Source organism: Anastrepha obliqua, chromosome 1, assembly GCF_027943255.1.
Source record: "Anastrepha obliqua isolate idAnaObli1 chromosome 1, idAnaObli1_1.0, whole genome shotgun sequence".
Classification (NCBI taxonomy): domain Eukaryota; kingdom Metazoa; phylum Arthropoda; class Insecta; order Diptera; family Tephritidae; genus Anastrepha; species Anastrepha obliqua.
In genome coordinates this window covers 28914544-28986632 of record NC_072892.1, presented here as the reverse complement: position 1 = coordinate 28986632, position 72089 = coordinate 28914544, and the positions used below count along the sequence as shown (strand labels likewise).

General features: G+C 36.0%; 5 protein-coding genes across 5 annotated transcripts; 2 read left to right on the top strand and 3 right to left on the bottom strand.

Annotated features, from left to right (window-relative positions):
- The first annotated feature begins 23157 nt into the window (after nucleotides 1–23157).
- Nucleotides 23158–39603, top strand: LOC129250360 (saccharopine dehydrogenase-like oxidoreductase). The gene is made up of 8 exons (XM_054889992.1): nucleotides 23158–23393; nucleotides 26987–27111; nucleotides 27191–27316; nucleotides 29476–29710; nucleotides 31694–31856; nucleotides 31917–32063; nucleotides 38972–39322; nucleotides 39389–39603. The coding sequence occupies exons 1-8, from the start codon at nucleotides 23315–23317 to the stop codon at nucleotides 39510–39512; spliced, it is 1350 nt and encodes a 449-aa protein (XP_054745967.1). The 5' UTR covers nucleotides 23158–23314; the 3' UTR covers nucleotides 39513–39603.
- A 5979-nt stretch (nucleotides 39604–45582) lies between these two features.
- On the bottom strand, nucleotides 45583–47260 carry LOC129235373 (nucleotide exchange factor Sil1). The gene is made up of 2 exons (XM_054869185.1): nucleotides 47005–47260; nucleotides 45583–46942 (listed from the first exon to the last, which is right to left on the bottom strand). Exons 1-2 carry the CDS (start codon nucleotides 47117–47119, stop codon nucleotides 45726–45728), a joined length of 1332 nt encoding a protein of 443 aa, XP_054725160.1. The 5' UTR covers nucleotides 47120–47260; the 3' UTR covers nucleotides 45583–45725.
- A 1513-nt stretch (nucleotides 47261–48773) lies between these two features.
- LOC129253095 (iron-sulfur cluster assembly scaffold protein IscU) lies at nucleotides 48774–52295 on the top strand. Its single transcript, XM_054891341.1, has 3 exons — nucleotides 48774–48935; nucleotides 51351–51804; nucleotides 52004–52295. Exons 1-2 carry the CDS (start codon nucleotides 48852–48854, stop codon nucleotides 51720–51722), a joined length of 456 nt encoding a protein of 151 aa, XP_054747316.1. The 5' UTR covers nucleotides 48774–48851; the 3' UTR covers nucleotides 51723–51804; nucleotides 52004–52295.
- LOC129253096 (uncharacterized) lies at nucleotides 52262–56460 on the bottom strand. The gene is made up of 3 exons (XM_054891342.1): nucleotides 56326–56460; nucleotides 52454–52639; nucleotides 52262–52396 (listed from the first exon to the last, which is right to left on the bottom strand). Exons 1-3 carry the CDS (start codon nucleotides 56351–56353, stop codon nucleotides 52338–52340), a joined length of 273 nt encoding a protein of 90 aa, XP_054747317.1. The 5' UTR covers nucleotides 56354–56460; the 3' UTR covers nucleotides 52262–52337.
- Nucleotides 56461–60187: 3727 nt separating this feature from the next.
- LOC129253298 (armadillo-like helical domain-containing protein 3) lies at nucleotides 60188–66253 on the bottom strand. Its single transcript, XM_054891601.1, has 7 exons — nucleotides 65804–66253; nucleotides 65557–65730; nucleotides 65223–65502; nucleotides 64178–64552; nucleotides 63651–64104; nucleotides 63468–63594; nucleotides 60188–60743 (listed from the first exon to the last, which is right to left on the bottom strand). Exons 1-7 carry the CDS (start codon nucleotides 66057–66059, stop codon nucleotides 60358–60360), a joined length of 2052 nt encoding a protein of 683 aa, XP_054747576.1. The 5' UTR covers nucleotides 66060–66253; the 3' UTR covers nucleotides 60188–60357.
- Nucleotides 66254–72089: the final 5836 nt, after the last annotated feature.

The window sequence follows — 72089 nt, the reverse complement described above, 5'->3', positions numbered from 1 at the left end:
AAAATTTATTTTGTCGCCCTCAAAATACGAGGTGCGTTCAAAAAGTATCGCGAATTTTGAATTTTCGCGGGTTACGTATATTCGAATTTCGATTTTTTTGTGGCGATATGTTGGTACTCATGTCTCTCACTCATGACGACGAGTTCGGCCATTTTGAATGTTCAGTTAATTGTTGACAGCTGCTTTGCTTGCACGTGTTCCGGCTCGTCTGCGATTTTTACCTATTCAAAAAGATGGATCAAAAAACCTGCGTCAAATTTTGTGGGAAAAACGAAATTAGGTGCGAGGATGCATTCCGAATGTTGACTGTGTCATACGGAGAAGCTACTTTGGACCAAAGCAACGTTTATCGGTGGTACAAAATGTTCTCAGAAGGCCGAGAAGATGTGAACGACGAAAAGCGTGCCGGACGCCCGAGCACTTCATCAACAGACGAAAAAATTGATGAAGTGAAGAAAACGGTATTGGCCAATCGTCGCATCACCGTTAGAGATGTTGCTGAGGACCTAGACATATCGATTGGCTCGAGCCATGAGACGGGTCGCCGCAAAATTCGTACCAAAACTGCTCAATTTCGACCAAAAGCAGCATCGCATGAACATTGCTAATGAGATGTTGGACTCTGTCCGCGACGACCCAAATTTGCTCCAGAGGGTCATAACTGATGACAAATCGTAGGTTTATGGTTATGACGTGGAAACCAAAGCTCAATCATCCCAATGGAAGCTGCCGCACGAACCAAGACCGAAAAAAGCGCGCCAAGTTCGGTCGAATGTAAATGTTTTGCTTACCGTTCTTCGATTGCAGGGGCGTTGTGCATCATGAGTTCTTGCCACAGGGTAAAACGGTCAATAAGAGTATTACCTACAAGTTATGGGCAATTTGCGCGAAGCAATCCGCCAGAAACGCCCGGATTTGTGGAAGAACAAAAATTGGCTCTTGCATCTTGATAACGCTCCTGCTCACACTTCGTTGCTTGTGCGTGACTTTTTGGCCAAAAGCAGCACACTAATGATGCCACAGCCATCGTATTCTCCAGTTCTGGCTCCCTGTGACTTTTTCTTGTTCCCGAAACTGAAGAGGCCCATGAAAGGACGACGCTACGCTACGATTGACGAGATAAAGACGGCATCGAAGGAGGAGCTGAACAAGATAGAAAAATGATTTATTGAAGATTGGAAAAAACGTTGGCACAAATGCATAATATCTTATGGGGATTACTTTGAAGGGGACAAAATAGATACTAATGAATAAATAAATAATTTTAGAACAACACAAAATTCGCTATTCTTTTTGAACACACCTCGTAGACTACATTCGAAGCAATACACTTATGCCAACGATTAGTCCAGTCATCAAAGCGCCTGTTAAACGGGTTTGTAGAGATCTTCTTCAGCTCCTTCAGCGAATTCTCCTTAATGGCCTCTATCGACTTAAAGCGGCGTCCGCGGAGTGGCAATTTAAGTTTTGGGAAAAGGAAAAAGTCACATTGGGCTAAATCTGGTGAATATGGGGGTTGTTCGATGATATTTGTCGAGTTTTTGGTCAAAAAAGTGCTCACGATATGAGCCTTGTGAGACGGTTCGTTATCATGGTGCCAGATCCATGAGTTTTCTTTCCACAAATTGGGTCGTTTCCTATTTCCAATAATATTCTTTATTTACCGTAGAACCATTTGGAACGAATCCCGAGTGCACACACAAGGATAATCAAAGAAAACGAGTGAAAGTCGTGCTCCGCTTTTGACCGACTTTGACGTGGTTTTTTGGGTTTCGGCTCATGTGAATAGCACCATTCAGCCGCCTGTTGACTGATTTGCATGTCAAACTCATATACCCACGTCTCATCACATGCTGTTGACTTTATCAAAACCCTGTTTACGGTTATTATAAACACACCACTATTTTTTATAAAAATATAGTTCATACTATAGCGAAAATTATGTAATGCAACATTTCAAACTTTACATATAATTTAGAAAAATGTTTGAATTTCAGCAAAACTTTGAACATAATTTGTAATATTTTTCTGGGTACGCAGTTTTATAGCCCAATGAATTTTAGTATAAAGAAGTACAAGTTTCAAGTGACTAGAAAGAAACATCGGTTTTTGATACGAGTATACTAGACTTCATCTTATATATAAAAAAATTCGAGCAAGCTCTTTGTATTTGCTTTTGAGATGGGTACAAATACAAGTTACGAGTATTAACGGAAATTGAAAAGTATGATATTAAAACAAAAAATGGTTTACCTTAAACAAAAATTATGTTCTGTGAATTAATATTTTAGTTTAAAACCGATCGCGAAGCTGCGAAGTTTGAAGTTATTATGTTACCTAAGCAAAAAATGAATTTTTTCATAGAAAAAGCGGATTCATCTTAAATTTAGTTGACTAAAAACACACTTCACCTTAGTTCACTATGCTTTGCCCACATAAGTCTGGAGTTTTGACCCCCAAGTCACGATTATTTTGACATTACTAACTACTTGACAAACTACATATATTTTTTATTATAATCTAGTAGAGAATTTCATGGCATTTTTTTTTTAATATGATATCCGCTATATGGCCGTCGCAACTACGAGTTACATGGACCAATTTTTGACTACTTTTTCCAACAAATCTTGCACAGGCCTTCAAACATTTTATGTCTATGTTAAAGGTAAGGCCTCAGTATTATTAGAATGAAATTTTTACACTCTCAAATCATCAAACATCATAATTTCGTGCAACTTCGGATCATTTTTTCTAGTAACATTTGCGCTTATACTAGATATATCCTATTTTAGATATTTAGCCGAGCTTTTCCTCCAATTTTGGTGGGGTGTATCTTTATGTCCTACAATTGGAGAGAACCATTGTTTTATATCGCCTCTACGCGGCAGATGAGTTTTTATATTTTGAACCTTTTTCACGGCAGAAATAAATTCGGAGATTTGCCCCTACCGCTGTTGGAAGAAACTGTCACAACTGTGATTTGTTGTTTCATTACTCTCACTGTATGCCTTGCATTTTGCCATGAGCAGTTAGTTGAATGCGCTTAAGAATGTGACAAATGTATTTATGTATGTATGTAGGTAACTTTAGATAAATCTATACATCCTCACATACTCATTCGCATATGGAGAATATGTGGTTCATATTTTCTTCCCTTCTCCTTTCAAATAAGCCCTACAAAGTGTGGTGTGTTGGCATATAACCACAAGCACCGCGTCAAAGAGCTGAGTTAATTCTCACTCCTAAAACACATTTATCCAATGCGGACTATGGCATTGAACTTGAAAGTGAAAAACTAAAATTAAATAAAGGCGTATCCTACATAATGACTTTTTCGATCCAATGGAATCATTCATTGGCTTGCACAATTTTCTTATGCATACAGCGCTATGAAGGGAAGGGGTTGTTTCCCGCATGCGCTCATACACACATACACATACATACATGTATGTACTTATGCGGGCATTTCATACACCCAAGTATGTACTCATGAAAATATTTATTTTCACCCATTCAAAAGGCGCTACTGTAAAGCCTATAACTCCACGAAAAAAAGCGCTTAAACATTTGTTGTAGCCAAAAACAAATACACTACAATTAAATCCCATTTCACACCCTTTTATAATCCGTAGTGCATTGAGTGCCTTCTTGCGTGTTTATTTATATTAAAGTGTCAACAGTCCATTCCCCGCAGGAAAAGACTCTTGTGCTGAACTGGTATACCTCTCGTCAATTTTGAGACAAGACTGGTGACAGTTCCTTCAATTTCTGTTTCAGGCAGCGATTGCCTTAGAAATGTTAATCGTACTTGGATGCCTCCCTTTTTTGATTGGCTGGAAATACTACTGTGGGCAAAAAGTAAGGGGAATTTATTTGTCAAACTTCGCGGGATTAAAATTTCGCTCTAGTTATTTTTTTCATGAGTTGGCAGCACTGTTAATAACATCTGGGCCAACTTTCATGTGAATGTCATTATCAGTAATATATTTACGCTTGTGTTTACCAAACGACCAAGAGTGCATTTTTCGATTTTTACAATGTCTGATTTGATTGAGCAGAGAAGTGCCATCAAATTTTGTTTGCGGAATGAAATTTCGGCTGCAGAAACGTTTAGCATGTTGCAGAAGGCATTTGGTGATTCGACCATGTCGCAGAAAAATGTTTATAAGTGGTACAAAGACTTCAAAGTGGGTCGAGAACGTGTTGATGACTTGGAGCGCTCCGGACGACCATCGACGTCAACAGATGACCAACACGTCAATAAAGTGAAGGAGTTAGTGCTCAAAAATCGTCGGTTGTCTGTTAAAGACCTTACTGATATGATCGGAATATCAGAAGTATCTGTCAAAACCATTTTGAAAGACCATTTGGGCCTACGAAAAGTCAAATCTCGTTTGGTACCGAAAACTCTCAATTTCTTGGAAAAAAGTCGTCGCGTTGCTGTGTGTGAAACAATGCTTTCAGACTATCAGGACAAGCTCAAATGCATCATTACGGGAGATGAGACTTGGATTTATGCTTACGACCCTGAAACAACCGACCAATCAAGCGAATATCGTGCAAAAATAAAGGTCATGATGACAGTTTTTTTCGATTTTCGTGGTGTGGTGCACTATGAATTCCTTCCACCTGGCCAAACTGTTAATAAGGAATATTATTTGAGCATTATGCGTTGTTTACGTGAAGCAATTCGTCTAAAAAGACCAGAATTATGGGCCAACAACTCTTGGTTTTTGCATCACCATAATGCACCGTCTCACACTGCACTCGTTCTTCGTGACCATTTCGCCAAAAATTCCACGCATATCGTTCCGCAACCACCGTATTCGCCTGATTTGGCTCCGTGTGACTTCTGGATATTCCCTGGATATTATAAATTTCTAATTTTTTTTTTTCATTTTTTGTCTGTATCAATGATTGTAACTACTTCAGGTTTCGATTTACAAAATTAATCATTTACACTTTTTTAAGTTTAAATGCAACAAAATTAGCCGTATACCTATTTGTGGATGATTTTTTCCACAAATGGAGGGACCTACAGCTTTATGCCGCCTCCGAACGGTAGGTGAGAAACTTTTTCATGGCAGAAAATACACTCAGAGACTTGCTATTGCCTGCCGAGCGATGACCGCTATTAAAAAAAAGTTGCTTGCATTAAGTACTCGACACCAAGGTCAAAATATAAAAAATATATGCGTGGATATGCCACTATATCCCGTAAACGTGTCAGTTCTACTACTTTAAGTTTTTCCTGCAGGGTTAGTCGTATGCTTGATAGAGACCGCCTGCCAACAAACAAATAATCTGTAGAATATATGTATGTACATGCCTAAATACATGTATATTGCTGGTCGGCATAGGCCCACACTTATTCAGCCATTTTTTTACATTTCAACAATATTTCTTTTTTTCCCGGTACAACCCTTACTTGTTGCGCAATGAACAAAAGGGCATGCAAGATATCAGAGGTTAACAAAAAACTGAATGTGAATTACCCTCGTCATATCAATTACGTTGAGCAACTGTATGTCAAATTAACCACCAATAAAAAGGCGCACAAGTAAAAAATAACAACTTCCGCTTTTTAAACACGAGCCGCACGTCAAATATACTCAACCTACAGCGAATGAAAATAAAAAACGGCATGAAGTAAATTATGTTGTAATCATATAAGGGTGTTTTCCCCCTTAATTGGATTTTAAGCGCTACTTAAGCAAATTTTTATTAGAAGCCCCTACAATTATATTTTATGGAAAGAGAGCAGGGAGTGCGCATCCATGTTGACAGCAACGCATTTTTTTAATATTACTTCACATCTACAATACACACACATATGTAAGTTCACGCGTGTGCCCCGCATAAATTGGAGGGGACTTTTTTATGTAACCGAATCGGATGACACTCAAGTCAACTTAATACGATAATTGAATTGCTCACTTAACCTAACTTAATCCTGAGATCACTTTTTGATGTATGGGAGGGCGTGAGAGCCTTTTGCCGAGACCGAGCGTGCAGTGATACAGGTACGGTTCAATTTTTTGTTGTTGAATTGATTTAGTCGATCGTAGTTTTTTGCATTTAAAAATTAAAAAAGTGCAAGGAAATTTTTGCTTAAAGCTTTCAGAAGTTTAGAATATTTTAATTGCATGGTAGCACTAGTCAAAAGCTGAGGCTGAGTAAAAACTAAAATGGAGTTATCTCTTTTCTCCTGTGAACCGATTTTAATGAAACCTATTTGGTTTGTGCAAGCGTATTGTGTGAAAGGCTGAAGACCACCGTCAACCAACTGATTGGACCTTATCAGTGCGGCTTCAGGCCTGGAAAGTCTACCATCGACCAAATATTCACAATACGCCAAATCTTGGAAAAGACCCATGAAAGGAGAATCGACACACACCATCTTTTCGTCGACTTCAAAGCTGCATTCGACAGTACGGAAAGGAGTTACCTGTATGCCGCTATGTCTGAATTTGGTATCCCCGCAAAACTAATACGGCTATGTAAGATGACGTTGCTCAACACCAGCAGCGCTGTCAGAATTGGGAAGGACCTCTCCGAGCCGTTTGATACCAAACGAGGTTTCAGACAGGGTGACTGGCTGTCGTGTGACTTCTTTAACCTGATGTTGGAGAGTATCGTACGAGCCGCAGAACTTAATCGCTCAGGCACAGTTTTTTATAAGAGCGTACAATTGCTGGCGTATGCCGATGATTTTGACATCATCGGCCTTAACAACCGCGCTGTTAGTTCTGCCTTCTCCAAACTGGATAAAGAGGCAAAGCGAATGGGTCTGGTGCTGAACGAGGACAAAACAAAGTACCTCCTGTCTTCAAACAAACAGCCGGCTCACTCGCGTATCGGCACCCACGTCACTGTTGACAGTTATAATTTCGAGGTTGTAAAAGACTTCGTTTATTTAGGAACCAGCATTAACACCGATAACAATATCAGCCTTGAAATCCAACGTAGAATCTCTCTTGCCAACTAGTGTTACTTTGCACTAAGTAGGCAACTGAGCAGTAAAGTCCTCTCTCGACGAACAAAACTAACACTCTACAAGGCTCTCATCATGCCCGTCCTAACGTATGGCACAGAAGCTTGGACGATGACAACATCCGTTGAAGCGACGCTTGGAGTGCTCGAGAGAAAGATTCTGTGTAAGATTTTTGAACTCTTGCACGTTGGTAACGGCGAATATCGCAGACGATGGATGACGGTTGTATGAGCTTTACGACGACATAGACATAGCGCAGCGAATTAAGATCCAGCGGCTACGTTGGCTGGGTCATGTTATCCGAATGGATACAAACGCTCCGGCTCTGAAGGTATTCGATGCGGTACCAGCTGGTGGTAGTAGAGGAAGAGGAAGGCCTCCTCTGCGTTGGAAAGATCAGGTGGAGAAGGACTTGGCTTCACTTGGTGTGTCCAATTGGCGCCGGTTAGCACGAGAAAGAAACGACTGGCGCGCTTTGTTAAACTCGGCCAAAATCGCGTAAGCGGTTATAGCGCCAATTAAGAAGAAGAGAATTTGGTTTGTGCGTGATTATCATTCGATAGAGCTGAGCACAGTGAGTGAGAAACACCACAAGATGGAAAAGAAGTTTTTTCAGCAGGCAATGACAAACCTCCGAGTGTATTTCTGACATAAAAAGCTTCTCATAAAAATATCTGCCGTTCGGAGGGCGCATAAAACTGCAAGTGCCTTCATTTGTGGAACAACATTAAATATCACGCCACAAATAGGAGGAGAAGACCAGCCAAACACCCAATAAAAAGTGTAAGCGTCAATTATACATTTTGAAATTAATTCAAAAAGTAGTAGAACTGCCTTATATACGAAAGAATGTACATCTTTTTGAAGCTTTATTTGAGGAAAGCCACTATCGAAAAGAGGAAAACATGGCATTTCGTAGGAGCTAAATATATTAACTCCGAAAAAACGCACCCAGCTATAATAAAGCACACAATTATAGAAAACATAATTGGCGGTGAAATGACGTATATTTCGATAGATTCGACTGTTGAACAAAATGAGGGAACAGTTTTTCCAGTCGGATTTTTACGACTACGAGCAAACCAAATCATTTAAAAAAACTGGAGCTCCAATAATATTTTTAAGAAGTTTTAATCCTTGCGAGTTAAAAAACTACAAAAGAATCTACGGAGAATCTCTGAATTCCAGCTATATCAACAAATTACTTACTAAAATTTAAGCGGCTTCAGTTTCCAATAAGTTTGTGTTTTTCAATGACAATTTGTGCATTTTTAATTAGGACAGACTTAAAAAAATTGATTTGGGTATGGGTTATTCTCGAGTAAGTAGCACAAACAATGTATACAAGGTGGCGCAAAAATAATCATTCTATCAGAAGATTTATGATTTTTGCATGTGGCGTCGTACGTCACTCATATTTGACACTTGTCAGATTGACAAGCAGTGGCGTTAGTAAAGCTCAAAATAAAGATTTCCATCAGTCAAAATAGTTTGTTTATTTAGTAAAAATAAAAATATTGCGTAAGTCAATATCAAGCGAAATCCTTGGTTTCGTTGTGCTTGTGATTCGATGTTTAAGAGGGTAGCTCCTCCAGCACTTTCGAAATTTTCCATTTTTTTTGCTTTAAAAATTAATTTATAATGTAACAAATATCTTTTCCATGTTTTTTATGCTTAAGGGGACCCGGTGGTCTAGAAATTTCAAAAAAATCTATTTTTTGTTTTTTCCCGATATTTCTTAGGAATATACTGTGAAATTTTCATGCGGAAATTCAGAGCTTCAACAGCTCATTAACTAGATAGAGTACCTCAAACTTTTTAAACTCACTTATCTCTTTTTTAGATGTTCAACAAGCATTCGACAGAGTATGGCATGTGGGACTTCTATACAAAATTAAAAAACTCCAGACAGCACATTTCTATTTGATCCTTAAATCCTATCTGAGTGAAAGGCACTTTTATGTTAGACACCGAGATGCGTCTTCAGAAATATACAATATTAGCGCTGGTGTGCCCCAGGGTAGTGTGTTGGGCCCCGTCCTATTCACAATATTTACTTCCGACATGCCAATAACAGAAGAAGTGGAAGTGGCTACTTACGCTGACGATACAGCCTTCATAGCTTCTAGCGATTCACCTGCAACAACATCCTCTTTGCTGCAAAACCAATTAAATATTTTAGAAATTTTGCCTGATAAATGGAGGATCAAAGTTAACTCCGACAAGTCTACCCATGTCGCCTTTACGTTAATGCTGTAATACCATCGAATACCAAGGTGACATGTTTAGGAATGCATTTAGATCGACGCCTTACTTGGAAATCCCATATTAAGGCCAAACAAGAGCAGCTTAAAAATAAAACCAAGCGAATGCACTGGCTGCTTGGTCGCAAATCTCAGCTTAGTTTTGAAAACAAAATAAGACTATATAAAGCTATTTTAAAGCCTGTATGGACCTACGGTATACAGCTTTGGGGAACTGCTAGCAAATCGAATATAGAAATCCTGCAACGCTACCAATCAAAAACTTTGCGTGCTCTTGTTAACGCCCCTTGGTTTGTCACAAATGAAGCAATACACAAGGACTTAGATATCCCATTTGTAAAGAGTGAAATTCCAAACTTTTGTAACAGATATCTTGCACGGCTGTCAAACCATGTAAATACGAATGCTATATGCTTATTAGACTCAAGTAATGAAACAATACGACTGAAGCGTAATCATATCTTAGACTTGCCATTTCCCTAATTTTGCTGAATTAAATTATTTATTCAACACTAAATAAAAAACAAAATATATTACATAAGTTCCTATATGAAGATAAGCAACTCATTAGTACAAATGAAATTTAATACATTTAAGATATAATGAACAAATGAACAAATATCGTAATTTTATATGTAGTTTTGCATTTGTGCAAATACTACCGCTGCTATTAGATTATAAGACCTAATTTGCTGAATATCATTATATTAAGATAGATTGCAAATAAAATATTTACACAAAAAAAAAAAAAAATTTATCTCGAAACCACTTCTTTCTTTATTTCAATTATTTCGTATTTTTTGATTAAAAACTCGATTTTTAGAGAGTCAAATTTAAAACCGTGCCATTTTGTCAAATTGTTTTTTTTTTTATTCTAGTAGCGGGACATAGCTACAGTCATACTGATTAAAATTTTTTTTTTTTTTGTTTTTGTGTTTCAGATAAATAGAAGAGCCAACATGAGCAACACCGTCCAGGTCCAATTTTTCGGGAGGGTCAACTTCGCCATTTTTTTAATTATTAAAATTAAAATATTTTTCTTAAATTTTTGCATGTAAAAGAAGTTATATAAAAAGCCTAAACATTTAAATATCGTTTTTCATTTTTTTCATTGTAAAAAAAATTCCTGAAAGTACCCCAATAATAGAAAGTCTAAAAAGTCCGTATGAAGTCAGTGAAGTGATAAGCGTCGAACGAAAGTTGAGTAAGAACGAAAGCTTTAACTTCGAAAGCTTAAATTCGCGCTGTCGAATATAACTCAAAAAAGTAATCAAGATATCAACTTCAAATTTTACAGGGACATTCTCTAACATATTGGCCTTTGCATGTGCCTCAAATTTTCTATTAATTATCACTAAAAATATCGTTTTCATCAATTTGTTTATAAAAAAAGTGTAATTTTTTTTCTTTTTAACTTCAAATTTTCATTTTTCTTTAAACAACATGTTTTATTTTATAATATATATATATAAATATCTTAATCAAAAATTTTTGTCTAAAAAAAGTGATTGAAAAACTCGTTGTCTGGAGGAACTGCCCCCCTTAAATTACACTGTGTGACAAAAAAAAAAAATTAAATAACTTTGATGGAGACCTAGCACAACTTGTGGCTATAGAAAAACTAAACAAAATGGTATAGGAGAAATTTCCAATACACCCCCAAAATCTCATTTTATAGCCATAAAACCGTTTTTCAGTAGGTTGATGTGAACAATCACTCCTAACTTCGCCAATTTCCATCCGATTTCGAATTTGTTTTTTTAGGTCGAAAGAACATAAACAAGCCTTTTTTAGGTAGGTAGGTAGGTAAGATGGCAAGAGTACCCCAGGTACGCTACAAGTAGCCCTTACGTGCCGTTTTGATACCATAAAGTGGACCACTACCTGTGAAAGGATTAAGGGAGGAGATAAGACCGTCTACAGCCATCCAGTGCTGTTGATGTAGCGGAGGAGAGAAAAGGGATCTAGGCTGGAGAATTTCATCAAGTCATCCCCAAAGGGGACGCTGAGGAATCTCAAGCGCCTAGCCGCCAAAGCCGGACATCTGCAGAGAAAGTGTTCCACAGTCTCTTTCTCTGTAGGATCCCCTCAGCTTGTGCAATGGGGATTGTACGGAATTCCAAGCTTCTCCGCGTGAGTGCCGATCACCCAGTGGTCAGTGATCACCGCAATGAGTTTGGAAATTGAATGGCGGAAGGTTCCCATCACCTTAAGCGTTCTGTTTATATCGTATTGAGGCCATAGTGCTTTTGAAATGGCACACGATGAGACAAACCTCCATCTGTCTTGCGCTTTTCTTAGAAAGAAGTTAACGACGGCCAAGGGGATACCGATGTCTGAGAAGAGGGCAGCTGGATTCGGTTCTGCCGCCCCCTTCCTGGCAAGCTCATCAGCAATTTCATTTCCCTCTATATTCCTGTGCCCAGGAACCCAGATGAGGGAAATGTTTCCTGCACGTTCGAGGCGTTTAAGTTCCTCCTTACAGGAGTTCACGAGAAGAGAGCTGCAATACGGCGACGACAGTGCCTTGATTGCAGCTTGGCTATCGGAAAAAATATTAATGTCTCCCTCCCAACAGCGATCCCGAAGCATTTTGCATGCCTGCAGGATCGCGAAGACTTCTGCTTGAAAGACGTTGCTTGTCTCCGGCAGTTTATAGGAGACCGAAATGCTGGCTGATTTGGAGTAGACCCCCGCTCCCACTCCAGACTCCATTTTGGATCCGTCAGTGAAAACAGAGGCATCTATATCCGCAACAACTCTCCCCTCTTTCCAATCTTGCCTGCTCGGAAAGATAGCCCTAGCACAACCCTCAAAGCACAGTATGCGGATGGAGAGGTCGGTGCGAATATCAGAGAAGGAAGCAGAGATCTGCTTCAAGATGCTGCTATGCCCTACAGGGAGTTGTCTCCAAAGGCCAAACTCCTTCAGTCTAATAGCACTCTGAGCAGCAATGGATTTAACCTGCAGATCCACAGGAATTAAGTGGAGAATAACGTTGAGCGCAGCGGTGGGACATGTTCTACAGGCACCAGTGATGCCCACACATGCAGTTCTCTGCACTCTCTCTAATTTAGTGAAGTTGTAGCTCTTCTGAAGAGCTAACCACCAAACTAGGCAGCCGTATGTCACTAAGTTGTACATCCAAAGTACGACACGTGGCTTGAGGCCCCATTTTTTGCCGAACATAGATTTACAGGCGTAGAAGGCTATATTAGCCTTCTTAACTCGATTTTCTATGTGCAGCTTCCAGTGGAGCTTGGGGTCAAGTATTACACCAAGATACTTGACTTCCGATGAAAGTGCCGATGAAAGTGTAAGACACTGGTTGTTAAGTCTAGGAAGCTTAAAAGGTGGAGGCTTGTATTTTCTGGTGAATAGCATCAACTCCGTTTTGTCAGAGTGAGCCTTTTTTACAGTGTGTTGACAATTTTTCTGAAATGACAACTGCCGAGACTGTAGCCGGAAGTATTTGGATTTTTTTATTTTTTCTCTATTTTTTCAACTTTGACATAATTTTTACGATATTATCCGATATTGAGGATTTTTTTTAGTACACTACTGTTATAGTAAATTTAATTTTGCGTCGAATGAGCTATATTTGACTGTAATTGAATTAAAATTAATAGAGTTGTGTGGGTTTTAAGATTTGTTTTTTTTTTTTTACTAATTTGGTATGTAGGCATCGAAGCATAAAAATGATAACAAGTGTCATTATAAACACATAATATTTATTGGAGTATTGTGCAGTGCAGCACTGTCTCAATATGTAAAAATTGTTGTGATCCAAATAATAACTAATTTAAATAAAATCAAATAATATTTTATTTAAAACTTTTTTTCCAATTTTTATATTCAAGTTATTCAACAATTAACAAAGGGCGCCCGCAGCAGCTGCAAGCAACCGACTTTTCGGGTTTTATTGTTATGAATGATGTTTGTAAATATATATAGCAAATCGATATTTTGGAAGCTGTTATGATGGCTGAAGGCCTTGCTATTATATGGCCCAGGAATAGATGACACAGTGTAAGTAATTAAATAATTCGTTTACCTCTACACAAATCGAAAGCAAAACTTTAAATGCGTTTTTCTCAAAACTATGTTTTTGAACTGGTGATCTCTGTAACTTAAAAACCGCTTGGTAGATTTCAATAAAATGTATACTGCTTTTGAAAAACATAAAAAACTTGCGCCTGATCGAAGGATTTTTTTTTTTCAACATTTCGATTTTTTTTAAACAAGTAATTGTCGGTTTTTTCTCGATAATCTGAAAAATATTTCCTAAATCCGCCATATTGATAACTTTGAAAAAAACTTCGTTCAGGCACAAGATTATCTTTTAATAAAACTAATTTCTCTTGCCCGATTGATTCTAGATGAATCTCATCTGATGATCAAACAAACAATATCCCTTTTACAATTATTAATTTTATTTTGTATTTTTGATGTATTAATGCAATGTTTTTATTTTTCTAAAATAAATTAATTGATTGCAAAAAAAAATATTAAAAATCATAAATTTTTCAGGCCTCTGACTACCCCTTAATAAATATTTACGTATCCAAAAACAATATTTTACCAGTACAATTCTAGTCCTCGCGCACTAATAAAAATCTACATATACAAGAAAAGTAATTAAATCCAAGTTCAGTCGCTGGAATGTTCATGGAATAGCCTCTTGTTCTCGTTGCTCTTCCATCAAATTTGTATGCGTGCATGTAGTGTAGACATCAGAGCACTCACACATACACACATATGTATATGTGTACTTCCCATAAGCCGCGTTAATGATTTCGTATTGTAAGGCATTGATAAGCGTGACATTTTCATTTAGTTGGCGATTTTCATTTTCAACCACTGATGGCGATTTGCTTCATTCATTGTTTCCTTGCGTGCACTTTAGGCAGCATCTACGACAAGAGAGTTTCCAAATTTGTTTCCTTTCTAACCAACACAAAAAAGATGCGAATTGTGACATCTCACCTTGAACGCACGCCAATCGCTTGCTGACAGGATTAGAAACTAATAGTGTTTTTTATAAGACTTTGGGGTATGAAGTGCTCTGAAATGTTCGTTTAATGATTAGCAATTGAGCAAGATTTTGTTGATAGGGATGGCATCATGTGAGCTCAAATTATGTTACTGTTTTTTATTCAGTAAAATTTTAATCTCGACAGGCATTAAATGCCATCCGTCAAAAGAGATGAAGACAGCACATTCATGCGGTATATATTTGATTTCAGGTCGATACTCCTTGCTAATCAGGCGTGAAATTGTTTTTGATACTTTACGTTCTAGGTATAAAAAATTTCAAATTACGCTTAAAATTTTGAAATTCATATTTTTGACATTTTACGTCTTAAACTTTATAAGACCTTGAATCAATGACTTAACCCAGTGCAGTACAAACGGAAAATTTGATTTATTTAGGTGATAAGCTTAGCCGCCGTAGTCGAATGGGTTGATGTGTGAATAAGAGGCGGAAGTGCACAGGTTCAAATCTCCGTGCATGAGATACCGAAATGAAAGAAACAGTTTTTACTAAAAGCGGTCACCCCTCGGCAGACAATGGCAAACCTCCGGTATCCAAATATTTCTGCCACAAAAAAGCTACTCATAAAAAACCATTTGCCGTTCAAAATCGACTTAAAACCTCCATTTATGAAACAACATCAACACGGACACCACAAGTAGGATGAGGAGCTCGGCCAAACATCCAAAGAAAGGGTGTAAGGTCCAATTATTTGTTATATATTTATATAAAGGCTTAAATTACTTTAGAAAAAGTTTTTCTGGTTTATTTTGAAAAGCTTGCATTGGATTTGAGGGCCGTGCCAGGCCAATCTTTCCGAGTAGACCGGATTGGAACGAGGGGAAATCTGATACTTCTGTCTTCACCGTCGGTTCCGAGATGAAATCGCGAGTCGGAGCAGGGGTTTTCTCTAAATCAGCCAATTTATCTATTTTCTTAAAATTGCCGAATGCTGCTAGTATTTCTCAGACAGAAGTCTTTGCAATTCTGCAGATATGCAGAATGCTTAGGCAACGTGGGAGTGAGTAAGATATTGAAATTTTTTCCGATATTTAAACCACGATCAAGGCCTGGACGACGCTATGGTGCAGATCCAAACGGGTTAACTCCTGTAAGAAGGCGATCAAATCTCTTGGGGGTGCAGGCAACATTGCTCTGATCTGGGTTCCAGGACATAGGAAGGTAGAGGGAATTGAAATTGATGATGAGCTTGCCAGAAAGGACTGGATTTGTCTCAGAGACCTCCTACTCGGTCATCGGCATCCTCCTGACTGTTGTTAAAGGCGAATTGCACATCTTATTGCTGAGAAATATGCAGAATAGATGGAGCACCACTTACTTCATGGACTCAGAAAGTCCATTCAATTTCCAGCCTCGTAGCTTTGTTTATCCGTTATTAGACCATCGGCACACATGCGGAAGAGCCCCTTTTACCATTTAATCTTCATTACAGAAGCTGTGGGGGCTTTTCAGAGAAGGAGACTGTTGCGATCTTTCTCTGTAAATGTCCTGTTTGGGCAGCTAGACGATTAAGATCACTGAGTGCTCCTTTCTTCGACAGCCTCGGGCAGTGTCCGATAGAGGAATCAAAATGGCGTTTAGTACTACTTGGGGAGTACCAGACTGGTACTTCAACCATTTCACCTACCTAGAAATCCTACCTTCATTGCTAAATTAATTGTTGATGTATAAATGTTTGGAGCCATTAATTATTTTCAATCTGCTTGAACATATTTAAAGGCTAGCCCTTGGCTTGATTTAGTTACTTACTTACTTAACTGGCTGTAACAACCCGTTACCAAGTTACAGCCTGTCGAATAATGTCTCGCCAGGTGTCTCTATTTTCTACACACCTTTTCCAGTTTTTTAAGCTAAAAAAGAAAGGTCATCATCAATTTGGTCCTTCCATCGGTCACGAGGACGTCCTCCTCGCCGTCGACCGCCAATAACCGTCTCAAACACCCTCTTCGCCGAAGCAGTTCCTTCCATAAGAGCAACACCTAGTCCGCTGCACGGGCTATGTGAATATATCCGTAAAGCTCACACAGCTCGTGGTTCATTCGAATACGGTAACCGTCATATACGCGACTATCTTACGGAGCACTTTCCTCTCGAAAATTCCAAGAGCATGGGCTGCAACTGATTGTTTGACTGTCCAAGCTTCAGGGTCAGAGAGAAGCACCGGGATGATGAGCGTCTTGTGTAGTATTGTTTTCGTTCTTCGAGAGAGGGCATTAGCCCAAAGTAGAACCTGAATTATCCTTCAGTGGTAAAAGAATTTAGACAATAAAAATTCCGTGTCTTTTATTATACGGAATCAGGATAATCACCAATAACCACTCCTTTACTACAACTTTATTTTTTATCGTCATTATTTAGGAAAATGTGATAAATTATATGTGCATGAGTATGTGCATACAATCCATATACACACATACATATGCATGTATTTTTTATTCCTCGAATGTTGGCGCTGACAAAATTAGTTATGAAACAAATATTAATAATTTTAATGCACCCAACATCCGGAGCGATTTTTCACCCCCCAAGATACTCCAACCACGAAATTATAAAAAAATATGTATGCAATTAATTTAATTATGTACATTCTTGTGCATTAATAACCCACATGCATGCATACATACATACATATGTACGTTGCCTACGTTGGGTTAAAGATCGCTTGGCTCGCGAGAGTTCAACTTCATACAATCAAAACCGCACCTTCACAGCAAAACATCTCGTAATACTAGTGCATATGTATGGATGCCTGTGTATGCATGTAAATATGTAAGTATGTGGAAGGTCACTGCGCGTGCGTTACGCGCGTCTTGCTAAGTGTTTGTCATGAGCCGCTATGCGACAAAAATGTGAACACAAACGTTTAACCTAAATATCAGAAGTTATGAACTGTAAACAGAAGTGAGAGGAAGTAAAAACAAAAAAAAGAAAACACAAAAAAACACAAAAGACGAAACAGCCGGCGAAAGGTGCTAGAACAGAAATAGACACAAATCCTTAGCGATACATTCCCCCGCTCCCGCTTGTCGTATTCCCACAATCCAACTTGTGGTTCAACTGCCTTTATGCGTGCACACATACGCACATACATGGCTGCGTATGAAAAGGTGCCTTTTGTTAAGGGTCCTGCAATGATCCGTAAATAAGGCGCTTGAAATTTCGAATGCAGGCTGTTTCTTCTTGCCGTTACGCACTTTTGCGCGTCATTTACATACTCGCGCATTTGTCATGGACACGAGACTTAGGGGTGAACAGTTCAGAAGTCAAGAAATGGGGACAATCTCAACACATAAATAATTTTGGAGGTGGCCTGATGCTTCTGAACTAGTCCATTGGGATATTGATTTCTAATGAATTGCTTATGAATATGTTTACCCTCCCTCATGGCCGATGGTTGGACGGGTGCGTCAAATAATGTATGAATGTATCTACTTATACAAAATACTATGCATACATATATTCATATGTACATATATTGAATATTCCGTTATACCATGTAAGAGTGTGGTCATGCGCGGGTCTTAAAGCGATCTTTCAGCGATCCTTATGCACACATACACCCGTACATATTAACATTCCTAATGGGGAGCGCTCACACATACATACATATGTGCATATAAAATTTATATTTATACATATACTCATGCAAACATACATACATACACATAAATATGGAGGGATGTATGTACGCTTGCGCAACGAAATTCAAATTGACTGCCAAGTACTGCAATACAATTTGTGAAAATTCATGTCAAATGGAGTAGTTTTACACGACTACTGATTCATACAAACATATGTACGTTTTTATGTTTCAATTTTTTTAGTATTGTACCAAGCTGATCGGAACTATTTTTAAAATCATTTATATTAAGATACCCACGCTTGAACAAATACTCGTATATGAATGTAGGTATGTATGTAGATCCCTTGAGTGAAATGGACTGCACGAAAAGAGAAGAGCGCACAGTGCTGGCAGATGGCACAATGCTTAGCAAACTTAAAAAAGTATTACACAAATTTTGAAAAACTTGTGCTGAAGTTTGAATTATTAAAAACTTTCTAGCAACACTTAAATTGCAAGAATGGAGACGAAAAATATTGGTTAGAGGAAAATCGTTACAACATCAAATTTTTATAAGCTATCAAAACAGTTTTTCTTGTCTTTTTTCCTTATTATGGGGTTATATACAGTTAGAATTTTCAAAAACTTGATTTGTTTTTCTTAATGTACATATATTTAAGAATACACACAGAAAATTTAATATCGTTCCGGTGAATAATTTCGAAGTTATACGCAAATTTGAAAAGGCGTTTCAGAGTGCTTTTATCCTATGTAAAGTGCTTTTCAAACCTTAAAACGCGTTTTTCTCAAAATGGTGTTTTCAAAGTCGGTGACCAGCATTACTCAAAAACGGCTAAACCGATTAGTCTCAAATTTTAACACGAGCTTCTTTAATATATTTTTTTGAGAAACCGCCATTTTGTCAAAACAATTTATTTTGCTTGTTCCTTCGATTAATTACTAGATTTTGGTTTTGTTTGGTTTTTTTAATTTCAGAGGATCCAGTTCAGAGATATAGTGGTCACCGCAAAACGTCTTTTTTGATAGAAGCTCCCGAAGATCAGCTGTAGCTTCTTTCCAAATAAATATTTTTACTAATACTCAGTCTTAAAATACAGTTAAAAGAGAACATAATATGTACAAATTTTTCCACCAATAATTTTAAAAGTTTTCGAAAAAAAAAAAATCTGGAAAATTCGCTTCTTTCGGCCTTCTAACTGTATATAACCCCTAACTGTATAAAACCCCTTACATGGGTTTCGTGGGTTCAAAAAATCGATTTTTTTAATTTCTGCAACATCTCAAGAATATTATTCTAAATGTTCAGGCCAATCCGAATAATAGTTTTGGGGATACAGCCTTTGGAAAGTGTGCGCTCCAAGTCACTTTTATTGTTACTCAAAACTTTAAACGCGTTTTTCTCGGAACCGTGTTTTCAAAGTCGGTTGTCAAATGTTCTCGAAAACTATTCAACCGATCTTGATGAAATTTTATACAGGTGTTCGAGATACAATTTATTCGTGCTCGGACGAAGGATTTTTTTCAATTACAACTATTTAGAAAAAAAAACAAAATGTCAAGCAAATTTGACCGAAATTTTCATTTTTTTGGAAAAATGTCTGCCAAATATCCAATTTTTACTTTTTTTTCTTTCCTTCGTTCAAGCACGAGTTTATAATCTTAACTAAAACACTTATTTTTGTTTTTTCATTTTAAATGATCCTCTCAGGAGTTATGCTGACAACGTGGACGCACCTTTTTTTCAAGGAGTCGCCGGAAATGACGTCACAATGGAGGAGTTTTAATTTTTTTTTTGTTGAAAATTTCAGAAGTTTTTCTTTAAATATGTATCTATAAGACAGAAAAAAGTTTGAATTAAATAAATAATTTTTTACATAGAAAGAAATATATCGAAAATAGGCCCTTTTTTGCCCAACGAAAACCCTTTGTAACCCCTTAAGCGTATTATGTTAAACAAGAAAACTAATATCAATTCTCTTTTTTTAAAACAAAATGGCGCATGTTTGATTTGACTTCTCTCATTAAGCGATGGACATTCGTTTTTGTTACAGTATCTGCCGCTCTCTGCCAATTCATTTTAAATTGCTGCTCAATTTTAATTTCTTTTTTTTTTTGTTTTTAGCAATTTTTTCAACAATTACCCAATATTTTCATTGGGTCGCAATTGTAGACAGTTTAGTGGGTTGTGGTCCTTTTGAACAATATTTACCCCGTGATTTTTATATATTTTCATAGCAAGAAGGCTGTATTAATACTAGATCGGACCATAACAGAACTGAGCCTTTATGTTGTTTTATGGCAGCAAACGTTTTTGCAAACACTCCTTCATATAAATTTCTTGGCTTATAATGCAGTGGTAATGAACGTTTTGCTTTTCGTACCACCCAGCAGATGGCTAAACAAACCAAATATTTTTGAGGGCACTTGTCCATTATTTTTAGCTTAAAGGCACCTTGGACTCCTTTTCTCAACTCAGCGTCCTGTATCTACTTAAAGTCAGGTTTGACGTATGTTTCATCGTACGTAGCACACACAGCCATGCTTATGGATGTCTTGACTGTATAATTTTCACGCAATCGTTTTAGCACTGTTATTTTGTTTATCATTGCGATTGGGTGCTACCATCTTTTTACATGATCCTTAACTTTCATTTTTGTGCACTTTTTGGACGTAACCTTTCGATCTATAGACCTGTTTTGCAGCATCTCGAAGTGAAAGGAAAGGTTTTTTCGAAATAATGACACCACCTCTTTGGCTTGTGACGGCGACACAAATCCTTTTTTTTTCTTCCACTTTCAGGCCTTCGTTCAACCGCCAAAGTTTCACTAAACTTTTTTAACACGTAAGTTACTATACTTTTCGGACTATTTTAAGTTGTGCTATGGCATTGTGTGACAAATTACCATTTTTGCCCAAATTTGGCAAATCAACAAATTTCTTGATTTTTGCGCACAATTTTCTGTGCAAGTTCACACTTAACCCAACACATTTTGAAGATTACTCGTACGTTGAAGCTACAAAAAGTGAATACGCCAAATTAATCATGACAACAAATACTATGAATATGTGCACTTAATTTTTATGACAATTGGTTTTACCCCAGTAATGAATAAACACAATCGACTAGTTTTTTCGTGTCCATTCTTTATATCCCAGCAATTTTATTTAAAAAATAATTCAAAATAAATATTTCATATATTTCAAAATATATTTAAATACATAATTTATTATAAAGTAGCTGATATTTTGATTCTAAATATACCCCAACTGTATATTCACTTATAATTTTTTTTATGTCTCTCCAGCTGAATCTACTTTTAGATTAAATTCAAAGTTTTCATATCAATTAAATGCATATAATTAATCGTTAGCTCAAAAGTTTATATAATTAATTTTTAATCTAAACAAACTAAGTAATTAAATATTAAATAAGAAATTAATTAAAGTTATCAAATAAAAATAGAATTATTTATTTTGATACCAATTGGAGAAACACCTTTGAGGTTAAGTGGAGAATTACTAATTTCTCAACCTGATATCTATGAAAATCTCCATTAAACAAAAAAAGGTTTATATTTTCTTTTGTTTAACTTTCCTTCAGAACATAAATTCAAGGTTAAGGGGGGAAACCGGTTTAGGAGGCCAAAATATTGGTACTTTTTGAGAATTTTTTGAACAAAGAAGGAATAATCAGAAATTGTTTCAGTTTAGAGGATATTTTATTTATATTTTTATGTACACTTTTAAATTTTTTTGAAGCTATTTCCGCGGGAGATAGTGGCGTTAGAGCGTGCTGTCCATGGACGTGGAAATTCCTGAAGTTGCAATTTTTCTCTGAAATCAGCACCAATTTTTTGTTTTATTAACAACATATTTCCTAAGAATATGAACCTAATTGTGGTAAAAAAATATTGAAAATTGCATGCTTTTGAGGCGCTTGAACACAAAGTAGTTTTTTTATTCCATATTTTTTCATCTATTTTGCTTAAAAACCCATATTTTAAATAATAATATGGTCCCAGAATTAGGTTCATATAGATTAGAATTGAATGACGAAAAAACTCCAAAAAATTTTAGAACGATTGGTCGATAACTTTTTAAGCTAGAATTCCCACCAGTTGAAAAAAAGTAGTTTCGAGAAAAACGTCGTTCCAACTAACGCGCGGTAAGGTGCGGAACCGACGGGCAGTCACCTAAGTGCTCATAGAATCGGGAATAATGCGAATTTCGCTTTAAAATTTTTACCACATATTCTTGAGTAGTTATACTAACGATTTATGCAATAAAACAAAATCGATTTTTTGATCGATCTAAACCAGTTTCCCCCCTTAAACATGTATTTTATTCATGAAATTTTTCGATACATAATTATTCTTAAAAATCTTAATACCGGACACGCATTGTACATACATACATCTTGGCCCGCTTAAGTGAATATGTACATACATTGGACTATGGAAAATTTTCCAAAAAACGTTCGCCTTGAACTTATGTTCTCTATCTCGCCTTGTAAATAGTTGCCAAAAATATTAGCAACCAATGCAATGTTTAAACCAGCCTGGACTATTGTACTCCTCACTAAAGCTACCCTCCATTAAACGCTCGGAACATTTGTGGTTGCTGCTGCTTTCAGTGCTGCTGGCGTCGTGGCGACGATAATGACGGTTGTCCGCTGAACGCTTTTGTTTTAAACATGATTTTGGCGTTTCGATTTTTGGTAGTGAGGTTAAATGGCCCACACTGCCATTATACGAGTATGCCGCCAATTTTTCTAATATTAGGTATTATTTATTCTCCAAGCACTCGCTGGAACTGTGAGCAGAGGCTGCCTGTACCGATGGTTATTGTAAGTAAATAAAATTTCAGCAGTACTTTTAGGGTGACTCACTGTCGTGTGACTTCTTTAGCCTGTTGCGGGAAAATATCGTGCGAGGCGGAATTTTTTTTTTAGGAGAGCGTACAATTGTTGGCGTATGCCAATCGCGCTGTTATTGTAGTTCTGCCTTTTCCAAACTGGATAAAGACACAAATGATTGTTTTCTCTTTTTTTCTTAATACTAGATTAAGTAGCTATCAAAATTTTGTATATTTTACTTTTATTTGCAATAAATACTACATACTACTATTACAGCTACTACCAATATATGTATATACATACATATTCACATGATCGGTTAAACAACAATAATAATAATAATAAGGCAAAACCCCCCGTTTCAATATCGTAGCAGTGGCCACATTGCGTATTTGGCAACCGACATAAAATATGTCAAAAATTTTGAAGTCAAATTACCTTCTAAAAATTATTGGATTATGTTTGAAGAATATTTGTCTTATAAATTTTCGAATCGAAAGTTAATGCTTAGGAAGGAAAATCTGCATGATAGAAGGGATCGCCACACTCATTTCATTTCATCATGAGCTTCAGTAATGAAGCAAGTAACTCTCGAGTGCTTAGTGAGGATAAACTCGTTAAAAAACAAAGTACCTGGAAAGGTAAGTCTTCAATGTCTTCTTAACTTCAATGTTTACATGCACATATGAGTGTGATATATAAAATATTCATATTCAATATAAAATCGTGTGGTAGTGGCAAATTAGTTTTAAGTATTTTTTTAATCAGTGATTTAAATCCAAAATTTGCACTATTAATGTTAAAATTTAAAAAGAAATCATTACAAATGCTGAACATAATATTAAATGAAAAACGAAACGTAATGGATCTTAATATTTGTGTACATACATATGTATAGTATGTATATTCGTAGCAAAAATCTTCGTTTGCAAAAGAATTCGCCGCGACTGCTCATGGATTAGGTTAGGTTGAACTGGTTGACTTGCAGTCACGCATAGACCGGTTCGAAAATTTGACTCCCCATAGCGATGATTTTAATCGCACAAAGAATGCTTTGTTTTCAATTGCAGAAAGAGAATGTATTAAAGTAGATAAAAAAATGAATTCCTAGCCTTACTTTCCAAACATATGTATGCATCCATATTTTCGCACACAGCTCTTACAGAAACGAGCAATTTCGTTTCAGATTTATACTGGCATGTAATGTAAAGTAATATGTATGTGTGTAAGTAAGTTGTTAGTGGAGTTGAGCCAACGCTTAAACTCTCGTTCAAATGGCCTCCTCATTGATGGTCAGCAGTTTTCATATGTAGCTATATATTTTTTGCAAAAAATAGTATTAATACATAACTTCAAACGGTACGGAAGGGTATAGAAATTAATTTGATGACAAAAAAAGTTTCATTGTAAGGATATATAGTTGGTTTATCACTTGACAAACAGAAAAATATTTTTATCGACAACTGAAAGCTCTGATAACTTTTCACACTTCTCTCAATTGAGAGAAATATTAAAACTTGGAAAGCCGTTACAATCACAAAGTGGCTCCCCAATTAGAAGGTCGCGTAGAACAATCGGGTACAATAAAAATAAACAACTACATATTCATGCAAGTCAAACTGTCTAAAGAAACTGCAACGAATTTAAAAAATAAAATAAAATAACAAATAAATTACGCTGAAATTAATATACTTCCAAGACAACATAAAAACATATGCAAAATCAGACGAAATTTAGTAAACAAATGGAAACGAAATACACTAAAAGATATAAAACCTTCGATTTAAAACAAAAATTATTCAAACAATTTAAAAAATAAGACGACAGAAATCATAAAAAACTAGAAGCTGCTGTAATAACGGTAGTCTGTACAGTACCGTTTTACGTCAAAATACAATTCGAACTCACAAATGGTGGAATATCTTGTCGGTTTGGGGATTTTCATTCTATTTTCAATAAAATAAAAAAGAACATCCGTTAAAGCGCAAACTATATGAAATATTTGATTTAACCTCAATTATTATACATTTCAATTTCAAAATCCTTAATCAAAATTGTATATACAGGGTGGGCCATACAGCGTTTGCTTTTTGAACCACCTATTTTTTGAGAATGGTAACACAATTACATGTCAAATGTGTTCATAATTTACTTAAATGTTTGACATTTACGAAATGGGACGTGATAGCCTTGAACAAAATTGGGAAATATTGAAAACCTATTTCCAAAGTGGTGAGTCTTCTTCTTCTTTTCTGATTTTCACATCAGTGGCTACGTCAATAAGCAAAATTGTCGGATTTGGGGTTCAGAAAATCCACACGTTACTGTAGAGAAGCAAATGCATCCACAACGAGTCACTGTTTGGTGCGGTTTTTGGTCTGGCGGCATCATCGGGCCATTTTTCTTTCGAAAATGAGCGAGGAGCCGCGGTTACAGTAAATGGCGAGCGTTACCGTGACATACTCAACGAGTTGTTTCCAAAAATTGAAGGGGATGACATGGACGACATTTGCATTCAATAGGATGGTACAACTTGTCACACTGCCAAAGTTACACTCGAACTTTTGGCTACCGTTTTTGAAAACCGAATAATCAGCCGAAATTCCGATATCAATTGGCCGTCTCGGAGGTGTGATTTAAGCCCGTTGGGCTATTTTTTGTGGGGAGCTGTTAAGGACAAATGCTATGCGAACCATCCAGAGACGATTGATGCTTTAAAACACGAAATCGAAGTTGCCATTCATGAAATCGGAGCTAAAACAATCGAAAATGTGCTTAAAAATTGGGTTGATCGAATGGCCTACTGTAAAGCCAGTCTTGGCAGTCATTTGAACGATATTATTTTTCATTCATAAATGAAAATATTCAATCTTCAAAATAAAAAAAAAGTTTGAAAAAATATTGATTTTTTTTTATAGTAGATTTAAAAAGCAAATTTTACATGGCCCACACTGTATTACTTTTAACATTTATTGCCTTCCTGGCATTTTATATGCCGACTGAGCAGGTTTTAATTAAGCTAAACAAAATCACGAGTCGCTCGCACCTTAAATTTATGCGTTGTTGCTATTATCAAGGCTGGGCTGAGTACACAACTGAGAAATGAATTCCCCTCTCGATGAAGAAAATTCATCACTCCTGTAAGACAATTTGCAAATAATAGATGAATACAAAACAAAAAATGGGTGACAATATCCATAACATTTTAAATATTCGAGGAAAAGATCTTCAAACTCCTTCGTTCGTTCACAAATAATGCAAATAAATAAAATAAGAAATCCCTCACCTGAACCTCACCGGGCAAGAATTGATTGCCATAGCGGTAATGCTTATATCGTCCCCTTAGTATAACAATAGCCTATGTGCTCATAGGCTATTATTTTTTATTGAATTTTTGGATTCTCCATCGTCGATTTTATACATATGTGGTCAAAATTTTGTCAAATTCTAGTTCCACAAAGTGGGTCAAAACGTCAGTCAAAAAATAATAAATATTTACAGACATAACGAGATTTGAGTGAGAGCTACTTTCGACAAAAAGTTTGAAATTCATTTTCTCAAAACATCAAAAAATTTATAGGCTATTTTAATACTAAGGGGACGATATGTACAAGTATACTTATAGATATATTGTATGTAGAAGAAGGCGAACTTGTTCAGCTTTCACACAAGTGCTTAAAATGCCATATTAAGCCGTATAGAGCAGATACATAATAACGAAAAGAAAAGCAAGAGTTTTGAAACATATATTGTATTCTAAATTACATTTCGTAAAGGGGACAGAGGATTATGGAATACGAACTTTATCCTTAAAGATATTCTAAATGACATAATTATCGCAGAGCATCATAAAATTATTCAAAAGCAATCAATATTTACAAATTTTGAAGAATCGTAAAATGAATATTTTATCATCTGCTTAGTCTGGCAGGGCCAATAAATTTTGTGAAATTCATTGAAAATGTACCCTTGAATTCAAAGCTACCAGAAACTGCTGATGATAGATATATTTTTGAGGATAACAGCTCCTATTCAGACGTTAGTCTAGTCTTTCGAATATCACCTCTATTATTTTAAAATATAGTACACTACGACTATATCCATTTACATATACGCGCAAAGTTTAGTTCCTTAATGTTGTTGGATTTTAAATCCAAGTTAGAAAAATCACCTCTTAAAATTGTTTTACCATCTTGTAAATTTTTACTTTAAAAAAATTTTTTTACATTGCCAGATATTACTAGAAGGCGGCTGGATGTAATAATTTTTGGGGCAACAGGTTGTGCAGGACGTTTTACAGTAAGAGAAGCAGTGCGAGCGCTCAAATCGTATTCATGGGGCGTTGCAGGCCGAAATAAGGTAAGTCCCAATATCGTAGAAGTTTATCTACTATACTCTTAAAAAATGCATGCATGTATGTTCTAATTAATATTAATAGCAAAAAATGAGAGACCTTTTGCAAGATATTGGCATTCAATCTAGAAAAAATCTATCGAAAATTCCCATAGCTGTTGCAAACCTAAAACAGAAAAGATCGCTTTATAAATTGGCAAGAAAATGCCGAGTAAGTATTAAATACTTAAAATAAAAAAAAGTATACACCATCGCATATTTTAGTAAAATTTAACTTGATGTGGCTGGTAATTTTTAGAATCCAATGGACTCGTAGGTAATGAGAAGTGAAGGCATTTTTGCTAAAGTTTATTTGTGTTTAAGAAGTAATTAATAATTTAATAAAAGGGATTATTAACACTATATAAATACGTAGTATTTCGCATCTTCTGACACCGAAATTGTAGTTATTAATTTAACACTAAAAAAGTCGTTCACGCGCTTTAATCATTATATTTTATTTTAAATGCAGCTCACAATTTTTGAAGAATTTAATAATAGGGTTTCATATAACTAGATTTTTCACTTTTTCGAGCTTCACTTCCAATCCATAATTAAAAAGCGAGATTACCCATACAAAATTTCTTACAAATTAAAATAATCTTATCATAAATTATAAGCACACTTTTTTCCGTACAACCCTGTGTTTTCTGTGTTATCGATAATTATTATTACGAATGTAAGGAGACGCGTCAGAGTAACAACTAAATAAAATGGACGCCGGCAAAGGAAAGAGATTTGTACAAGGTGAAGTCCAAAATAAGCAAAACTGGCACATAAAAATGTTTTTGATGACGCCATCTTTTTAATGAGTTAGTGCGTTGGAATTTACATCCCTAGCTGGCCTCCAGTGAAAGCTTGGTGACATTCGGTTCAGTGGAATCGAAGTTATTGCGTCTAAAGTGTCAGTATGTTTGTGTCATCGGTACTAAAATGAGTTTCGAACAAAGAGCTAATACCAAATTTTGATTTAAAATCGGTAAAACGTTTACCGAAACATTTGAATTGATACAAAAAGGTTATGGGGATATTGAATATCTCGCGTCAGAGTTCATGAGTGGTTTACACGTCTCAAAGATGGTTGTGAGGACATGAATGAACATACGACCCAAAATCAGTAATCACCAAAAACTCCATCGAAATTTTTCGTAAATTTATAAAAAATTAATTGAATTCATCGTTCAAATTCATGCAATCAGAGTTGAATATCTCCAAAACATCGATTTATCGCATTTTAACTGATCATTTGAGCTTACGAAAGGTCTGTGCACGTTTCATTCCGCACAAGTTAACTGAGGACCAAAAAATGATCAGAATTCAACATTCGAAAGATCTCATTGAAGAGGCGTGAAAAGACGAGAACTTCCTTTACAACATTGTAACTGGTGGTAAAACGTGATGTTTCCAACATGACGGCACCAGACGAGCCACCACCCAAAAAATCGTGTTTGGAGTAGTCAAAAATCAAGTCGATGCTCATTTGTTTTTACGATTCCTAGGGGATTGTCCAAATTGCAATTTTCTATGTTGGCGTTTTGATGCGTTTGTGGCATCGCATTCGTCGAATTCGTTCTTCATACCGCGAAGGAGGAAGCTGGGACTTATTGCATGATAATGCACCATCTCATCGATCCACTCTTGTGGATATGGCTTCCTGTGACTTCTACCTATTCGGAAAATTGCCCATGAAAGGAAAACGTTTTGCATCCGTAGAGGCCATCCAAAAGATTTGCACCGACATCCCGAAGAACATTCCGGTCAATGACCTGAAACACTTTTTCGAAAAGCTTTTAGATCGCGCAAAACAGTGTATCGAGGCCACAGGGGACCATTTTGAATAAATAAACTCGAAGTTATCAGAACAAAGCTCTCGTCGCTTCTATTTTAGCTCAGTCTTGTTTATTTTCGGCTTCATCTTGTAATATACTGCCGGAACTTAGACCTTTTGCCCTTATTTATAATTACGGTACAGTTTATGCTTAAATTATTTTCACTGACGCAAAATTAAACATCCGATTTTGTTTTTGAATAAGTTTTTTATTAAATAGAAAAAAAATTGTTGAAAATTTTGGATGATGAAAATCTTTGTTTTATCCCACCACTGTCTAGTTCACAAGTGTCAAATATGATTGACGTTTGCCATTTGCAAAAATTGTAAACCTTCCGATAGGGTGTTTAATTTTGTGCCACCATAAGTTTTATATAAATTAGCCGTTAAAATGTGAGTACTTATATTAAATCAGTTGTTTTAAAATAAAAGTTTGTATTGTATTTAGTAAAGTTGATGTATTTATGTCCACGCATTTTTTATAGAAATTGCTACTTTTACAGGTTCTAATTAATTGCGTTGGCCCTTATGAATCATACAGCGAGAATGTTGTCAAAGCCTGTATATTAGCGAAAACCCATTATATTGATCTCTGTATTGAGTCTCACTTTATGGACTACATACACTATAAATTCGATAAATTAGCGAAAAAAAGAGGTGTCTATGTTATCATGAGTTGCGGACTGCAAAGCTTGCCTGCAGACGTTGGTATCAACTATATGAGAAATCACTTTAACGGCAAGTTTACAAATTACATTTTATATTTTCTCAGTAATGATACGCTTTTATATTTCTTTGTATTTTATTTTATATAATTTAAGGGGTATATTATTTTCCAGCGTAAATTTTTTTATAATTGATCAATGCAGCCGCTATCAACTCATTTCAAGATTTTCACTTCGACTTCACTTGCCGGGTTTGCTAGTTGTTATTGTAAAAGCGATTAGCAAAGATAACAAGTCATTGTGCATGAACACAGCTTGGCTGCAAGAGTGATAGAAACAAGATTGCGCCCATCAGAGAGTGCGTGACGTCGCATTAGCTGAGTTGTGCAGTGTTGCCAACCATTTGCTCTTCGCAATAAATTTAGTGCTTTTTTATACCCAAATTGCGAAAATTTTTAAATTTAAAGCCACCGAAACTGTAAGTTAAAAAAAGTGTATTAATTAACAAAAGAATATTAAAAAAGGTGACTCTAAGAAGATTTTAGTGTTAATGAAAATTTGTTGGTTGTTATAAAATTTGATATTTTGAAAGTGAAAATTTAATTTTTTGTTCCTTTTATGTTATGTTAAAATAGTAAATCTTCTTCTCTCAACTTTTCTTAAAATTGATAACCTTTTTACACATTTTAAAAAGTGTTTGAATTTACTGAATGTGAATTAAAACCATAGAAGTATAATCGTTTCTTCCCTAGGTGTATTCGTAGTATAAATTAGCAACAAAATCCCAAAAAATACTGAAGAAACCATAACGACAATTTTACAAAAAGAGCACCTTATCTTGTTACATAATCTGAAATATAGAAAAAAGTTGTTCTCTTAACAAAACAGTTTAAATGTATATATAGTTTAAATGTAATATGTAAAAATTTGGTATTTTATTTTCTTTAAATGGGCATTTCAGTGCGTTTTTATATCCAAAGCTAGGCAGCACTGCAGTAGCGAGAGAGAGATTTGACTGCTGAAAGGAGAAGAACACCAACAATAACTGCAATCGCGGGCAATGCGACCAGATTTTAAAAAAAGTAAAGCTAAATAAAACAGTGAATTATTGAACTAATTTTTAAAGAATGTTTATTTTACAAAATTATAAACATTACATTTTAATTAGAGAAGGCTAGAAAAATGTCATGAAGAAAGCACTAAAACTTCGATACTAAATAACAAAAAAATGCCAAATCAAGTTACGAAAATGGTAATCCGGCCCTACTGGTGCTAATACGACATCACTCATTGTCAAATTTGCTGAGAGCAAAGTAACGGTACAACGATAGGCGCTATCTCATTATTCTTGCCATCATGGCTTAGCTGTAGGATAAGCGTAAATTTAAAAGATAATTTCAAGAACTATAAAATACCACATTTCGCCTCCTCATGGGCCGTGACGTCGGTATTTATTTCTACTTAGCAACCTTATTCTGTGCAATTGACAAATTCAACAAGTGTAACTCCTATTGATTGTAGCTCTCGTTGTTGTTTTGCTTAAAACCACCTGCACATCTTTCTAATAAATCCTTTCTGCTGAGATCTGTATAAATGGGAAGTATAGCCTCAGCAACATCTTCTGGTAATGGCTCATACTCATGTTCGAAAGTAGATAATTAATTGACAGCTGCAGCCCTCTGCCAACTGCACCATGAGGCTGGTCCGTCCGGGCACTTATCGTGTTGAGGTTTTTCGTTAGTTGAACAATAATGATAATATGTGGCCCAGATAGCATTATACACTTTTTCGACGGAATCACAATTTCTCCTTATTGCTAAGCCATAATAAACTTATCAACTTATCGATCGTCTTTCCAGTAAGTTTGCCTTTTCCACCGAGATTTTTTTTTTTAATTTTTTTTTCCTTTTTTTCAACTGTTTCAACATTTTTTTGTTACACAATCTCGGAGTCGCATGCCCATTCGTTTCTATACGTGTCCAATACATTCTTTTTTCTCAACTTCTTGATCACCGTAAGGCGCAGTATTTAAATTCTTTAATCTTCCCCTTTACAGGCACTATAAACAGCATTGATGCTTATATGGAATTTTGGACTAATAAACCATGGGTTTTTGGCTCAATAATGAATGTTTGGGCAAGCTTCATTCTGGGGAATAGCAACATGAGAAGATTTCGAAGAAAATTACTTCCGAAAATGAATCCGGTAGCCCCATGCAGGTAAAAAACGAGTCAGTTTTCACATTGCTTTGTATTATCGAAGTTTTCATTTGCCATTAGATCCATAATAAACGAACCAAACGTTGTACAAGGATTTGGTATTCCTGCACCCACAGTTGATGAGGATATTGTTGACCGCACTCAATTATACTTTCTAGAAGAAAAGGACCTGAGACCAATACAGTATCACAATTATATTGTGTTTTCGTAAGCTGCATTCATACTTTTCGTTTTCATACTCGTTTGTTGGTGACACTATGATATTTCGCTTTTCGATATCTTGTTAGGGCCAGCTTGTAAATATAATAACAATCCCATAGTATTTTACTGATTCAAATTACGTTCGCAATCTCATCCTAAAGTAACATAAAATGAGCAAATAACATACAAAGTCCAAACGGTATCGGTAGACTAGCGTAAGTACACTAGCCTGCCATCCCAGAGGTTGTGGGTTCGAGTCCCACGTAAAGCACGGTCTCACACTTTTCCAAATTTATCTACTTTCCCTGTTTCTAAAGAAAAAAAATTCATTCCTCAACCCCTAAAACTTATCCTTTCCATCATCCCCTTACTCCCGCACAATAGTCGGCGCATTATTTGCATTGTGTAAGCAAAATTAGTGGTATTACATCAGTTGCGCTAGCAAAGAGGAAGCGGGCGATCGCGGTAATAGCACAGACACACGAAATTTAGTGAAGTCCTCAACCATATCTGTGCGATCCTTCTGCCAGAAAAATGTGGACATTCCCACTACTTCTTAGGACTGGTAGCGGCAGGCTATTCACCTACCCTGTCAGAAATCCAAATAGATCAACGAAACCAACTCAAGACTGAGTCTTGTCGAGGCCCTGTGCTCCCGAGAGGAGTGAACAAGGAAAAAAAATATATATATAAACGATGCCGTACGTCAAAAACCATTTTTTTCCGTGAATACTATTTAGCAATTTATGATAAGTACCCGTGAAATCGAGCTTCGATCTGTGCCTTTCTTCACATATTTTATTCTTTATCCACGATTAAATTTCAAAATCATTAGAAATGTGTTCTCGTTTAGCAAAAATGCATATTTAGTCCTGCCACAAGTTCCTGTAAAGTCCATTATACGATGGTATGAAATTAAAATCCTTTTTTTAATGAAGTTAGTTTTATTTAATTTTCATTGGAAATAGTCACCATTTGCTTTTACACAAGCCTTCAAACGATTAAGCCAATCAGCTATTGCCGCACGCACGGTTTCCATGGATATTGGCCTCGCTGCTCGAACCAAAGATTGTTCGAGACTCTCCGAAATTCTGTGAGGTCTTCGACAGACCATGTTCTCCAATTCTGACCACAAACTGTAGTCGAATGGATTCAGATTTGGACTTCCCGATGGCCAATCTTCTACGGCTATGAACCCAAGAATATTGTTTTTTAGCCAATGCTGTCTAGTTTTTGCCTTATAGGTTGGACTTATAGGTCTCCATTGAAGAGAGTACTGCTCAACTGTTTTACCACGCCTTCTAAGACATCCTCCTGGTATTCTTTGCCCTGGTCTCAACCACTTTTTCGCAGAAATGAAGAGATGTAACGCCTTTACAGGACACTCACCAAGCCCTGACGGAGGCTGAATGGATGTATGGTGGCTACGCTGAACCCTTGGAACAACATTTTTTGTGTATCTAGAAGTTTTAGCATAAATTTTGTCTGTGAAAAAAATATTTTCATGGCCGTTCATCGCGTCCCACCGAAGATGCTGCTTGCATCTGTCGAGTCTAGTTTTCTTCAAGCGCGTTGTCAAAAGATAGCCAGTTGAGCGGCGGAAGGCTTTCATGTGGAGATCATTTATAATTAGTCTTGGCATGGATCTGGACATGATTTTCAGCTTTCTAAGTGGATTTCTGCGAGGTGAATAGATTTGCACAGACATGTTCTGCCTTCACATGTGCCTAACGGTCTCGCAAGGGATGTCGTTTAATGTCTCTCTATGCACTGTCTAGTGCACCTTGGCTCGCAGTTGGGTGCAAAATGATTCGGATACTTATCGATAACAGTAATGCCAGGGGATTGGTATATCTCTGTTATAGCATTTAAAGGTTTGGTCATTATTTGGAAGATTCATAAAAAATAATGTGCTCACAGAAGATGACAAGTTCCGATATTTTTCTGAAACTACTGATAGTCCAAGAGCTAGTGGCAGTGTTCCCAACATACGAGAATCCAAGCGCAGCAGATTTTATAGAAAATTTTAACAGCAACAAAAATTAAACGCGTAAAGTACTTTTAGTAACGAACATTTTATTTTTCCCCACAAACAAAAAAAAAACATTCAGAATAAAATAATCTTAACATAACACAACACTTGTTTTTGTTGCTGCTGCCATTTAACGTGAAATAGCACAAAGTTGCACTCCGTTCACCCTGTGAAAAAGCTCGCAACATGTTGTCAACATGAGGCCAGTAACATTTGCTCAGGCCCGTTTAAGTTGCATTGGATATTTAATTTCGTGAAAAGTGGCAGTTCGCCGAATGTATTATAATAATTGTGTTCAAATTGAAATTTAGCAAAAATTACCTAGACTTTCGATCTAGTCATTGCGTGCCGGTTGATACTAAGAGTCATTATTATTATATATTTGCTAGAGCGCCGGCCGGTGACGCAAAGAGTTATGATAGATTTTATGTGGAGGATACCCAAAACGACCGTCAACTGTTCCAGTAGTGATGGGGAGTGATGGGGATTGCTGAGGGTTGTTATGAAACTTGTAAAAAAATTTGTTTAAGTTTTTTTATCCAAACTAAATTTCACATAGTCAATTATTTACGTAAGGTAGTGTCAAACTTGTACATAGTAGTGCAAACTTTTCAAAGATAAGGTAAAGTCTTTTGAGTTGATACCAAGGCACATTCATTAAAGTTGTTGGCACTAGACCAATAACAATGTTCTGTACGTTTGATTGCCAAAACAAAGTAATAGCAAAGTAGAAAACAATGAATGAATTCGCCTTGGCTTATTCTGAGCTGACAGCTACACGGACACGGCGAAAGAAAAAAACAACTCAGCTGATTTAACAACACCACCTTTAATAGATTCGCCTTGGTTGATACATATCAAACCGGCCCAAGTCGACTATAAGACTATTTTGGGATTTTTTTCTTTTCGTGCTGTCTATTTAAAGTAGCCTAAATGCTTACAAAATAGACCTTGGCAAATCACACGAAAAAAAAACAAATCAGCTGCTACAGCGAAGTCACCGAGTCAATTTTAAAAAGTGCATAAATTCTCGACTTCCATTTGTTAGAAATTCGTGTATAAACATCTTCCAATCGTGTTTATTTTAGAAAATTTTTGTGAATAAATGAAGGAACGTAACCATTTAATTTAAAATGTAAAAGCCTACTATAGGGTTATTCAATAGGTGCGCTTCAACTTTTTTCCGATAGGGAGGGCGAACGACGCAATATTTTTTATTTTTCGCTTGTCATTTGTAAACTTCATTAGTATACATTTCATCATGGAACGCTACACACTTGAGCAACGATTGCAAATCGTGCAAATTTTTTATGAAAATAATCGTTCTGTTGCTGCTACTTTAAGAGCATTACGGCCATTTTACGGTCCATTTAACAAGCCGTCCCGTTTTGGGGTTATGTGAAGTCATTGGTCTACAGTAACAAGCCGGCGAAGATTTGTGAGCTCAGAGCCAATATTGAACGCGAAATTGCTGGAATTTCGGCCGATTTATGCAAAAGAGTGGTCGAAAATTGGGTTCAACGATTGGACTTCGTAAAACGTGCACGCGGTGGTCATGCAAAAGAAATCGAATTTCATACATAAATGTATATGTTCAAACTCGATAATAAAAAAAAATTAGTTAAAAAAGTCAAACCATTTGTGTTTTATTCAAAAAAGTTCAAAAGTTGAAGCGCTCTTACTGAAAAACCCTATACTTTAAAAATCCGGAAACAGAACTTGTGGCAGTGCTTATTTTTGTTGTTGTTGTTGTTGTTGTAGCAGCATATACATATATGGAGAATGTTGCTGAAACCACAGTTCTTGGCCGGCTATAAATCCGGGTCGTTCCGGTAACATAGAACCGACTGCCATGGGAACGGACAGTACTTATTGGTGGCCTTGGGTGATCCGTAAAAATCTGCAGAGGCCAAGATACAGTGGAAGAGCTTCAAAGGGGTCGATTTTGGTGTAGCCACGTTATTTTGCGGCAATCTCCATACGATCAGTGTAAAGGCTAGTACTAACTTCGCAGCTGTGAAATGTCGCTAGCAACATGCATTTGGTTTTCCGCGAAATGTTGCTGGCAACATTGATTGCCAAATGTGAAGAAGCGTCTAATTTATGATCATCGCCTCAGAAGTAATTAGCAAATTTAGATTAGGAAAAGTGTTTTTAGAGAAATTAATACACATACATATTGACACAAAAAAATATAAAGAAGATTTATTTGCACTCTTTGCGAAGACCTTTCGCTTAAAATGGTGTATTTGAATTTTTTTAACATTTCACAGATTTCAAATGGGATGTGCATTTTATGTGCGATGTTTTCACGGCGTGAACTGAGTACTACTTTGCCGTGAGATACATACGAAAACTCACGCATGTTTCACGGCAATGCAATTTGTATGGATTTTGACAGCTATATCGCACTTAATATACGGTGGGCCATGTAAAATTTACTTTTTGAATCGGTTATAAAAAAAAAAACTAATCAATATGTTTTCAAACTTTTTTTTTTTTATTTTGAATATTGAACACTGTCATTTATGAATGAAAAATAATATCGTTCAAATGACTGCCACGACTGGCTTTACAGTAGGCCATTCGATCAACCCAATTTTTAAGCACATTTTCGATTGTTTGGGCTCCAATTTCATGAATGGCAACTTCGATTTCGTGTTTTAAAGCATCAATCGTCTCTGGATGGTTCGCATAGCATTTGTCCTTAACGGCTCCCCACAAAAAATAGTCCAACGGACTTAAATTACAGCTCCGAGGCAGCCAATTGATATCGGAATTTCGGCTGATTATTCGGTTTTCAAAAACGGTAGCCAAAAGTTCGAGTGTAACTTTGGCAGTGTGACAAGTTGCACCGTCCTGTTGAAACCAAATGTCGTCCATGTCATCCTCTTCAATTTTCGGAAACAACTCGATGATGCCGCCAGACCAAAAACCGCACCAAACAGTGACTCGTTGTGGATGCATTTGCTCCTCTACAGTAACGTGTGGATTTTCTGAGCCCCAAATCCGAAAATTTTGCTTATTGACGTAGCCACCGATGTGAAAATCAGAAAAGAAGAAGAAGACTCACCACTTTGGAAATAGGTTTTCAATATTTCCCAATTTTGTTCAAGCGTATAGCGTCCCATTTCGTAAATGTCAAACCTTTAAGAAAATTATGAACACATTTGACATGTAATTGTGCTACCATTCTCAAAAAAAAAAGAGGTTGTCTGTAAAGTCGGTTTACTGACGATAGCTTAACGTGATAACGTCATAAGAAAATACTGATTGAATGGTTGCATTTTTCAAAAGAAAATTTTAATTTTATTTGTTTGATAGATATTTTGTATGGATATAGAGAATGAGTTAACATTAACATAACATAACATAACATAACATAACAGAACAGAACAGAACATAACATAACATAACATAACATAACATAACATAACATAACAGAACATAACATAACATAACATAACATAACATAACATAACATAACATAACATAACATAACATAACATAACATAACATAACATAACATAACATAACATAACATAACATAACATAACATAACATAACATAACATAACATAACATAACATAACATAACACAACATAACATAACATAACATAATATAACATAACATAACATAACATAACATAACATAATATAACATAACATAACATAACATAACATAACATAACATAACATAACATAACATAACATAACATAACATAACATAACATAACATAACATAACATAACATAACATAACATAACATAACATAACATAACATAACATAACATAACATAACATAACATAACATAACATAACATAACATAACATAACATAACATAACATAACATAACATAACATAACATAACATAACATAACATAACAAAACATAACATAACATAACATATCATAACATAACATAACATGCTGTTCAAGCAAGGTAACGACGCATGAGCAAGATAACGACGCATTTTTTGGTGCGTGCAGCCGGCTACATAGAATTATAAGACGTTATCACGTCAAAAAAAAATAATAATATTAAAACAACAGGTATTATTAACAAACTTGGTTTTATTTTAAATTCTTCAAGTAAATCAAATTAATAATAATCAATAAGAAGGCATATGCAAATACAAATACGTGAATTTATATATGTACATATGCGCATATACATACACATATACGCTCACTTAAGTAGGAGAGAGCAAGATGTCGAACGTTGCCGTTCGTTTGCTTTGTTTGTTCATTCAAGGTAACGGCAATGAGCAAGGTAACGACAAATGAGCAAGGTAACGGCAATGAGCAAGGTAACACTAATGAGCAAGGTAACGACACATTTTTTCGTGCGTGCAGCCTGTTAAATCGAATTATAAGACGTTATCACGTCAATAGGTGGTTCAAAAAGCAAACGCTATATGGGCCCCCCTGTACTATGATAAAAAAAAACACCCGCCACACGTAGTAGTGCAATCACCAGCCGCAGAAGAGGCATTCGTTAAATTCGAACTTTTGCCAGATTTAGTTGCACGAAGCGTGCCTGGGAAAGTTGCTCCAACTAGTGTTTTGCTACCCGGATTTTGAGTATCGCCTGATGAAATTTATAAGATTCCCATTACTTCAGAGAAAATTACATTTAAAACCTAAATCAAAACTCATAATTTAATTTTAAATATTGCTTATACACATCTTCAAAACCACTACAAACGATTGATGATTTATCATAATTTCTTAAGGTTGGTAAACAAAAGTATAGAAAATCTACTGCTAGAGATGCTGAGAAAGAATTATTTTATCTGAGTTAACTGATAATTACAATAACTCTTTAACAGTAATTTAGTCAATCGACCAACACTTGTTTAATTCTAATTAATTATTACAGAAACCCTGCCATCGCCTTGCTTCTTGTTTGCTGGTATTACATCATTTTGATTTTTTCACAACTCTCATGGACTCGTCGTTTACTATTAAAATGCCCTCGTATATTTTCATTTGGACTTTTCTCCTTCGGACCTAACGAGGACAATGCTGATGAAATATTTTTTCAAATAACATTTAAAGCAGAGGGTTGGGATCAAAGCACAAAACTCATTCGAAATACATTTGCTGATTCACCCAATAAAGTTGTAGTGGGCAGTGTAAGTGGCACCTGCCCCTTCTATGGTGTGGCATCGGTTTGTCTCTTGGTCGGCGCAATAACGATACTTAATGAACACTCAAAACTTCCACATCGGTTTGTGAATCTAATCTAGATTATTAAATTTAATATTCAAAATAACATTTATATGACCATTTGCAGAGGAGGAGTTTACACCCCAGGAGCGGCATTTGAGAAAACTAAAATCATAAAGGAACTTCAAAAATATGAGCACGGACTATACTTCGAAATTTTAAGCACAAATCGAGTTGATAAGAGTTGTTAACGCACTTTAACTAAATGCCTGCATACTTAACTTTTTTAACTCTGAATAAACACCTATTTATTATTAAAATTTGATACAGCTGAAACAGAAACTGTGAAGTTTTCATTCCGGGCATAGACAGGGCCTAAGGCACTTTTACGAAGATCTGATGAATAAAACAGAAGTACAAAAATAAACATCAGATTTGGAATAATATGCCTAAGTGCACTGAATTGATTCCGTAACAGCTGTTGTTGTTGTTGTAGCAGTAACTTTTCCCTGTCAGTGTAGTGTAGCTACCGCTCGTCTACCGGAAGGCCCAGGAAACTTGCTTTTTCGACAGGTTGGGACCAGAGGGAGAGGAGTGTTAGATGAGTGGATTTAATGGGGCATGTGAAAAATTGGTTAATGTCGTGCGGGGTACCTTCACATTGCGGACATATGTTTAGTATGTCGGGTAGGAGGTTTACCTACTACAGTATCCAGAACGTAATTGTGCCAAGGTGACTCTTGGGAAAGTTAGAGCTCTTCGTCTGCAATGGGTGGTGGTCTAGCTCCGATGACGGCATTCGGTGGTCGGAAGCTTAAGAAGGTACTAATAGTCTCCCGATGAATGTCGTTAATTGTCTGTCTGTACACTGTCTGATCCAGTAAATGTCGATCTGTTTTGTCCTGGATCTCGTCCACGTAGTTGAAGAGGTACCCGCTGTCATGCCTGTGAGGCGGCTCAGACTCAAGCAGGTGTCTGCATGGGTGAGACCTGCGGTAATAGCCTAACAGGAACTGCTTGCTGAGCAGTTTATTATGCTCTTTGACAGGGAGTATATGGGCCTCGTCATGTAAATGTTGTAGTGGGGGCATCAGAAGACATCCTGTCGCAGTCCCAATGGCAGTGTTTTGATAATTCTGTAACTTCGTCCACTGCGAATCACTGGTTCCAGGCGACTAGACAGGCGCAGCATAGTTTAAAACCGGCCGGCCTATTGCCGTCATCCGCATGGCAGCCAGTACTATGTTACCGGAATGACTAGGGTTTTTCCCGACCAAGGGCTACCAACCCAGTAAACTAGCCCTATCTACTGTACCGTTCCATAACAGCTTGAAATGATCGGCTCCAAAAATGGCGCAAACAAAAAAATTTGCTTACGGAAAGCAACTTTCTTCCGAGACGGAAAAATAGCCTGGGAAAGAAATGGCTGAGCTGCAATATGGCGTTCAAAATCGTTGTTCGAACAAAGGAATATTGAGGAGAAGTTGCAAGCCATTTTTACTGAAAATCAGCTGTGTAAGTTGCAAACGCCACTGGTCTAAGGAGGATATTTCACATTCCATAACGCGAAGGAAACAGAGAGTGGACTTTCACTTCCGGCTGCTCGTATGTTGCAAAAATGGGCTCAATATGTAGAAATAGCTCCTGGAAAAATCGAGTTAAAATAAATAAAAAAATTAAAAACGATATTTAAAATTTTTAGGCTTTTTATTTACAATAACTTCTTTTACACACAAAAATTTTTTTTGTTCTTTAGTTCTAATAAATGGTGCTGAAGTTGACCCTCCCGAAAAATTGGACCTGGACGGTGTTGTCCATTTTGGCTCTTCTATTTATCTAAAACACAAAAACCAAAAAAAATATTATTCAGTATGACTGTAGCTATGTCCCGTACTACTTTTTTGACAAAATGGAGCGATTTTAAATTTTACACTCTAAAAATCGGGTATTTTTCAGTTTTTTAATCTAGTACGGGTGATCGCCATTGATGTTGTGAACAACATATTGAAATTTCAGACGATTCGGTTGGATTTTTTTTTTGTTTTTTTTTTGACAACACAAAAGTCGAAAAAAGTCGTTTCGAGATAAATTAATTAGTTCAAAGTTTGAGGTACAGGAGCGCGCGGACCGCTCTCTACCTAGTTAATGAGCTGTAGAAGCTAAAATATTGGGAATTTCCGCATGAAAATTTCACAGTATTTTCTTAAGATACTATACTCTCGAAATATTCAAAAAAGCAAAAAATCGATTTTTTCAAATTTCTAGGATCCCCTTATTCGCAGGAAGGAGCTGAAGCAAAATATTCTAAGCCACTTATCTGAAGGCGAATTATGTAAACCCACTCCAGAAATGATGGCTCTCATGGTAGCGCTGCAAAAAGTTTTTGATGAGCTAAATGCAGATGTGTTACTCATTTACAATAATTTTTTGCAAACTTATATTGACTTGAATAAACCTACATATACATAATATATTCCAATATTTTTCATTTCAATTAAAATTAATTATTTCGCTTATGCAGATTGATCAAATACACCTACATATGGGCGGCGCATTACGCAAGGCTAGAGCCGCAGGGATATGGCCACGTGTTAACGAAAGCAACACAGGTCCGTGTGGTCCACTCTCTGTGTGGCTTAAGGCCAGAGCAGATCTTACAATGAATGCACAAAATAGAATAGTTCGAACAGAGTGTTCTCCAGAGTTGGACTCAATACCACCCGGATAAGAAGAAAGTGGTCCAGTGATGAACGCCAAAAGATGGGATTTACCAAGCTGAGGTAGCAGTCCTTGGTGAGGAAAACCACGAATATTTCCAGTACGTAGAACCTGATGCTAAGAATGATAAAAAATCGTTTGTTTTACGCTTTTACAATTATTTAATTATGGTAGTACTGAATGTGTAGGAAGCCTTTATTTTACTGAATAAAAACGGAAGTGTAGATCCAAGGTGAATCTATTAAAGGTGGTGTTGATAAATCAGTTGATTGATTTTTTCTTTCGCTGTGTCCATGTAGCTGTCAGCACAAAATAAAACAAAGCGAATTAATTTTTTGTTTTCTACTTCGCCAATATCTTGCCGTGACAATCAAACGTACAAAACATTGTTGTTGGTCTAGTTCCACCACCTTAAATAAATGCGCCTTGCAAGCATATATTATGTACACAAGAGAAATATATTTTGTTTTTGATTTGGTCCCTGTAATGCCAAAATCTTTGAACCACGATTGTCAGATAGTCAATTAAGTGTAATTTATAGAAAATATTACAATTTATAGACAAAAAAGTAGAAAAACAATCAAATCTGTTACTCTATCGATAACTATGTGTTGACAGCTGATAATGGCAAACCTTCTGTCATGCTTACCTTGGTAATTAATGCCTACCTTGGTAAGCATGAGGCATTATAAATATGAGGCAAATATAAATATGAAAAATAATAATGTATTTATTTCAGTAAAAATAAGGCGGTAAAATAATGGAATCATGTGCACAATGTTACATTTTTTTTGACGTGATAACGTCTTATAATTCGATTTAACAGGCTGCACGCACGAAAAAATGTGTCGTTACCTTGCTCATTAGTGTTACCTTGCTCATTGCCGTTACCTTGCTCATATGTCGTTACCTTGCTCATTGCCGTTACCTTGCTCATATGTCGTTACCTTGCTCATTGCCGTTACCTTGAATGAACTGCAAGCGAAAGCGCGGAACGAACGACAAAGCAAACGAACGGCAACGTTCGACATCTTGCTCTCTCCTACTTAAGTGAGCGTATATGTGTATGTATATGCGCATATGTACATATATAAATTCACGTATTTGTATTTGCAAATGCCTTCTTATTGATTATTATTAATTTGATTTACTTGAAGAATTTAAAATAAAACCAAGTTTGTTAATAATACCTGTTGTTTTAATGTTATTATTATTTTTTGACGTGATTATGTTATGTTATGATATGTTATGTTATGTTATGTTATGTTATGTTATGTTATGTTATGTTATGTTATGTTATGTTATGTTATGTTATGTTATGTTATGTTATGTTATGTTATGTTATGTTATGTTATGTTATGTTATGTTATGTTATGTTATGTTATGTTATGTTATGTTATGTTATGTTATGTTATGTTATGTTATGTTATGTTATGTTATGTTATGTTATGTTATGTTATGTTATGTTATGTTATGTTATGTTATGTTATGTTATGTTATGTTATGTTATGTTATGTTATGTTATGTTATGTTATGTTATGTTATGTTATGTTATGTTATGTTATGTTATGTTATGTTATGTTATGTTATGTTATGTTATGTTATGTTATGTTATGTTATGTTATGTTATGTTATGTTATGTTATGTTATGTTATGTTATGTTATGTTATGTTATGTTATGTTATGTTATGTTATGTTATGTTATGTTATGTTATGTTATGTTATGTTATGTTATGTTATGTTATGTTATGTTATGTTATGTTATGTTATGTTATGTTATGTTATGTTATGTTATGTTATGTTATGTTATGTTATGTTATGTTATGTTATGTTATGTTATGTTATGTTATGTTATGTTATGTTATGTTATGTTATGTTATGTTATGTTATGTTATGTTATGTTATGTTATGTTATGTTATGTTATGTTATGTTATGTTATGTTATGTTATGTTATGTTATGTTATGTTATGTTATGTTATGTTATGTTATGTTATGTTATGTTATGTTATGTTATGTTTTGTTATGTTATGTTATGTTATGTTATGTTATGTTATGTTATGTTATGTTATGTTATGTTCTGTTATGTTAAGGTATATTATGTTATGTTAATGTTAACTCATTCTCTATATCCATACAAAATATCTATCAAACAAATAAAATTAAAATTTTCTTTTGAAAAATGCAACCATTCAATTAGTATTTTCTTATGACGTTATCGTGTTAAACTATCGTTAGTAAACCGACTTTACAGACAACCTCTTTTTTTTGTAAAATTAATTGTTTGATAATATTAATATATTTTCCGTCATATTTATATTATGCTTTTCCATATGGCTTGGCCATAGCCAGCAAATCTTCATAAGAAGTAAAATCCATTCGCGCAAAGTCTTTATAATCCGCTGCAGCTCTACTAATAATTTTATATGCGAGTTTTCTGGTCTTCTATTAAACCAAGAATGAATCATCTTTCATTTTCTTTAGATGTTTCCATATGTGCGATTTCTGCAATGCCTTGGTCGAACAGCAGGGTTGCTGAAAATCCGCTCGTATCGCCAGAAAAAATCTTAAAAAGTGATGTTCGGCAACAATGTTTTGCTGTGTTAACGCAAATTTAATTTTACATTTATGCTCGCTACACATTTTGTATCGTGCATACCCCGCCTAACAGACAATGTATGCCACACAACACGATATCCATTTATAGTGTTGCCACCTTGAGAAGGTAATGTTAGTTGAATTGATGTAATCACCCAAATTTGACTTATTCAATTCGAAATGATTCCGATATATTCTACAATATACATAATGATTTTCTTCCATTTAGTAACGCACTAAGATTTTTGAATTAAAGTTTCAATACTTTCGGTCTTTATATTTACAATCAAGCGATAACACTTTTAAATTGAGTACAAAAGAATTCATTATCTAATCATCCGTTACATACATATGTAACTAGAGGGTTTTGTATACCAGTTATTTAAAGAATTCGAAATGATTTGTATTTTTTTGTTTTCAATTTTATTTTTAGATACTTCCGAAAGCGGAAAATATGAAACCTTCATTCATTCTTTTTTTTTAGTACCTATCAAAATATATTAAACAAAGTGAAACCAATACATAACATATTTTCTTTCGATACGTGCGTATATTTGACAACAGTTTTCCACAGCATTTTTTTATTATTTGCCAATAGCAACTTTAGATTTACAATACCACCTTGGACCCACCTTAAACTGGGTGTCACATTGCCTAGTAGGCACCTTCGTTTCCCTCTCTGCTCGCTGTATCTGCGCTTTGATCACTTCACGAAAAATTTGCATATCAACGCAACAACAGAGTTATCGAGTAAGATTCGCCGCTAGCGAGGCGAGTGAAGTTATACCTCATAAATCAGGGGTAACTCATTATTTTTACAAATGTAATTGTTAACAGCTCTTTTGCGGCGCTACCAAATGTTTATTTTTGACAGTTGCTCCATCTATTCACCACTTGTTGAAACTTGGTGGATTAAAAGTCCTATTATTACACTATTGTATAAACCTGTATTCCCCCTCAAAATATACTAAATTCTTTTGTGGAAAAAAATTTAAAAGGTTGTACAATTTAACCAATTTTAATGTACCTTTTATAATAAAAGTTGGTCCAGTCATAAAAAAATGCATATAATCTTTATTCAATCCTCACTTATGAGTGTTAAACAAGTTATGTCTTCGAACATTATTATTACCAATTCGTGAGAAAACCTCTAAAGCTCTTCATGACTTTTGGAACTATACAGAACTTCTATCAGTCTCTCAATCATCTGCGCTACCTCTATGCGAAACTCATTTTGGCTATGCATGTAGCGGTTTTTTATAGTTAATAAAGTATGCCTCAATTGAGGGCTTGTTGACCAAACTGATTTACAAATTTTTTCCGAGCTCTCTAATCCTATCACAAAGTACTCTGCTGAATCGGGCTGGTCCAATAGTTCGTAAAGATTTGTTGAAATCAACCTGTCGACAGTTTCGCAAAATGCATTTGACTGCAGCCATTCCGATATATTTAAGTCAGCATATTGTGCCGCGGCTAGTGGGTTATCTGAGTCTGAATAATTCGAAAGTACAAGATTTTTTTCCACAATTATATCGCTTATAAGTGTTATAGCCTTTGCTTTTACTTTTAATTCACATTCTTTTGCTAGGACAGTAGTCAATGCTTGTGTTCCGGATGTTGAGAGAATTTTCTGTAACGCCAAAGGAAATTTTCTCAAAAGACTACCCAGAGCGTACAATGTTGCCGATAATTCTTCTGTTGCCGTAGATGAAACAAGAATTTGTGTTAAATGAGATCCGAAATTTAATTCGAACGCTTTTATTTGAGCCTTGGGATTGTTAAGAGTCACAGCTCCTAACACACGGACAGCCTTTATGCGTAAATCTATATTTGTCTCGTTTACTACCAGCGGTAGTAATATTTTTTCTAAGCCTCCCTCGTCAATAAACCACAATGCATTGTCAATTTGATGAACGAGATAGTCCAGATCCTCAAGTATGCGAAGTTTAGTTGCAAGTTTAGTCTGCGGCTTCAACGAAATCTCATGCTCTTTACTAAGGTTTTTATACTCATCCAGAAGCTGTGTTATTAGTTCTGCATCAGTTTTGAATTTATCTTTTAATTCACTAAAAGATTTCTTCAATTCACTGTAAGTTTTGAAATCTCTTTTTATTTGTTCCAGTTGTTCCGGTGAGTAATCAATACTTAGTCTTTCTTTGGGAAGACTTTTTAAAGCTTCGGAGAGTGTTTTACTGATTTTTGGTGCAGGTTTAGCGGCTTCTTTATGTTTTGTTTTAGCCTCATTCTCAACTACATTGGACAAGGCAATATGTTTATGGTCATCTTTTTCAGGTTCATACAGTTTTGCTTCCTTTTTCTTGGTCTGAAAGTTAATGCGCACATGCAATCCTGCTGGGATTTCCTGTCCTTCGAAATAGTATAAAATATAATACAACTTTTCCTTAAGAACATACCAATACACAACATACCTTCCTTTATTTCCCGCCATTCATTCGTAGCTTCGAAGGTTTTGTTTTCATCTTTACCAGCAATTATAGCACACTTTGCAAGTAATAATATAGTCAGCGCTTTGGCTAAATGCATTTTTAACACAATGTAATATTAAAATTTACTAAACGTTTTCCAAACTATTTAAGCATATGAATGAACCAACTTTGGATCACAGCAATGTGAGGAATAGTTAATATAAAGCAAAGCTTACACCATTCAACTTGTCGTTCAACTAGTTGAGTCAACCTTCAATTCACAAATATCAATGAATTTAGTTTCTTTGGAAATTTCATTTCGAGCTTTGCTTTTATAGAGAAGTGGTAAAAGTCGCTGTAACTAAAACGAAATCTGTTGTAGTTGCGATACTGATCATTTACAAAATGGAAACGAGAAAAAAATAAAAAGTAATAATACAAAATGGGCAAAAAAATTGTTCATGCGTTCTTAATGCATATTCTCGTATGAAGTTTTTAAAAACTACAAAAGCAACTCAGCTCAAGCACTTCAAAAGTTATTTACAGTAGCATTTAAGAAGCTACACAGATACAATTTTTGTTCTTGAACGCATTAATTTGTTGTGCCATATTGCGTGGAACTTTCTATATTATAGCTTATTTTTTTTTTTTTTTTTTGATAAATGTATATATAATTGGCGTTTACAGCTTTTTTGGATGCTTTGTCGAGCTCCTCCTCCTATTTTCGTGGCGTGCGTATTGATGCTGTTCTCCAAATGGAAGCGCCTACAATTTTAAGCCAACTTCGAACGGTAGATATTTTTTATGAGGAGCTTTTTTGGCGTAGTCGTCGCTGAATGAATTAGTGCGTGACTACCATTCGGAGTACGTAGACTCGAATCTCCGTGCATGAAACACCAAAGTGATAGAAAGTTTCTTCTAATAGCGGTCGCCCCTCAGCAAGCAATAGCTAACCTCCGAGCGTATTTCAGCCATGAAAAAGCTCCTCATTATTTTGTTGATATAACCCAATTTTTTTAAACAAATCTGCCACTTTTTACTTTTCTTTGAATTTTTAATGCTAAAATTGTTAGCCAATTCTGTCTGCTGATTTATTGTTGGGTTGCTATTAATAAATACATTTCATTAAATTCGAAAACGTTTTACCTTTGACCTTATATTGTATTTATAAATAGACTGCATTTTCGAAACAATGTGAGGCATTCGAATATTAAAATGTTGTATGTATGTGTGTACTATGAATGCATGATAAGCCCCATCATCATCATTAACAGTGAACTCAAATTCCTCAATTTTGTTCCTATTTTTATTTTTATTTACAGTCATCTGGCAGCACAATGTTATTATCAGTTTCAATGATTTGTTATTTTCATTACAAATTGGAAATAGATGATATTGATAAATGCATGTATATTCATTGAAATACTTTTAATGTAAATATAAAAAAATATTGAAAATACGTATGTATGTAAATACATATTATGTGACTTCAAAGTTAAGTTTGGAAAAAAGCTCAGTATAACGTGGCAGTGAGGTTGCCGAGCACATTTTTAAGGCGAATAATTGCAAAACTATTATTTCCGGAGTTTTGGGAATCATAAAGTTTGTTCAGAAGGCCCTTTAACAGCTCCACCAAGTTTCATAAAATTGCTTAGTGTGTCTTACCGAATTCACAATTTTATTGTATTTTTATTTATGGGTAGCACTATACAGAATTGCGTTTTATCAACGTGGCCACCTCTTCAGAGTGAATATGGTTGTGAAATGAATAATAGAGTTCATTCTTATCCGACTGTGAAAGCCGTGGATTTCACAATTGTGTTTATTGTTTTGATAACTTTATTTACAAAATGTCTGTAACACGCGCATCTAGGTTGTTGCAAGCCAGGCTAATACGGATCCAGAGTGTTCCAGCAGTGTTTTATCATGAAAATGTAAGTAAATGGTTTCTATCAGAGTTTTAGAAAAATTTCACAAGTACGTCTTTCATAACAATGATTACATACAAATATACTTACATATGCGTATTAATAAAATTAAGTTCTATTTCTCGGTTTTGAAAGACGTATATTTTAAGAGATATATATGTTTATATATATCCTTGCATAGTTTTTTAAAATGCCAACATTCCCTGAGAAAGCTGTATCAATAAAATTGAACTAAAAGCTATTAAAATCGTTCCCAAGGCAGTCTATTTCACGTGACCGGGATTATGCCGCTTTTCAGCCGGCCTAGGACTCACTCCAGCAGCATTTCCTTACATATAATTTTGATATAGTTTTTGTAGTTGTTGTGCCTGTTTACCAAGACCTGCTAGGTACGATGAAGTCACCGGTCGATTCGACGATAACGGTAGGTCCAAAGGGAGAAGGGTGTTAGGTGAGTGTGTTTAAAAGGCACATGAATGCGGAGTATCATTTCGGAAACCATTTTGAAGTGTGTAGTATGCACTATTTGCAAAAACAAAACACATGTATTGCTACTACGATGTATAGGTTCGCCTTTAATGGTGTTCGGAAATAGTTCATTCAATTATTGCAATTATTGCTGAGTTATTCTTGTTCCCACACACACACACTCTCTACAACCTAATCGGCACGAAAAGCAAAAAACTGCGTTTAAAGGTTTTATTGTAATTCATGCTTTCGCAATTTAATATGCGGTATTTCATTTTTATTATAAAAAACAAAAATCCTAATTTTCACCGAACTATTCACTGAATATTCACAAACGTCTATCTTTTAAACCAAGGTTTGTTTATTTTCTGTTCTGACGTCACTCAATTGTAGAATTCGCTAAAAGTAAGCGGTTTTCGTGAGATATCCTTGATGTATAAAATTATTGTTTGGCGTGGAATGGCCAAATGCCTGACTGAGTTTTTTGACTCACCACAAATAGGAGAATAGTTGGGTGTTTTACAAAGGGTATAAGCGCCTATTACATATATATAAGGTTGTCAAAAAAGTCTTGCGGTATTTTTATTGAATTTTCAATTGTTCATAAAATTGGTTATAATAATGCGATTTAAGTCAAATATGCGCCGTTTTGTTCGATGACGAGTTCCCAACGAGATGGCTCGCTTCCCTATTGTCAAAAAACTCGGAGAGCTAATTTTCACAGGACTCTCTTGAGGACAACTTCCGACTACCAAGCTCGTTCACCATGGACAGAAATAGGTGGTAATCACTTCGGGCGAGATCCGGACTATACGGTGGATGCAAAACAACCTCCCATCCGAGCTCCCGGAGCTTCTGGCGCGTCACCAAAGATGTGTGTGGCCTGGCGTTGTCCTGATGGAAGACAATTCGGCCTCTGTTGATCAAAGATGGCCTCTTCTGCATGAGTGCTGCATTCAGGCGGTCCAGTTGTTGGCAGTACAGGTCCGAATTGAGCGTTTGGCCATAGGGGAGCAGCTCATAGTGGATGATTCCCTGCCAATCCCACCAAACACACAGAAGACCCTTCGTGGCCGTCAATCCAGGCTTGGCCACCGTCTGGGTAGCTTCACCGCTTTTCGACCACGACCGTTTGCGCTTCACGTTGTCGTAAGTGACCCACTTTTCATCGCCAGTCACCATCCGCTTCAAAAACGGGTCGATTTTGTTGCGATTCAGAAGCGATTCAGAAGCGATTCGCATGCATCCATACGGGCAAAAATGTTTTTTTGGGTCAAGTCGTGTGGCACTCATACATCGAGCTTCTTTTTGAATCCAAGCTTCTTCAAATGGTTTATAACGGTTTGATGACTGATGCCCAGCTCTTGGCCGATGCTACGGCTGCTACTATGCCGGTCTCTTTCGATCAATTCAGCGATTTTATCGCAATTTTCGACGACAGGCCTTCCGGGCCGTGGCGCATCTTCGATCACCTCTGCACCAGAACGAAAACGTTGAAACCATCGTTGTGCGGTGGAAATGGAAACTGTATCGGGTCCATAAACTGCACAAATTTTATTGGCAGCATGAGATGCATTTTTGCCTTTATCGTAGTAGTACTGTAAAATATGCCGTATTTTCTCTTTTTTTTGCTCCATGTTTGCGACGCTATAACTCACGAACGACTAAAAGCAAACAACAATTAATCAAACACGTGTTAGCACTTGAAAAGAGCTTTCCAAAAAGCTCTAGCGTGAACCGATGCGACGAATACAACTAGAACTACGCGCTTGCAAAGACAAGCTTGCGGAAATACGCAAGACTTTTTTGACAACCTTATATATATCCGCCAACTATATGTGAAATGGCTTTCCATTAGGTGTTTCCATTCAATCCCAATCTCATACCAAATAAAATAAACTCGACCGTTTTTGTTGTAATATGTCAAGATAAAATACCATTATTAATTTTTAGGTTGTAGAACATTATGAAAATCCGCGGAATGTGGGTTCACTGGACAAGAAAGATCAAAGCGTGGGCACTGGCTTAGTTGGAGCACCCGCATGCGGTGACGTTATGAAGCTACAAATCAAAGTGGATGAAAATGGTAAAATTATTGATGCCAAGTTTAAGACGTTTGGTTGCGGATCAGCCATTGCTAGTAGTTCTTTAGCAACTGAATGGGTCAAGGGCAAAACGATTGATGAAGCCGGAAAACTTAAAAATACCGACATAGCTAAAGAGCTCTGTTTGCCTCCAGTAAAGCTGCATTGTTCCATGCTGGCTGAAGATGCTATAAAGGCAGCGCTCGCTGATTATAAAATAAAACAACAAGAGAGCAAATAAATTAATTTGCCTTCAAAAACTATGCTGTAGAGTTAATTATAGTTCAGATCTGTTGTACGGTTATATTATGGTTACTCAGTCGGTAAGTAAGACTTGATCGATTTTTTTATTATTTTGCTAATGAACTTTTTAAAAAATTTATGTTTTTATGTTTTTTGTACTGTATGCCTTGGTTAAATAAATAAATGAATGAAAAAAATTAATTGAATCACTGTTTTAAAAAAAAATTCAAGCATTACAAATTTTTGTACCATTATTAAACAAATATTATTTCTTTTCAGGACTAGTGTTTCCGCACTTTAATCAATTTAAATTATGTATATATATATAGAAATGCTTCATGTTAAAAACGTTTGCCGTAATATTTTATGAATAATCTGAATATCAAAATCCTCCAAAACGCTGAAGAAAATGTAATGAAATGGTATAGAAATTCTAAAAAAAATTGTCTTATAGAAATATAAGTGGAAATATACGAGTACAACTTGTGAATTTGTGGACTTTCCAACTATGTCTAGATGATAAGAGATACGCAAAAGAACGATTAAATATACATTTATTTCTTCAATGTAACTTGCACATTTTAATTTGCAATATGCAGTAATATATTATATTTTAAGAGAGGCGTACGCTTACGTTACCACCGCATTCTCCCTTTGATTTGAGGTCATATTCTGTAATGAAAATTGGGTGAAAAACTATTATTGGCTTGCCCTGGTACTGTCACTTACGTCCATCCGGATGCTCGCAATTGAAACGGCCCATTACACAGTCGTTACCAAATGTAAGTAACTTATTACCATTTTTCTCTTTGGCGCAAATTGGTTCATATTTTTCGCCACAATTTCTAGCACATGCTGGAGCTTGTTTCTTACTGCCGGCTGGGGATGCAAAAGTAGCTGCTATGAGGCAGAATACTGGAAAGAAATTTCGATTTAGGATAGATGTAGTAAGATGAAACGTATCTTGGTCAGTTTTTTTTTTTATAAAAAATATTTAATCCTAATATTGAAAAGAAAAAAATCGGCACTTTGTGCTCCCGCCCGGTGCTCTAGCAAATAATAATAATAATTGAAATGCAAAAGTCATTTCAACAACGGCTACAACTGATGATAGAAAATCCGTTATTTCTCGAGATACCCAGTAAGCATTTCAAGCGAATCTAGACCTAAACCTGTCAAGGTTCCATGGGCCAAACAATTTTTATTGTTATTAACTTTTGCAAATACCTTATTTTAAAAAATAATAATTAAAGTCCAAATATGAATATTCGTTTGAGATTTTGACTTAAAAGTCACCAACAATTTCTTTACACCAAATGCTACCGGTTAGCAGCTGTAGAGCTTTGTTGCTGTTCTAGACTTCAGTGGGAATCACGGCTATGTTTGCCGAGAAGTAGAGCAAACTATCGGTTTATAAACCGTCGTGATTGGTGCATCGTCGACTTTCACCTTCAGTGATAGTTTTACCTTCTTCATGCAGATCGTAAATAGAGTCGCCATGGATTTAGTATGCGAGAGTTGGAGATTCCTTGCAGTGAAGAAGCGAAAAAGTCTGGAGTACACAAGCCGGCAATTACTGGACACCAATATCAAGTAATCGGCAGTGTATGGGATCAAGGAAACTACGTTTCCACGACAGTCGGTTCTACGTTACCGAAACGACCCGGATTTATATCCGGCGAGGGACTGTCACGCCAGCAGCATTCCCCGTATGTAAGTATGGGGAATGTTTATGCTGCCACAACAACAACAACATCAAGGAAACTACTTTTGGGGGTTGAGAAAGCTTTGCAATAGAGAAGTTGAAAAGCAAGGAAGAAAGGAAACGATGCAGCGGGACTTTTTGCTTTATCTTCTATTTGGAGATTTGATGTCGAAATATCACTCGTGATAAACGATTCACTAGACAGGGATAGTTTACTGGGGCAACAGCCCTTGGCCGCGAAAAACCCGAGTCATTCCGGTAACATAGAACCGGCTGCCATAGTTGTGGTTCGAAATATCACTGACGACTGTCGATTAATCAAGTCATTTGCGAACCATCTCTTCCAGTTCCCGTGGGATAGTGGAAGCTCAATGTCCACTAGTAGTGTTGGCATGGCAAAATGCATCGAAAGCTTAGACTTAGTTTTTGTTATGTCTGCGGTACGTGTTTATGGCGTTACGTGCTTCGGTGCTACTGTGCACTTTACGGAAGCCATGTTTATGCGCAGCTGGGGGCAGATGTTTCGTGAAAAGTGAGAACAGCAGAGCTTCAGTTGCATTCAATACTGGAGAAAGGGATGCGATATAACACACCTTGGTTGGCGGGCTTTCAACTTTTCAATAGTGCGATAATTCTTCCTGCTTTCCACTTGTGATTTACGTATTAATGAGGTTCTCAAATTAGTTAGATTCCGACTTAGCGAAGTCAGAAAAATAAAATTACGAGAAAGAGATTTGTTCGATTATTTACTATGCGAAGCAGGTTGCATTACAAGAGGATGTCAACCACGAATTATGATTTATAAGAGATTGAACCTAATATACATATGTACATACATTATCAAATAAATATGAACTAACGAGAGGACGAAAATGTATGGACATTTTCTCGAATCACCCGCTTTTTTCAAGAGATCAACATATTGTCTTGTATTGTTGAGATTTGCAAATTATCGCGATTCCACTATATTTACACAGGAATGACGTACTACATTCATCTCTACATCGTGACTACAGCATAAACGGTTAAGCAGTCAACTTTCTCTATCAATGGGCCTTTCTAGACTATGAACAATTAGCCGCGGAAAAACTGGTTTAATGCGGCAAAATTTGCAGAATATTGTATTTTTAAGCTCGTTTGCATTAATTAGTTATTTGTACGAACCAACTAACCCAGCAAAGCTTTTGGTATGCGCTTTTCCCATCATCGATTCTATAACTACTTGCCAGGCAATCAAAGAATAATTTTCCATAACTAGTCATCGAATGACTTGATCTTTTAAATTGTTCGCTCATGAATTACAAAAGTACTTCTGTATAATGCGCAAAAAAAGAAGAGTAATTTGTAATTATATTAGTTTAATTGCGCTTTTAAAATTTAAATTTATTTTACCCCTCTTTCTTATGCGGTTACAAAAGCTATTTCGAGTAATGCAATTCATCAGCGCTTCTATCATATACACCAACTGGATTTTTGGTGAATCACCACTTCAACCAACTAACCAACCATGAACTATATTTTTATAAAAAAAAGTGGTGTGTTTATAATTTTGTAACTGGGTGTATGTGGGAAGAAATCGTATGGGTACGAATTAATTGTGGTTAGGGCAAGTACATATACACATGTATGTATGTATATGCATATTTGTTATTTTATACAAAACTCCATAACCATTTGTCGAGGGCTTTGTTGAGGTCCTTGCTCATACACACATAATTTTAAAATGTTATAAAAAATACAAATTAAGAATCGTTCTCAGATGTACATACATAGATATGTATGTATTTTAATTCTTTTAACAGCTTTGCCCGTTGCTTAAACCACTCTTTGCTCCAAATTCTTCTTCTTTCTTTACGTTCTTTTCTACGCTTTATAGATATAGCAAACAATTTAAATTTATTTATTTAGTCTAAGAAACTACAATCTCCCAGGCTACGCATAGCACAAAGTAACTTGGAACCTATTACATGTAATAATTTCAAAATATTTTTATATATTATAAACTGTGACGCTCTATGCTCCTATGCTAAAGGAACACATATATATACATATATACATATATATATATATATAGTATATATATATATACATATAAATTAAAAATAGCGGAATTCAAAAGTTTCAAAAAAGCCGCCCTTCAAACCGAAAAGTCAAGAAAGAGAGTATAACTAAATTCGCGAATAGGCCGAGTAATGACAGCATTAAATGAGTAATAAGTTCTCACGTTATACCCAACGAACGGAAGTTACGAGGAGGGCGTTGGCGAACATTAAATCTTATTCGTGCAAACAAATGCGGGCAACTAATTGCACTTAAATTAATCTTTGCACTTCAATTTCTCCTCCATTTTGAATTAGGTCATACAAATTATAGTATCGTCGTCATCAGCGAAAAAAAATTCTATCGAAGCTAATTTTTGTTGTTTGTTTAGCGAATCGGTGCGTATTCGTTACTTGTTCCGGCAAAACCGTTCACGAACACAACTATTGTAAAGTTCAAATTTATAAATATGTACACACATACATACATATGCATATCAATCACACCGCGCACAGATATTTTACAAAACAACAAATTTGTGGTTTTTTTTTACTGTCAATGGCCAATTAATCTGACCTCTCTCCACCTTTAAAGCATAATAAATACTCGTATCAGCATTCGAAACAGGTACACATACTTAGATGTAAATGAAATCGCAATAAGTCTTACATTGAATTGAATTTGCACAAAAAGTTTAGCAAGTAATTGAATAACAATTTGATCAAGCCATTGTTAGTAGAATAAATTATTTAAATATATTTGCATACTCTACTACATGCATATTTAGATAATTATGCTTATATATTTCACACTTTTTAGTATATGTATATGTAAACCGCTATGTGAATATATTTACCAACAAAAAGCAAAGTGTGAAAGCGCATCTTCCGAAAATATTTTTGCAAGCCTAAATCAACTAGTTGAGGAGATCTGGGTATCTCAAAAGCGACTAATTGATGAAAGCAATTTTAAGCCAGCTTTTACGCAATGAAATTTAATAGAGTGAAATACATGAAAAATAAGCGCATACAAATGTGTGGGTACATAATAAAAGGTAGTTCCACTCAATGATTTTGGTCGCATTGTTAGCCATTTGACTTTTGCTGGCATTATGACATGTCTCCAATGAAATCAAGCTACCAGCTACAATAAATAAATTATTTAACAACTGCTTTTTCAAAAATTCAAACAAAAATTAAGCAAATAAAAAAGTGGGATTTCTAATAAATAGAAATATAGAAAATAATAAAAAGAAAATAAAGGCTGTATGAATTCTGTACAAAGATTTAATGGTGGAATTTTTCAAATTTGTACCGGTGAGAAAGAAAATTTTCCAAAGTACCATTTATTTGTGCGAAGCATTTCATCCCAACGGATAGGAGTTATAGCAGAATTAAAACAATTTTATGCGAAATAAACGAGGTAATAGTGAAAAATTATGTTAAATACACATTGTAGTAACATGGGAGGTAGGTAGGTGGAAGTGGTAATCGGCCTTTAAACCAACTCACTTAGACCGTTGCCAATCCATTGTGATACCACAGTAGAAGTTATGTTCCCAAAAAATTCGTTTAAAAAGAGAATTAGGGGAAAATAAAATTAATAAATTTTTTTAAAGTTCACTTAAGTGGTTAGGGGTAGTCAGAATTTTCAAAAAATTGAAGTGAATCCGACAAACACTTTTCGAGTTATTCAACAATTAACAAAGGGCGCTCAGGCGCTTCGGAGCGTTCGTATGCTGAAAAAATGGATGTTGCTCGTATGAAAGTGGCATATAAGCGCGCTAACGATAACACTCGAGAAGGTAGAATGCTACGTAGGCTACAGCAAATCGATATTTTGGAAGCTGCTATGGCGGCTGAAGAACTATTATATTGCCCAGGAATAGATTACAGTGTAAGTAATTAAATAATTTGTGTAACTCTACATAAATCGATAGCAAAACTTTAAATGCGTTTTTCTCAAAACTATGTGTTTTGAACTGGTGATCACTGAAACTTAAAAACCGTTTGGTTGATTTCAATAAAATTTATACTGCTTTTGAAAAACATAAAAAATCAGTGCCTGATCAAAGGATTTTTTTCAAAATTTCGATTTTTTTTAGACAATTAATTCTCGGTTCTTTTTTCTCGAAAATATGAAAATTATTTCCTAAGGCTGGCATATTGTTAATTTTTAAAAAAGGCTTCGATCAGGCATAAGATTATCTATTAATAAAACTAATTTGTCTTGTCCGATTGGTTTTAGATTAATCTTCAAGGACTTGTGATGATCACCGCAAGGGATTTCTGGAGAAACGGGCTCCACACAAACAACGACAACTTTTAGAATTATTAATTTTTTTTTTTGAAATTTTGCTAAAGTCAAGTCGAAACATGATGAATTAATTAACTGTATCCCTAAGGCCATCAGTATCATTAAAAAACGATGTGTCAAAGTATCTAAACCTAGTGGCATGCCACGCAGGGCAGTGACAAAGATGTATGACAGACACTTCCTCCTCATTTTTGCAACTTCTGCTATAGTCGAAATGAGGTACGATCAATCTTGGAGCTCGTCGACCTAGGAAATAGTGGCCTGTGATCAAAACAGCTAGCATAGATACGTTTTTCTTTGTCCGATTGAGTACCTAGCGCCTGACGTCCCAATCTGGCCAAAATTCCTTTATTCTTCTTTTGATCAAGATGGAGGCGAGTGGTAGTGCCCTCCTTCGCTAATTGGTCCTTTAATTCCCTTGTATACTCGTACATATATATTTTGCATCCTTGCTAAGACCCATTATAAATATATAAGTACTATTAGAAACTCCCATCCCGAAATACCATAATTTATATTTTATTACTACCAATGCGGCAACGCCGCTTGCAATTTGCACAAATTGCACATCAAAAATATCTGTTCCGTCAAAAAAATTTAAAGTGTAACTACCTTCTTTTTTGAGTCATGGGAACTTGTATGATGTAACATAATAATAGGTGTGTTTGATAGCACACAAATGTGTTATAGTTATGCCTAAATTTTTGCAAGTAGGCGTTCGTTAATAAATTTAGAGAGCCAAGTGAAAATTCGATGCAAGAGAGCCGCTCATTTCTGTTGGAGAAATTTTAGCTAGCAAACATTTTTCATCACGAAAACTTTACCTGAAAGCATATGATTGAACTTTTTGTAAACAAATAAATAATTTTCTGTGGAATCTGGTATTTTGTACACCTTTGATCTTGCCTCAGTTTGATATTTACAGTTTATAGTCAGAAATGATGAAATGGAAATCTCAAGTATATAAAGTATATTTATGACATTTTTTTTGGACAACACCAAAATTTGTGAACAAGTACAGCTACGAGTTGGTAGGCAACAAGGATGCGTACGGTAGCGCTAGTTGCATACTGGAACCCCTTTAACCAACCAACCAACCAGTCAGTGATTACAAATTTCCGTTCGTTAGCTTTTAACTTTTTTTCTCTTTGGGAGAGAATTTTCACCTACGCTCTTGATCACGATGTACAGAATGCAAAGGTGTGGCAAACATCAAACAGTTCATCGACTCTCAGCGAATTTGCAGGAATCAGCTGATTTGCTGACGTAATAAGAGACATGATAGCGGTTTGTTTACAACAGAGGTCGACCTAAACGGAGAGATCAACTACAACAAAGTACATTAAAAAAACTTTATAAACAATAAAATTAATCTATAAATAAATAACAATAATCTATTAAATAAATAACAGCAAAATATTAATATAAACAATAAATATTATAATAGATGCGTAACTAAGTCAATAGATGCCGCCAGCAATGTGGCTAGTCGATTCTAATATAACCGTCATAAACCAAGCTTAGACATATGGAAAGCAAACTGCTTCGACACATTAGTGATTTTGTTTTGGTATCATATACTTTTGGTTTTGTGAAAATGTTTGATTTTGTGCCGAATAATCGTCATTTGCGGGAAGTGTTGATTTTCCTCTTTCATTCGAAAAAAACGGCGGCTGAAGCGAGATGCTGCTTTAAGTGAAACAACGTGCCGAGATTGGTTCCGTCGCTTCAAAGACGGTAATTTTAATGTTGACGACCGCCCGCTTGAAGAAAGGCCAAAAACCTTCGAAGACGCTAAATTGGAGGCATTGCTCAATGAGTATCCGTGTCAAACACAAGAAGAGCTTGCTTCAGTATTCGGAGTTACCCGCCAATCCATTTCCAAGCGATTGCATGCTTTGGGAATGATTCAGAAACAGGGGACTTGGGTTCCTTATGAGTTAAATAAATAAATAAAATACGAATATATGAGCTTGACTTCAGTCCTCAATGTATCATACATTAATTACATCAAACATTTAAAATGAATTGCAGGAGACCTTTTATGTTCTTCATTTCAAAAATAGTACTTTAATATTTATATATGAAAATTAAAAGCTAAGAATGTATATGACTTATTACCTTATAGAACTGAGTGTTTAGCCGAGTAATGCACCAAACTGATCAACCCAAATTTCTGGGTACTCGTATAACTATTTTTTGGTGTTGCGCAAAATTGATCGTCGCGAAACCCTGGGTATATAAGTCATCTACTTACGTATAATTAATTCAAATTCTGGGTTCTGGCTCTGGATCTTGGGCTTTCTAACGGAGACCCAATCGTCGGTTTTTTACTGTCATTGAGCTTATGAGGCATATTTGCTACAATATATACAATACATGCAACATGAGACGAATTTTTAAATGTTTTTTTTTTATTGTTTTATTCTTTTTGTTGTATGAATAAATTCATTATTATAAATGAACAGAATTTAATAGGGTTTATCATAATTCGCATCAGGGCGAACGAAACGCAATATAAAAAGTCTCAACGCATATCAGAATCGCACGTGTAATAGGTAATTTGTGAAACTTATGTGTTTGATAAGTTTGTTGCTGATATAACGTCCTGTTCTGGTATGATGGGCACAGCTTCTTTCACATATTCGTACATGTGTTTTCGGGTGTCAATCACTACATCTCGAACCATTGCTTTGAAAAATCCACTATGTCGAGGCGCTTCTGCATATCGTTCGTACTGATCAAGGGAATCTTGCAGCTTTAGGGTGAGGTCGTAATTCTTTCGCACCACATCTAGAATTTGCTCTTCAGTTGGCGTGGAGAGTCCTTGTTCGGCCAGCCATTCTTTTATTTTATTTTGAAAATGTTTAACTATTGCCAAAATATTTACGAGCGCATTCAGTAGCCGGATGACATCATCTTTATATTCACAATCCACCATTGTTGTGTAACGCAAAACTTTAGAATAAAACAGAAGGGGAAACATATTAAGACATGAAACTCACATTGATAGTCAGTCGTGCATTGTGTTAGGGATTTATAAAATAATATACAATAAATGGTTTTTATATAATATTTTTGCGTAAATTGGGATACACGGCCTGCCCAGGCAGTGCCAATAACACAGTTTTTTGTTTGTGGATTTTCTACTCTGCTACTTTTATTAATATATAATTTTTAATACATAATATAAAGGGTGTTTTTTTAGAGGTTAGGTTTTCAAGATGAAATAAAACGTATATAATTTAATGTTATGGCCAAGAATTTAGCTTTATTATAAAGATAAGGGTTTGCCATTATGTTTTAAAAATGATTTCGGGCAAGTGGCCGCCGCGGCTGGCTCGAATAAATTCCAGCCGAGAGGCCCAATTTTCGACCACTTTTTGCAGCAATTGGGGCCGTATGTCAGCAATAACGCGCCGAATATTCTCTTCCAAGACGTCAATCGTCTCGGGCTTATCTGCGTAGACAAGCGACTTCACATAGCCCCACAAGAAATAGTCCAGCGGTGTTATATCGCACGATCTTGGAGGCCACGCCACAGGTCCACGGCGCGAGATAATGCGCTCACCAAAAGTTTCCTTCAATAAATCGATTGTTGCGTTGGCTGTATGGCATGTAGCGCCGTCTTGTTGGAACCAAAGGTCGTCCACATCAACATCGTCCAATTCAGGCACGAAAAAGTCATTAATCATGTCTCTATAGCGCTCTCCATTGACTGTAACATTATGGCCGGCTTCATTTTTAAAGAAATATGGACCAATGATTCCCTCTGCCCATAGAGCACACCAAACAGTGACGTTTTGAGGATGTAACGGCGTCTCAGCAATGGCTTGTGGATTATATTCACTCCAAATGCGACAATTTTGCTTATTGACATACCCATTCAACCAAAAGTGAGCTTCATCGCTGAACAAAATTTTCTTCGATGCGTCGCGCGAACCGAACCATTATTTTCGTAATAAATTTGCACGATTTGCAAACGTTGTTCAGGTGTAAGTCTATTCATTATGAAATGGCAAACCAAACTGAGCATAAATCAAGTTACAGCTGTCAAAAAGACCATCTACGAAAAAAGTAGTGCCAACTTGAAAACCTAACCTCTAAAAAAAAACACCCTTTATGTATGTACAATACAAGGTGGCACAAAATTAATCACTCAATCGGAAGATTTCTAATTTTTGTAAATGGCGTCGTACGTATAAAGGTGTAAGCCAGTGCGTAATACCATATTTTCTAAAGCAGATATTTTAAAAGGTGGCACAAAATTAATCATCCTACGACAGTCTTATTAGACGCTTGTGAAATAGACAACTGCAGCAAGTGGACAAGCAATAGAGCGCGTAAAGGTAAAAAAACAAGATTTCGATGGCTCATTTTTTTATTTAACAAAAAAATTATTCAAAAACAAAATTGATGATTAATTTTGCGCCTCCTTATATTTTATGAGAGGCTGACTCCAAGACGGACAGACGCCACAACTATGTTCTAGATATTGTAGCAGGTTAAACTGCGACTTATCCAAAATCGACCCCGACATATTAAACATACATATGTCTGACATATGAAGGCACCCCGTATGGGACTAACCACCTTTTCACATGCCCCATCAAACCCACTCATCTAACACCCCTCTCCCTCTGGACCCAACCTGTCGAAACAGCAAGTTTTCTGGGCCTAACGTTAGATGAACTAGACGAAGAAGACCGGTGATTACACTACACTGAGAGGGCAAAGTTATTGCTAAAACAACAACAACAACGGACAGGCGGCCTCCTGCAGAGTGGTGAATACGTGAAATATTTTCTCACTTTAGCTTGCCCCACAACGGGACTTTGGTTTTTTTTTTTTTCAAGAAGAAATTTGACCGAAGTCAGCTCAAGTTCATGGAACCATTCTCCACCAAGCCAAGATTAACATACATATGTATATAAAGACGGGTATAGTTTTGATTATTACTCCAACAAAGTGACTGACATCACTTTCGATTGTATCCGAATTCTTCAATATAAGGCTAATCTGGGTGCCTGGTCATAACTACATTACAGGTAGCTGAGAGGCAGATGAACTAGCTAGACAGCGGACCTGTGAGGTAGTTCTCCCGCGAAACGGGAGGATTGGGATCCCGCTGACTACCTGCGGTCTGCTGCTAGAGAGGTGGGCTTCGCGTCAACTTAGCGAACGCTGAGCAAGTACGAGTCCTTTGTCCGTCAGTTGTATGGATGATGGGGTGGAATCATCTCAGCACTCTCCCCTTAACTGCCCTGGGCTAAGATTTAAGTATCTTGGCTTTCATTTCTTTGCTACGCCTGCTGATGTAGCAGGCATTGATATTAAAAACCTGATGAATTTCATCAATAGTACGAAGCGGCTAACACCACCGTAATCAGCGTTTCCACGACAGTCGGTTCTACGTTACCGAAACGACCCGGATTTATATCCGGCCAAGGACTGTCACTCCAGCAGCATTCACCGTATGTAAGTATGGGAAATGTTTATGCTGCTACAACAACCGTAATCAGTCATCGTTCGGATGACTTCACTAAATACACATCCTCCCCACCATTTCCACCTAACCTAACCAGGACAACGTGAGAGGTTATGTATATAATACTTTTTTGACGGAAGAGCAGTAGGGAATATTTTAACATGTAATTTGAATTAAATTAAACATTTCCTTACCCATTGCGTGTATTTCTGAAAAAACTTTCTCTTCCCTGTTTAACTCGTAATACAGCTCATCATAGCTATTTGTAGTAGCCAGAAATGTGTCGCCATATGTTATAAATAAGTTAAAAATATTAACCACCTAATAAAAAAAGAAGACGTATAATAAAATTTCGTTTTAAAAGATTCAATGCATACCTGAAGTGATAAACAAAATATATTACACTTCTTCACTAGCGTTTGCTCTTGATTGACGAGAAAGCGAAGCAGTCCAATTAAGGCCGACCACAAGTCCTTCCATGGGTAATTTAAGCGAACTCGGCAGCGTTTTTGGTAGCATAACACGCGATGAATGACACCAACACAAAGTAAATACAATTCCATGGGGAATTTCTTCATCAAGTGCGAAACGATAAACTCTACAAGTAAATCGAGCAAAGTAGCAGCTAGGGGTTGCGAATTGCCCACTCGATCGACATGCAGCTTGCGATGACGCATTTGCGCGCGATGTAGCATTACTTTAAACGTGAGATTGTTGTCATGCATCATTGAATTTGCATACTGATCCTCGGAAATGCACGTCAATATAAGGAAACACAATTTTAGATTGGCTACACTGGATTCGTTTTTGTTATCCTGCATTACAATGGAACTGCAATGTATTTAGAAAATCTGTTCAATGATGACAAACAAGATTTCGATGGTATTGATTTTTAAAGACATACCAATATTGAAAGACTGCAACAAGCAAATTCGTCGGGTACTGCGTCATATCGATTATAGGAGCAGTTGCCAAATCGGGCACTGGTTGTGTTAGACTTAAAGTATTACTAGGCGATGGAGGCGCGCTCGATTCGGCTTGCGTATGAGCTAATGTTGTTATGAAGTTTCGATTAAGATGAACAGCTTCGTAAAGTGCCAATAAAAGTCCATTGTTGGCTTTTATTTGCTGCACACGTTCACATCCCTCGTCGGAGACAAACATGTTTCCAACAATGTTAGATAGTGAAGAAAACCACGATGAAGATTGAACATTCAACAAGCTCTGCATGTATTGTCGGCAAAAGTCGATCAAAGATTGTGATATCATCTGACCATAGCTGGAAAAAACCATTCAAAAGATTAAATTTAAAATACAAAATTTATGCAGAGGAGATCTGTATGAATACATTTCTGTAAATATTTGACGAAGCAACATTAAAAACGCATTGGAAGACGTGAAGACAAGTGGATTGAGGTCTACTTTACAGGCAGAACCCGGATTTTTATCCTGACCAACTTTTCAGCTGTGGGATTATGTAGACCTTATTAACAGCAAAAAGTTGTTAGATCAGTTGGCTTCAGTGCAATGGCAGTCTATGGTTCTATGACACCGGAACGATCCAGATTTAAATTCGTTCAAGGACTGTCACTCCAGCGGCATTCTCTAAGCATTTATGGGGTTTGTTTATGCTACAAAAAACAAAAAGCTCAGTATGAATGGCACAAGTTTTTCGGCCTTTTTTCGCATGCAGGATACTCGGGTACATCTAACATATTCATTACAACAACCGGCGCAGTGACACTTGTTTTTTTTCCTACCTTAACTACGCACTAGTCGCAGGTTACTGCTACAACAACAACAACAATGCACTAGTCTTATCAAATACGCACTGAAGAATAATATATATAATAATTTTCTATAATATAATTATAATATCCTGCAAAACCAAAATTTACGTAGCTTTATCAAATCTCTACAGAAATGTATGCATAATATATGTATTATACCCGTTGAGCGCCATTTCATCTGCCAATATAGATAGTTGCACCACATATGGATTAGTCGTTTCATGCTTCCTATAATTAACTAAGATGGTTAGGAGAATAACAATATCGTAGCCGTGTTGTGCTCGCAACGAAGGATCGCTAAGTAAACGTACGAAGTCATCAAAGAGTGTGTGCATTGTTAGGTACTCTAATAGTACATTTTGACTAACATTATCGGTACCCGTCACAATTACGAGCAGTAGTTTTAGGCACATAATTCGGGCGCTTTCAGTGGCTTCGCCTAGAATAGAATATTAATATGATGGTATGCATTTCATTTATTATACTAACACACCCAATAGTATTTGGTTACAGTTGCTCATTAACTGTCGCATACTATTATCCAACTGCTCGAAACCAAATAATTCATTCAAACAATTAAATGAACAATCCGCTGACGTCTTTTTGAAAATCGCATAGAACAGCGCGCATAGGGTTTGAAGACTATTGCACAAGCGCTTTTGATGCTCTGGAAAACATACGAAAAGTATAACAATAAGTAAATACATAGGTAGATTCCAGGTGTCGTTTTCTATGCCAACCTGTGCCTAACATTTCAATACTTTTCGTAAATAATATGTTAAGATTTCTTTTGACAATCATGAACTGTTCACATGTTAGTTTTGTTACTTCAGCTTCGAGAGATTCTACATTAGGTTGTAGCAGAAAGAACTCGTTCCAAAATTCGGGGCTATCTGTGGTCGGATCTTCGCCTCGCAAGAACAATTCATATATATAAACTACTTTCTCTTTGGGCCTTTTGGAAGAGCCACTACCGCTACGTTTGCGAGACGTCATGACCGAATTGCAGTTTCCTTATAAGCGGAGGAATATTTTCCCAATAATCTATTAAACAAAAGTCTTGCTCTGATAAATATTGCACTACGCTTCTATTCTTTGTTAATCATTTGGAGATTTAAACTATTATCAGCTGTTCAAATAAGTGCAGGGTTTCATTCTAAATTGACGGCAGCACTGGATTCTTCCCCATAATAGTGATGTAATACTGAAGCGAATTAATGCTTCGATTTCAGATGAATTTGAATTTAATTTCGGGATGCTATTCGTAGAGGAGTTTCTCGCTATATTTATTTTTGTTTTTATATAAAGGTAGTGCCAATTAACAATCAGTAATGGCATTGGCGAATGTTTGATATTTTTAATTCCGAATTTTCATTATGTCTACGTACATTTATACACATTTGACTTGCTTGCGATAATTTTCCAGAGTGTTAGTAAAAAATGTAAAAAGAAAATTATTATTGCGAAAAAAATCAAAAGCGAATAATGAATAAAAATAGTTAATTCGATTTTTTACCACCAGATATCCAGACAATAAAAAAATATTAGAAAATTTTCGAGTATATTAAAATTTATTGTTTTATAAAAAAACTGAATTAAAAAACGCTGTGCTGCCAAACTAACAATTGAGATTAGAACACACCTTTCGTTGCTCTATTTTGCCTCATTTAACTTGTGTTTAAAATATTTTGACGTTTAGCACAAGTTTTACAAGTACCATTCACAGTAATACCTTTTTTACTTGACCTTTATTCAAGATGTGTAAAGTGTTACCGCGAGAAAATTTAAACCAAATGAAATTAGAAAGTTACCCTATATTTGATCACTATTTGAAATTAATTCCAAAAATGGGCAGCGATGAGTTCATGTGATATAAATATGTATGGAGAATGACCGAACATCGAATTTTTAAGGCCGGACCAGACGGAAAATTTTCAATAACTGTTTATCGGCCGGCATAGGCGAATGGGTTATTCGGTTTGGTATATATCTTCGGTAATCCCAGAATTCGAAATACTGGGCATGAAACTGTAAATGAGTTGTGTCTCATAGCGGTCGCCGCTTGACAGACAAAGACAAATCTCCGAGGGGATTTCTGTCATGAAAAAGCACCTTACTGAACCATCTGCCGTTCGGAAGCGGCATAAAGCTGTGAGTCTCTCCATTTTGCGAAAAAGCATGAAGGCGGACACCACATATAAGAAAAGGAGCTCAGCTAAATATTCAACAAAGGGTATAATTATGAATAGTTTATCGGCTTTTATACTCTGCAAGCGGCACCGCCTATTAGTATAGAGCTGATCTGTATCACTGAACAATTGCTCCCTTAGCCACACTCCACGGAGAAGCACATAGATATTTAAAATCAAAAGCAAAAAAAAGTTACATTAATTAAAAATTTATATATTTTTTCAATAAAAAAACTTGAAAAAAAATTTGGTTAAATTTTTTTGCCGAATCTGTTTTGTTGAATCTGTTATGTATATCATTTGATTTGTTTTTTCTTTCCACCGTGTACATTCATTATGAAGCCAATATAAAATGAAATGACGAAAAGCCGTTCCGTTCGGTTGTGCAACGTAATTCGCCCTTTTATTTTTCTCTATGTATATATGTATATACTTTCCCAAATTATAATTAATTTTATCTAAGGCTAAACATTTAATTTCGTTCCACGCACGGCCTGCTTTTCTTGCTTCTGCGTCAGCCTGACGCCTGCACGTATTGGCTGGTCTCCCACGTCTGCGGCTGCCTTAGGCGTTCCAATCCAGTGCTGTTCTTGTTATGTCATCGTGGGGCTTTCTCAACGTGTGACCGATCCATTTCCACTTACGGCGTTGAATTTCTATGTGGACTGGTGTTTGCTTGGTCACGATCCAGAGATCAGCGTTACTAATAACTTGGGGCCAATATATGTTATATGTTATATAGCATAATCTTGCGTAGGCAACGGTTAAGAAAGGCTTGCCGCGACTGTAGTACACATGCCGATATGTTCCAAGTTTCACACCCATACAACACTCTGGATTTCACGTTGGTATTGGAAATCTTGAGTTTGGTATGCCTGGAGATGTGGGACGCTCTCCACACCTTATCGAGCATGCCAAATGAAGCGCATCCCTTAGATATACGGTTACGTATGTCAGCTGCTGACCCGCCGGTATTGGAGATAATGCTCCCCAGGTAGCAGAATTCATCCACATCTTCCAGGGGTGTGTCGGCAATCTGAAGAGCTTGCGATTCGCTGGTGTTAATGCGCATAACTTCAGTCTACTTTCTTTTGTCGCGACATTCTAATGTACAAAACGTTGTTGTTGAGCTAGCGTCACCTTCTTTAATGAATTCGCCTTTATGATTTCATCAAAATTTATTTCTATTTACTTTATTTGTTGCCCCCTAAGGGGAAAGGTTAAGTGAAAAGAAATATTTGGAAACCGTCCTAAGCTCTGGAAAAAATATGAAACAATTTCTAGCAACCTTAATTCCATTGGGTCACAACTCTTTTTTTTCAAAATTTTGTAAACCCAAAATAATTTAAAATGCATTTTGACCCACTATTCTTAATTTTTTAAGCATTATAAAATTATCTATCACTCAAAATTTGAGAGAGCAAAGTGACAGTTCGATGCAAGAGTGACGCTTATTTTATGATGGACAAATTTTAGCCAGCAAAAATTATTCATCACGAAAACATGATTAAACTTTTTGTTAGCACAATAAATTTGCTTTCGTTCATTAAATAAGATAACCTTGAGTTTAAGCATTTCCTTACATACCACTGATCTCACAGACGCTGGAATACCCTAGCGTTGTGAGGATTATCATCTCGCCATTTAATACAAATTAAAAAAAAAAAACAATTATTTTTAGTGGAATCCCGTTTCTTTTGCACGTTTTCCTTTCCGCCGATCTGAAATTTACAGTTAACGTTTATAGTCAGAAACGTTCAAATGGAAAATTTAATAACAAAAATCGCCAACATAAAAAGTGCATTTGGAAGTGATGGCAGATTTTCCTTTCGTTCACTTTTTACTTTTTCTTCTCTTTGGGAGAGAATTTTCGATTACGCTCTTAATTTGAATTGATGGCCGGCGATTGGCTGTTGATGGCTAATCATTATATTGCTAACGAACACAACTAATACAAGTAAGGTATTAACATGAGCTTCGATGATGCGTCCACCTAAATAATTGGGATAGAAAAAGAGCAGGTTTTTTGACGTGATAACGTCTTATAATTCGATTTAACAGGCTGCACGCACGAAAAAATGTGTCGTTACCTTGCTCATTTATCGTTACCTTGCTCATTGCCGTTACCTTGAATGAACTGCAAGCGAAAGCGCGGAACGAACGACAAAGCAAACGAAAGACAACGTTCGACATCTTGCTCTCTCCTATTTAAGTGAGCGTATATATGTATGTATATGCGCATATGTACATATATAAATTCACGTATTTGTATTTGCATATGCCTTCTTATTGATTATTATTAATTTGATTTACTTGAAGAATTTAAAATAAAACCAAGTTTGTTAATAATACCTGTTGTTTTAATGTTATTATTATTAATTTTTTTATTATATATGAAGGAAAAAATGTATGGTAATATTTACCACATACCTTATAAGATATGTTGTATACTAATATATGTATATAAACATGCATATACATATACAATTTCGCGCAATTTTCAAAAAGAACAAATCTATATGTAAAGATGCATACAAATCATATGGACATATCAAATATACGAATCTATTCCGTACGCAAGCAAATGTAAGCTAATGTGCTTGAATTGCAAGCGAGAGCGCGGAACGAACGACAAAGAGCACAATCGGTCCCCGCGTTCGGCAACGTTCGACATCTGGCTCTGTCCTACTTGAGTGAGCATATATATGTATGTATATGCGCATATGTAGGTATATAAATTCACATACTTGTATTTGCATATGCCTCCTTCCTGTGCGCATGGTAATGAACCATTTCTCTGTTGAGAATAGGACGATGTTAGAAAAAGTAGGAAATGAAAGGGAGTGTTTCGAGTGTAAAGTGTCTTGAAAAAGGCAAATCGATGATGGTGCCTCTTAGTGTTGTTGACTTATTAACGTCTGATGCACAATCGAAATTGAAGATATCTTTCATGAATTTGATAAATGTTTCATCATTTTTCACGTTTGTGTAAATGTAACTTGACCTATTCCATTGCAATTCTATTTACCTCCTGCTCTATATCCATACAAAATATCTATCAAACAAATAAAACTAAAATTTTGTTTTGAATATTGCAACCATTCCATCAATATTTTCTTATGACGTTGTCACGTTAAACTATCGTCAGTAAACCGGCTTTACAGACAACCTCTTTTTTTTATTTCGGTATCCCGTTGCCTGGCGCTGCTTCTAAACGATATAATTTTTTACAGATTTCTCTGTTCTGAATATCCTGTTCTAAAAATGTATGACAATTGTTTATAAATGTATGTATTTATGTGCAGACGTACATATGTATAGTACTTACCAGTTCTCGCAACTTCGTTAGCGATTCAGGCCTTGCTTCTGACTTCAACACAGGCAGCTCCTATTTTGGCATAGTCTACATAATTTCAATATCTCATCAAATTCACTAGAATTTCCGAAATACTAAATACCCTTTCAATTTGAAGTTTACTTTTGCTTTTAGCGTCTTAATTTTTTGTCAACAAACCACTGTTAAATTAGCGTAAGTAGCCGTAAAAATCTAAAATGATGATATCTTCACGATTCACACTATGTTCATTATAAACATTCGCATTCATTTTGCATGCAATGGATAATCAAGAGAAAGTTTATTCTGCTAACTTCGGTATTGTTCCTTCCTTTATAACCAGTGACTTAGGGGAAATAAAATAGCACAATATAACTGTAAAGCTTATGCAGGCTGGTTGCATGGTATAATTAGAAGTTGGCATAAGCAGAGCAGTACAGACGACTTAACACTGCAGCATACAAAAAAAAAATTCTATTACTATGCAAATTAACCGTAAAACAAGCATTGAAATAAAGCCCTAACGATACTCATTCCCCTGGGTAAATTTGTATTCCGTTTTATTCTTCTGTAAAGTAACCAAAAATGCGTGAGGGTCTTTCTATATTAAGGTACGGATATACGAGTATGCACATACATACATACAGTGAGCTGGCCTTTAATTAAAGTATTCAATGTTGGCCTAGTATCAGGTCAGTCCATAAGTTCGTGCGTATTTTACCCATAATTTCACTTTTGTACGATTTTTGCATACAAAAAATTATTCGCGGAATATAACGGAACTATTTCTATTTTCTTTGATATATTGTGCATTCAACAAGTGATTTTAATCGCGGATAGAAGCACGTGTTGTTAAAAAATAAAATGGAATCTTCGAACGTGTATTAGAGGCACATTTTGGATTTTTTTTATAAAAGTGGTAAAAATGCCACAACTGCTGCTGCAGAAATAAACACCGTTCACGGAGAGGATACCGTGAGTGTAAGGACTGCGCAAAAGAGGTTTTCGAAATTTCGAAGTGGTAACTGCGACGTGGAGGATGCCCCGCGCGCTGGTCGTCCTGAAGTCTTTAACTCCGACGCCTTGCTCGAACTCGTGGAAGCTGAGCCAAATTTGACAGTCGATATGATAGCTTAGAGGTTAAATTCATCGCATGGAACAGTTCACAGGCACCTGGTTCAATTGGGAAAGGTTTCACAGCTGGGAAAATGGGTACCGTACAGACTTTCCGTCGCCAACCTTCAGCAGAGAGTGAATGTGTGTTCTCAGCTGCTGCAACGGCTTGAAAATGAAAGTTTTTTGAACCGTATCGTTACTGGTGATGAAAAATGGGTCCTTTACAATAATCCTGTTCGGAAACGCCAATGGTTAGATAAAAATGAAACACCAGAACCGACCCCTAGAGATGGCCTTCACCCCAAGAAGATTCTCGTGTCTATTTGGTGGGATTTGACCGGTATTGTTTATTATGAAGCTCTGGAACCAAACCAGACGATAACTGCT

Coding starts and splice junctions, on each gene's coding strand:
- LOC129250360 (XM_054889992.1), top strand. CDS start 23,315: ATGAGCTTCAGTAATGAAGCAAGTAACTCTCGAGTGCTTAGTGAGGAT. Junction 23,394..26,986: donor AAAACAAAGTACCTGGAAAG/GTAAGTCTTCAA, acceptor TTACATTGCCAG/ATATTACTAGAAGGCGGCTG. Junction 32,064..38,971: donor CACAATTATATTGTGTTTTC/GTAAGCTGCATT, acceptor TAATTATTACAG/AAACCCTGCCATCGCCTTGC.
- LOC129235373 (XM_054869185.1), bottom strand. CDS start 47,119: ATGCATTTAGCCAAAGCGCTGACTATATTATTACTTGCAAAGTGTGCT. Junction 46,943..47,004: donor ATGGCGGGAAATAAAGGAAG/GTATGTTGTGTA, acceptor ACTATTTCGAAG/GACAGGAAATCCCAGCAGGA.
- LOC129253095 (XM_054891341.1), top strand. CDS start 48,852: ATGTCTGTAACACGCGCATCTAGGTTGTTGCAAGCCAGGCTAATACGG. Junction 48,936..51,350: donor CAGTGTTTTATCATGAAAAT/GTAAGTAAATGG, acceptor ATTAATTTTTAG/GTTGTAGAACATTATGAAAA.
- LOC129253096 (XM_054891342.1), bottom strand. CDS start 56,353: ATGCGCTTTCACACTTTGCTTTTTGTTG. Junction 52,640..56,325: donor TCACACTTTGCTTTTTGTTG/GTAAATATATTC, acceptor ATTTCTTTCCAG/TATTCTGCCTCATAGCAGCT. Junction 52,397..52,453: donor TTGCGAGCATCCGGATGGAC/GTAAGTGACAGT, acceptor TTTTCATTACAG/AATATGACCTCAAATCAAAG.
- LOC129253298 (XM_054891601.1), bottom strand. CDS start 66,059: ATGACGTCTCGCAAACGTAGCGGTAGTGGCTCTTCCAAAAGGCCCAAA. Junction 64,553..65,222: donor GATGAAATGGCGCTCAACGG/GTATAATACATA, acceptor GGTTTTTTCCAG/CTATGGTCAGATGATATCAC. Junction 64,105..64,177: donor GTTGCAGTCTTTCAATATTG/GTATGTCTTTAA, acceptor AATACATTGCAG/TTCCATTGTAATGCAGGATA.